At 40.4% G+C, this 72,089-nt stretch overlaps 2 protein-coding genes across 4 annotated transcripts; both read right to left on the reverse strand.

The window, feature by feature from the left end:
• Nucleotides 1–25,337: 25,337 nt before the first annotated feature.
• SMARCE1 (SWI/SNF related BAF chromatin remodeling complex subunit E1) lies at nt 25,338–52,822 on the reverse strand. Of its 3 annotated transcripts, none has more exons than XM_081271113.1 (11): nt 52,353–52,822; nt 50,318–50,369; nt 50,097–50,140; nt 46,935–47,039; nt 42,561–42,641; nt 41,218–41,349; nt 40,779–40,950; nt 37,245–37,417; nt 36,308–36,409; nt 35,444–35,654; nt 25,338–25,622 (listed from the first exon to the last, which is right to left on the reverse strand). In XM_081271113.1, the coding sequence occupies exons 2-11, from the start codon at nt 50,322–50,324 to the stop codon at nt 25,612–25,614; spliced, it is 1,038 nt and encodes a 345-aa protein (XP_081127239.1). In that variant the 5' UTR covers nt 50,325–50,369; nt 52,353–52,822; the 3' UTR covers nt 25,338–25,611. The 3 variants fall into 3 exon arrangements, with proteins under 3 accessions (XP_081127239.1, XP_081127238.1, XP_081127240.1); XM_081271112.1 differs by lacking the exon at nt 25,338–25,622 and adding an exon at nt 32,963–33,241 and having other exon boundaries at nt 52,353–52,820; XM_081271114.1 differs by lacking the exon at nt 25,338–25,622 and adding an exon at nt 33,270–33,911.
• Nucleotides 52,823–60,048: 7,226 nt separating this feature from the next.
• KRT222 (keratin 222) lies at nt 60,049–67,995 on the reverse strand (the record flags this gene model as incomplete). Its single annotated transcript, XM_081272783.1, has 6 exons — nt 60,049–60,277; nt 60,854–60,989; nt 61,166–61,242; nt 63,379–63,599; nt 64,439–64,567; nt 67,900–67,995. The coding sequence occupies 6 exons, from the start codon at nt 67,993–67,995 to the stop codon at nt 60,049–60,051; spliced, it is 888 nt and encodes a 295-aa protein (XP_081128909.1).
• Between the last annotated feature and the right edge of the window lie 4,094 nt (nt 67,996–72,089).

Raw genomic sequence — 72,089 nt, forward strand, 5'->3', positions numbered from 1 at the left:
AGATGGGGAAGAAAAGGGAAGGAGGGCCGGGGGCAGGCTGGCGGGAGGGCTCAGGTCACCCTCACACCTGCTGCCATGACCCGCTGGTGGTTTCCTGCACTTGTCAGGACACGTGAGCAGACAGAGCACAATGGGTTTGCGTTGTAGGAAGAGGCTTCCTGTTTTGCTTCGTGGGCTCGTTGCTGGGCATTGAGAGGCGAGGTTTCTGTGGCTGGGTTTTTAGGTTGCCAAGCTTCCTGAGGGAAGGGGTGGGGGCAGGTGAGGAGGAGTGTCCGCAGAGAGGTAAAAGGGAAAGCAGGGGAGCAGTTTATTCTTCCAGAACCACTCAGCAGAACCTCATGCCATTCTAGCTTTGGTCAACCAGAGAGGGTGGGGCTGACCACGCTGTCCAGCTTATTCCCCATCAGTTCCAAGCCAGGGTCCTTACATATGGCGGAAGACTGGCTCAGATCTTTCTGGTTCCTTTTGTCTCCCACTGGTGAAAGCAGGGGTGGAAATGATAAGGCTGGTCTCATGGCAACTGATGAATTCGAAATCCAGAATGCCCACTCCCCACCCCCAGACTGTGCTCCGCTGGCTCATCCTGCCCATCTCACAATGGAAAGTGCATATTTTAATTATGAGAAAACCTGTGTCTTGGGCTGGGGTGGTGGTTCAGCGGTAGAGCACTTGTCTAGCAAGTGCGAGGCCCTGGGTCCAATCCTCAGCACCACATATAAAATAAATAAAATAAAGGTATTTATGTCCAACTACAACTAAAAAATAAATATTAAAAAAGGAGAAGAAAAGAAAACCTGTGTCTTAATCCCTGTTTAGCCTGGGACCATCTGTGTCAGTGGAAAAGACTGTGGGGTTCCAATCTCAGCTCTGCCAGCCACATTTCCATCAGGCCCTTTCCTCTTGTTTCCTCATCTGGATACTGAACCAGATGATCTTGGCTGTCCTCTCTGGACTCACCTTTGGGGATCCCATTGATTATCTCCTGGAGAGGCTGTGGGCTCAGGTTATGCACAGTTAGAAAATACAAGCAGAGATTTGGTTACAAAGAAAAGATGGAGGGAGTCCTGACACCATCCTGTTCCTTCCCATATGATCCTTTAAGGAGACAGTGTCTGCTTCCTCCTCTTCCTGTGCCCCTTGCACAGCATTCAAAGCCCCTCCCAACCTGGCCCATTCCACACCTCTGGGCTTGATCTCCTGTATTCCTACTTGTACCTATGCTGCAACCATTCTGGACCAACTTTGTTTTTTTTTTTTTTTTTTTTTTTTTTTTTTTTTTTTTTTTTTTTTAAAGAGAGAGTGAGAGAGGAGAGAGAGAGAGAGAATTTTTAATATTTATTTTTCAGTTTTTGGCGGACACAACATCTTTGTTGGTATGTGGTGCTGAGGATCGAACCCGGGCCGCACGCATGCCAGACGAGCGCGCTACCGCCTGAGCCACATTCCCAGCCCCCATTCTGGACCAACTTTGATCTGGACCAATGGCCCCAGAGGGATGAAAGCACAAACTCTTCTTTCAGACAAAGGTACCTCTGGTTCCCTTTCCCTCTGTCTGGTTTTAACTTATCATCAAGACCCAGCTCTAATAGTCCTCCACTCTTGAAGAATTCCTGAGGCCTTGAGCCCACAGAATGCTGTTCACACTGATGTCGTGGTATCTCTCAAGCAAATTTGTATCATAGACATATATGCATCTTTCTCCTTCTAGAGGGTGTCATCTAAGTGGTACCATGTCATCTAAGTGGTACACACTTAACACAGTGTATTCTTGGTGCCCAATCAAAGGGTGTTAATTAAACTAAAGCATATTTCTATGTATCTGATCCCAACAAGGCTCTATGTAGGGATCTTAATAGTGGCCACTCCTTGGTACTGCTAGGGAGGAGTTGGGCAGAGGATGGAAGCTCAGTGGGGCCTATCTCTACTTACCCATGTGGCAACCTGCCCCTGCTCCTCAAAGATCAGTGCCACTTTTGGCCTCTCAGTAAAGGTCATGGGGTCCCTGCTCTGGGGAAGTGTCCAGACTGGATTTGAGGACATAGTCTGGAACTTGAGGTCACGAATTTCAAGGATCTTACTAGTACTTACTCAGTACTAGTACTTACTCAGCACCTGTTGTATGCTAGATCCTAAGTCACCTCATGTAATCTCACAGCAACCCTGGGGTGTAAGCATCATGAAGCCCCTTCGAGAGATGAGGAAACTCAGAGAAGTTCAGGACTTTCCCAAAGCAGCAGACCAGGAATGGAACTCCCCTTCCTTTCTTTATTCTTCATACTACACTAGTGGAACCAGGAACTCAACTTCACAACCGCTGAAAGCCCCAAATCAAATGCTTCTTCTGCCTCCCCATCAGCAAAAAATGGAATCTGCAGGTAGCCCTGGTGGTGGCCAAATAGTGCTCACTCCTGAATCAAAATCTGTATGAGTGATTCTGATTGGTGGGGAGTTGGTCACATGCCCAATCTTAGCTGCACTGGAGGCTGGGAGTTTGAGTTCTTGACTTATACTGGGGAGGCAGGACAATGATGAGGGAATTTCCTCCGGAAAGGATGGCTATTTTTAAGAGAATGAGCAACCATGATATGACAGATGACAGATGTCCACTATAATGACTCATCCTAAATGCCACACTGCAGGAAGTTAATTTATATGCCTGAATAATTCCCCCTTTACAATCCTGCTCCTTTCTTAAAACATGGTTTGGAGCAAAAATTTTTATTACATAGTTTTTTCGGAGCTGTAATTTACATATAGTGAAATCCACCTGTTCTCGCGTTCAGTTCTAGTTTTTCTTTTTTTAAAAAAATAAATGCATACAGTAATGTAACCACTGCCACAAGCAAGATCACGGAGATAACAGTTTCATCGCCCCTCCCTCCTCAAATTCCCTTGTGTCCCTTTGTAGTCAGCCCCCTCCTCCACCCTTAGCCCCTGGCAACCACTGATCTGGTTTCTGTCAATAGCTTTTGGAGCAAAGACTTTTTAAAACAAAGAACAAAAAACAGAGCAGAAGAGGTTCTATGTGTAAGTACTAATGGATGCATGTTGGACTCCCCCCCCCCCCTTGGCCCCCATCCTGGGTGTGGAGAAAGACAAAGATACTGCAGGTAGATTGACATGATCAAAAGTATAGCTTCCTTTCAAATGTCACGTTTGTGGTTTAACTCAGGAAGAAGGACCAGGTCCCTGTGGTGTCTCCAGCTCTTGATGTGAATTCCTATTTCGAGTGTCAGGTAAAGGACATGTGGAAAATACAACGCTGCCCTCAGGTGGGAAGAGGGACCCACACCTCAGAGGCTGTCTCTGGCCTTCCTCAGGTGGAGGGCAGGCCCTGGTGGGTCTGTGTCTGCCCTGCTGTGTTCCTCCCAGAATCCCCCACCCCAAGCGTGCCGAGCCACTTCTGGGCCCTCACCAGCCTCTTTTGGGCCACATAGCACAGTCTGAGAGTGCCCCCAGACTCAAGCAGTGGCTCAGAGCTGCTGGTTGTGGGGCCTGTGCAGAAAGCCTGGGTGTATAGACTGTGAGGGAGCCAGGGGTCAGGGATAAGCTCTCCAAGGAATCTCAAAATTCTAAATTTGAATGTGATCTTTCAGACCAGTGTGAATTTTTGTTGTTGTTGCCATTTTGTAGATATTTTCAAAATGAAACAGAGCCTCTTTGATGTGATGGTCTATTAACTTGATATGTAAGATATCTATTGGGGCAGGTGGGGTGAAGGTCTTTGCTTTGCCTGGGCCCTGCAAATGTTTGAGGCAGGCTTGGATGAACCTGATTGGAGTGCTATACTCCAACCTTGAGACAGGGAGGGGAGTAGGAGATATTTTTAGGATGCTTCAGTCTGACTTTGGTCATTTCCCTTACATGATCTCAGCCGGATCTCTCAGTGTATCTTCCAGGTGGGCAGAGAGATGAGGAAGCAGAGGCTTGGGTGACATTAAATGCCTTAGGGGCTGCCACTGGGATTCCAACCCTGCTCTGAGTACCTCTAAGTCTGGGGTTCTTCTGTGCCACCATTGGAGAATTCTGCCTTACCTTTACCCTCCCCATCAGGATTCCCAGGGGCCAGGAGTCAGTCAGGTAAATGGATTAGAATGAGGCATTGCTTTGTTGGTGGTGTGGGGGGTGCAAACTTAAATTTCTAGAATCTTCTCTGATTGGCCCTATTTTTGTTCCATAGCAGAAAAAGGCCAAAGTATATAGGTGGTGGCTGGGACAGAGGGAGTACAAACACACAGGGGAAGAAGGTATGGATGAAGTGGGGTGAAACAGGGCTGGGAAAAAGTGGGGGCTGGGGCTCAGCACAAAGACCTTGGGTGTTTCAGTCTTCTGGTTGCAAATCAGATCCCGATACTTATTGTTTGACTTTGACCAAGTTATTTGACTACACAGGACTCCAGTTTCACAAAATAGGGTTTCATCTAAGAGATGCAGTGAGGGCGAAATGAAATCAGGTTGGCGAGGCACTTGGCCCTGAGCAGCTTCTCCACGATGCTCCCTCTCTTCCTCCTTCTTCCTCTCCGTGACTGAAACACCCAAGCCCATTTCAGTACTTTGTAGATTTCTTCAGCTGAGAAATCCAAAAATAAACTTGAGTTATCATGGGTTTAGTGCCCAGGTCCCTGGCAGACACTTCTGTTTAAAAGCAGAAGTGAAAAGAAAAGAAAAAAATAAATAAAAAGCCATCTCATTTCTAGTATTTGCAAAAAAAGAGCCCCCACCATGTGGGCCACCCATGGCTGAGAGGGTGGGGATGGCAAGGGGGGAGGTTTGGTATTTTTTTCTTTGTTGTTTTTGTTTTTGTTCTGTGATGATGTTGGGGGACTCTCCAGGGACACCATGTGTCACAGAGCAGGGGAGAAGCGGGTGGTGAAGCTAGGGTAGGTAGGGAAATTTCATCCTGTCTCTGACATCATAAGACAGAATTAGGGAAAAGTGTGGGTCAGCGGGTGGAAAGGGTCCAGTGGCTGTCATGCCCTTTCTACCTCCTGCTCTAAGACATGGTTGGGAGAGTTCCTTAGTTCATTCGTCAATGAGTTTCTTAAGAAAGGTCATCTTTAGGGACTTGCTTTATTCCTGAAATGCTAGAATTAAAGAAACGTGATTTAAAGGGTGTGTGTGTGTGTGTTTGTGGGTCACAGAGACTGATGGAAAGAGGACCAAGAGGCTGGCCAGCTTGGCCAGGGACCTGCACTGATGGGAGTCAAAGGTGGTTGTTACTATTATTATTTTTAAAAATAAAGTGCTTCTCCCCCACCCCTACCTAATTTTCCCCCTCTTCTTACAAATTTTATTTTGTAGGCTCAGCAAGATGAAGTACATTCCTTCAAGGTCCTAAGTGGCAGAAAGAGGAATTTAGTGGACTGCCTCCATCTCTATCCAGGGCTGGCTCTTGGCATCCTAGTAATGGTGGACAAGGTGGGTTCAGGCCTGGATGCCTGGGTAGTCTGGGTCATGTGACTTTAACTTCTGCAACTTTTTTTTTTTTTAATGGTTTAATGATGTCACAAGTCCATGTTGTTTCTTTAAAAAGTGTGAATACGACCTGGGGTTTGTGGTTCAGCGGTAGAGTGCTCACCTAGCGCTGCGAGGCCCTGGCTTCCATCCTCAGCACCACAAAAAAATAAAGGTATTGTGTCCAACTGCAAATTAAAATTTTAAATATTTTTTTAAAAAGGTGTGAATTCTCCCAAAGATACTCAATTCAATAAAAACAGACCATACCATGCTCGGTGTTGGCGTTGGTCAAGAGTCCCTGAAGGTGACTTCATGGAGAGTGTAATACAGCCATCTCACATTCCCATTTCAAATAACCAGAGGAAGAGATCTACAGTTGCAGTTGAGGCTTTGGATAGACCCAAGGAGAGCAGACCAACCACAGGGCATTGGTATATGTTGGAGCCCCTGGAGGATGGAAACGATATCGTTCCCACCCTCTGATCCTTCTGGTGTTTCCTACCACTTACCGCCACCTCCTACCACAGTCGAAGCCTGTACTCATCCCCTAGAGCCAGCTCCCATGTTGCTCCATCAGACTTCCCAACCACACCATGAGAACGATGAGCTTTTCTTCCCTGCGTGACTCTGCTACCTTTAATTAACATCCATGTTGTTAAAGCCAAGCCCTTAATTCTCCCCTGCCCTGAGTTCTTGGAGGGCAGGGATGTGTTCCGTTCGTGTGAATCACCAGTATTGAAGGTACCACCTGGCATACAGTCAGTGTTCATTAAGGGCGTGTTGAGCTTTGGAATAATGAGTTGCCCATTGGTGGTTTCTTGAAAAACAGTTTTTTTCAAACCTTGTTACATTTGAAAAGTTCAATCTCTAGAGCATGTTTTTATAAACATAGGTGCTACGATGCTCTGCTGATAAGAATGTGTACTGGCTCAACTTCTCTGGAGAGTAATTTGGTTAACATTCAGGAGCAGTCTTAAAATTTTGTCTGTCTCCCTCCACCCCCAGTACTGGCAATTGAGCACAGGGACACTTAACTACTGAGCAGCATTCCCAGTCTTTTTTATTTTTTAGTTTGAGACAGGGTCTTGTTAAGTTTCCTAGCCTTTCCTAGAACTTATGATCCTCCTGCCTCAGCCTCTCTGGGATAATATAGGCTTGTACCACTGCTCCTGGAGACCAAATTCTTTTATCTTCTTTTCCCCTAAGGTATTTTTTTTTAAAGAGAGAATTTTTTTTAATATTTATTTTTTCATATTTATTTTTTAGTTTTCGTTGGACACAACATCTTTGTTGGTATGTGGTGCTGAGGATCGAACCCCGGCCGCACGCATGCCAGGCGAGCGCGCTACCGCTTGAGCCACATCCCCAGCACTCCCCTAAGGTATTAGTGAATGACTTTTCACAAAGGTATTGCCATTATTATGTTCATAGCAATGTTCTTAAAATGGCAGCAAAAATGGGGAAAATATTAATATAGATTTGGATAAATAAGTTGTGATTTCTATATAATTGAGTGCCCTGTAGCCATTAAAGTGATGGTGTAAGAATACTTGCTAATCACATAAGCAAAGTGACAAAAACCTATTACAAAATAGGTAGCATAGTATGATACCAATTTTTTTTTTAAAAAAATGAAGATATATTCATGGGAAAATATCTGAAAGAATATATACCTAAATGTTTTAACCCTTTATCCCCGGGCAGTGGATTTTTAGGCATTTTAACTTTCTTCTTTTGTTTTTCTGGATTTTCTCAATTTTCTATGACAACCTATTACCTGTGGCTATTCAAGTGTCATTTAAATTAAGTAAAATTACCTAATAAAATTCAGGTTCTTGGTCACATGAGCTACTTTTTAAGCCCTCCATAGTTGCATGTGATTGGCAGCTGCCATGTTGGGACAGAGCAGATGGAGGTCTCCCCTGCAATTTTCAGGAGAGGAAAGAGACCAGAAAGGCTCCTGGCATGTGAATATCCTCTTTCTAGCAGGCCTAAGGCTCATGGAAGGAGGAAGCCCCTATTTCTGCCTGTTCCAGGGCTGCAGAACAGAGCTGCATGGGCCATCAATAGAATAATCGAATAACAGTGTGTCTAGAAATAGCAAAATTGTGTGCCTAGAAAGTCCCTTCGGCATGGGGATGTTTATGTCCCGCGTTTCTTTTCAAAGCCTTGACAGGCCCAGGCCCTCCCTCCTGCGCAGCCTGGTCAGGCACCGGGCGAGCTGTTTACGTGGAATCCAAGGGTTGAGCGGGCAGCAGAACAGGCCAAGTGTTTTCCACGGCTGCTGAGAAAGATGAGTGAGCGGAGGCAGAATAACAAAAAGCCACTTCAAAAACATGCCAGAGAAAGACACAAAGCGGAGACAATCAGAGGTCTGAAACACACACACGCCCCCAAAACCCTGACAAGATAGCAAAACAAGTCACGAGGAGCCTCCAGCCCTGCTGGTTTCGAGAGGGCCGCGGTTGCTGACTTGAGAACGGGCCTGTCCCGGCAGTTCTGAGAGGAGCCAGGAGCTGAGGTTGTGGGGCTCGGAAACCTCATCTGAGTTCTCAGAATTGTGGGGCTTGGTTGGGGGGACAGTCCCTGGGTGCTCCGGGTCTCTGGGAAGATGGGGGGCTGTGGGAAGGGCTGCGCAGGGCCGCTAGGTGAGATTATCGGGCTGCGCCAATCCAGAGGCTGGCCACAGGTTAGGAAGCAGATTCCCACCGGATCCCAGGCTTCTGGTACGTATCTACTGTTGGGGAAGGCGAGGCCTCCATAGTCAATCAGGGAATCCAAAGGCATAAGATCACCCATATCTACAAAGATCCTCCTGTGGGACCTGACATCATGGATTCAATCATGAAGAAGCCAAGCCTGATGCTCCCCCTCAGCCAATCTCACCTCCCAAATTCCTCTGTAGGGCATCCAAGACGAGTGAAGAGAGTCGTAAGGACTTGGGCTCAAGTCCCAAGCACTGTCCCTCACTTGCTGTATGACTCTGGGCAGGTCAAAGTTACCCCTTTAGATAGGAAAGGTAGCAGAATACAACAATTACTAATAGGGCATTATGTAAAATTGTGGATGTGTAACCGACGTGATTCTGCAATCTGCATTTGGGGTAAAATTGGGGGTTCATAACCCACTTCAATCTAATGTATGAAATATGATATGTCAAGAGCTTTGTAATGTTGTGAACAACCAATAAAAAAAAAAAAAAAAAAAAAGAACTCAGTTTCTTGACCTGCAAATGGTAGTGTCACTGTGCCCGCCTGCTGGAATCACCTGGGGAGCTACACAAATAATGTGATTCTAGATATTCTGGGATTTTTCAAAGCTCTTCAGATGATGCCAACATACAGCCAAGAAAGAGAACGACTGCCCAGCCCTTCTCAAAGTTTGGTGTGCTTAGGAATCGTGGGAGGATCTTGACAAAATTCAGGTTCTAATTCAGGGGGTCTGGCATAGGGTCAGAGATTCTCTATTTCTAAGAAGCTTGCAGGTGACATCCATGGGCCACACCACGAGTCACAGAAAGTCTATCTTTTATGTCCCCTTCACTCGAATTGGCAGGCTCGATTCCAAGCCCTATCAATTCAGTCTAGTTTTGTCTTTGTTTTGGTAGCTGGCAGTAGTTGTATATTTCTACCAACAACATTGTCCTTTCTCCCCCCCACACACACTTTTCTCACAAGAACCATTTAAATCCTCACTCATCATTTGGATTCTGGCTGGTTGCTGTAGATGTGAATCAGATAGGGATCTTCCCTTGAAGGGGAGAAAATGAAAGATAAAGCCAGGCTGTGATGTGAGTTCAAGGTGGGACAGAGGCCCTCTTTAACTGGGAGGATTGGATAGAACCAAGTAGCTGAAAATAAAGCGCTTGGCACCCATTGTCTCATTCTGTCCTCACAACTCCCCCTGGGCATCCATAAGGAAGCCGAAGCTTGAGAAACTCAGGGGCCTTTCCAAGGGCGCAGAGCAAGTGAGGGGAGTGCTGGGTTTTGAAATTAGGCTACTAGTCCACACAGGGCTTGGGCAGTGTTTGAGCCACATGCCTGGCCAGACTCAAGTGGACCTGACTTTTTGGCACCAAGTTGCCATTGGAGTGGGATGGACTTTTCAATCCTCCCACTCACCTTCAATACCTCCCAACCAGGAAAAGACAGGCAGCAATACCTCCCAGCTCCTGGCCCAGGCCTCCAGACCCTTGCATAGAGCCTGGGGCCTGGGGTCACACTTCCCCCAACCTGGCTGCCTGTCCCGACCTGATCTCTGCCCCTGCACCTTTCCCCACTTGTCTCATTTTCTGGTCTCCAGGGTTCAAGTGGTGTGTCCAGCTTTCTGTAAACTCAACCCTTACTAGGAGCATAATCCCAAATTGTGCTACATGGAAGGTGTCCAAGGTGACCAAGATTGTGACAATTTTGAAACCTCTCAGATTCTACTGGGTCTTTGGCTAAAAGTGGCAGGCAACAGCCAACACAGTGGTTTGTCCAAGTTGACTCAACACAGCTGGTCTGACCTTGCTGCTCTCAGAATTATGGGGTTTCAGGAGGCGTGGGGGGTGGGTGGGAAAGAAGGGATAAAGATCCCCTCATTCCCCTACTAGACCTTGGATTTCTGGAGACAGGAACTTACATCTTTCCATTTTGTATGCACAGCACAGAACACAGTGCTGGGTGGAGAGGGATCATGACATTTGTCAGATGAGTCAAAACTGACTTAAATACCTTTCCTATTGCCCTGAATGAATGGCAGGAAGGTCACTTGTCCCGCTGGGCCATCAGGTAAGAGATTCACCAGGCACAGGCTTTAACTCTGAAGGCCCCAGGGCCCTATGGGTACAGTTACAGAGAAATCTTTCTTTCACCACATCTCCTTGGGTTTTGAAGCAGCTCAGGAAGGTGAGGTTTTCCTGCAGAGACCCAGCCCCTTGCAATGCTGGGTGAGCTGTGGATGCCAGCAGCTCAGAGAGCACCAGGGAAGACCTGCAATGCTGCAGGCCTCCGGGCATGGCAGAACCCAGGGCCCATTTCCTTCTTTCCCTTTCAGAGAAGGGATCATCTTATTGGAGCAGAAATTTCCCAGGATTGTATTTGGAGGCTGGGATGGAGAGTGAAGTGTTCAATCTAAATTGTAGGCAGGTTTTTTTCCCCCATGGTTAAAAAGGAAAAAGAAAACATAACAAGAAACCAAATGCACAATAGGTACGAAGGTGCTCCAGAATCTAAAGCAACTGTGTTGGTCAACGGAACACAGTCACGGAAATGTTCCCATTTGTTCAACCCGGGCGCTTGGATAAGAATATGTCATTGAGTCAGTTTCTTAAGACTGTCTCTTGAGTCTTACAAAAATTAAGCCGATGAGAGATTTACCCCACTTCTGAGGGGCCTGATTTGGTAGGAGAGGTTCAGAAAGAGGGGCAGAAGTTAGGAGAGGCCCACACAGGTCTAGCTCAGAGTTCAGAGGGGATGCTCTTGGCCTCATACATGCACTGTTGCTCTTAACTCAACCTTCTTCCCTTGGAGGCGCATTGCTATGCCGTATGGATCATCTCTGAAATGTCACCCCTCCCAGGGGTGAGAGCTGAGACCCAGCTGGGCCTTTTACCCTGGGGCCAGGGATGGCATAAGGTAGAATCAGCCATTGGAGTTATTTCTACCTCCTTCCTCCATGAACAGATTGCTTTTCTTTAATTGTCAGTGTTAAAATTTTTGGTTGCATGGAAATATGAGGTGGGCCTGGAAGAATAGAAATTAAGTGTAAATGATGGACAGTAGCCCCTAGAAGATACTCTGGAGTACAGATTCAGTAACTCTATGTTTAGGTATAAAAGTTGAGGCCACAAGATAGGCTCTGATTTGCCCAATTTTGATAGAAAATGAGTTGCTGGACTGGGACCCGGGCTTTCTCCACAAAGCCCCAGACAGAACCTTAAATTGATTCATGTCTTCTTGGTCACTGTCATTGGATGCCAGTCTGCCTTGCCTAGGTGACAACTCTGGACAGAGCCCTCCTCTTAATTCTCTCTGTATCCGAGTGAGTGCCTTCCAGCTCAGGGGCTGGCACATACCCAGGGCTCATGAAGGGTGTGGGGGGCTGAACTAGGTGGCTAAATCTGCCTTGTGAAACTCTTCACCATAAACAGCACTGAATGAACTTTGGAGCAACACCTGCCTGTTCCCTTACATTTAGCACCCATTATTTTCTTATTTGTGTGGGGAGAGGTTAGTAGGGCGTACTGGTCTACGTATGGCTGTGAACATATTGAACTGGGTTTAAGTTCCAGCTCCACCCTTTCCTAACTGTGTGATCTTAGGCAACTCCTCTGAGCCTTAATTTCCTTATCTGTAAAATGGGTCTAGTAATAATTCCTCATAAGTTAATTGTAAAGATTAATAGTGGCCGGGCAGGCACGCAATCTGTTTACTGTGAAGATGGGCACTCAAAAGTATCCTAGCTATTATTGTTTCTAAATGTTTTGCTCCCCACCTTCTCTGAGGATGGCTACCTCACCTGCGAACTGGAGGAAATAATATGTAACCTTGGTGGATTGTTATGACAACCAAACGAGAGCATGCCTATGAAAGTGCTTTGTAAACTCTTGGGTGTGAAGTGTGACTGCCCCCAAGATCACACAGTTGGTAAAAGGTGGCACCCTCCTGGAATAACCACACCCTCCCCCAGTGCACATGAATGCACACGGCGTTCATACACGCAGGCACAATACACACACAAGTGTGCACACACATGCACATCAACAGCACCAGTGCCACCACCAACTAGCACCTGCGTGAGGAGCCATCTAAGTGGTCTGACCCCTGCTGGCATCCCAGGGAAGTCCCTCTGTCCTTATTTCAGTAGTTTCCCAGTGAGTCCTCCCAGCTATCTGGACAAGTAGGGGTGGCATAGAAAAAAGTCAAATGGGACATGGACTTTGTCCTTCAGTAGCCCAGCAGGGAGAAGGGCGAGCCAAAGCAACCCAAATTCTGAGACAGAGTGACACAAAAGTGAAAGAAACAGGAGGCCGGATGGAGGGGAAGTTTGGAGTGCGGGGAGCTTTCCTGGCAGGGCTGGCATTTAAGCTGGCCTTTGAAGGGCATGCCAGTTTGTTCTGGCCACCGTCACAAAATACCACAGGTTGCGTGACTGAAACAGCAGAAATTTATTTCTCACTGTTTTGGAGGCTGGAAGTTCAAGGTCAAGGTTCGCCATTGTTGTTACTTTGGAGATCTCGCCTCTGCCTTGCAGGTGGCAGCTTGTGGCTGTAGCCCAATATGGGCTGTGACATCTGGGTCCCGATCTCCCCTTCTTATGAGGACACCAATCACATTGCACTGGAGTCCCCAGCTGACTTCATTTTGCCTTCATTACTTATTCAAGGGTCCCATCCTCAAATAGAGTCACATCGTAAGGGTGAAGGCTTCAAGGTATGAATTTGGGGAGAGGGTCCAAAGTCAGCCTATAAAAGGTCGAATGTTTTCTTTTTACCTTTGTTCAACGATGGAAGAACTTATTGTCAAATGTTGAAAACCACAGAAAAGTAAATAAAAACCACTTTGAGAGGACCATCTCTCCTATCTTTTTTATTTTTAAAGAACCTACACCTTAAAAAAATGAACGAATGCTTTGTAGCATCATTGTCCTGTAACTTGCTATTTTCATGTAACAAATGGATCATGCACTGTCCTCCTTGTCATTAAATATTTTTCCACAGTACCATTTTTAATGGCTGCACAGTGGTCCATATGGAATGCATTTTACCAATGGATGGTGGGACTTTGATCTGCCAAGACTGGTGGAGAGAAATTGTGGCTGTATAGGAGGGAAGCACTTGAGTTCTTGCTTACACTTCACTGAATGGGAATCAAATGAAAGAGTTCTCAGAATCAGTAGATTATACTTAGGAGAATGTGTACTTTTGGGTGGTGATGGTGGGAGGGAGGTGACTGTGAACGTGAGGGTGCTGCTGCTTCTGAGAAGCCCTGAGAGGTCCCAAGAATGAGCCAGCGCCATAATTTACGTCTGACTAAATAGAATCCCACAGGCCTACTGAAATTCAAAATTGACTCTATAGTATGAGATTGAAATTGATGAGCCATATATACATTTTTTTTTTTTTTTTGGTACTGGGGATTGAACCTGGAGGTTCACAATGAGCCATATCCACAGCCCACCCCCCTTTTGAAGATTTTTTAAAAAAATATTTATTATTTTTCAGTTCTCGGCGGACACAACATCTTTGTTGGTATGTGGTGCTGAGGATTGAACCCGGGCCGCACGCATGCCAGGCGAGCGCGCTACCACTTGAGCCACATCCCCAGCCCTGAAGATTTTTTTAAAAAATATTTTTATTTGTTGTTGATGAACTTATTTATTTATTTATAAGTGGTGCTGAGAATCGAACCCAGTGCCTCACACATGCTAGGCAAGCACTCTACCACTGAGCCATAATCCCAGCCCCTTTTTGAAGATTTTGAGACAGGAGTCTAAGTTACTGGGCTGGACTTGTTAAGTTACTGAGGCTGGCCTCAAACTTGTGATCCTCCTGTCTCAGCCTTCCAAGTTGCTGGGATTACAGGCGTGCACCCCCCCTGGCCAGCTTCAATCCATCATGGATTTAATTGACATGCTGCTTTTTATTAGTGAATTTTAGTGACTAATGATCATTGCTTGTCCTATCCTCACACCCTACTTTGATTCACCACCCTTCCTTCCCTGTTAAGAGATACCTTCTGTAAATCAAAGCAAAGAGGGAGCGACTTTGTGAGTGATAAAGATAGGCTTGTTTCACAGAGAAGACTTGGATCCAAAGAAGTTCGAGTTGGACCAGGAGGGCTTTTAGGGGAGAGAGGAGGCAGAGAGAGTGAGCAGAGCACACGTCTGGAATGGCCACTCAGATCTAGAGCCATCTTGGTAGGCTATTTCATAGGAAAAACATGTGTAACCCTGCTCATTTCAACAGCTGGGCTTTTCAATTTGTGTTTATAAAGCCAGTGGAGTCCTGGGTTTCATTTGTTCCACGGTACAAAGTAGAAGAAGAAAAAATGCCAATGATTCTTGTGATTTGATAGAAAAAGCCCATCGAGCAACTTAGGGATGCAGAGGTGTCCATTACAATACGATTTCCATCTTCAAGGAAGAAACCAGGCAGAATGACAGGTATCTGAAGGGGTCTTTTCATAGGATCTAGCAACCATTTCTAAAGCCTCAGATGTTTTACCAAGACCTCTCCTTTTTTTTTTTTTTAAAAGAATCACCCAGAATCTCTTTTTTTTTCTTTTAAGAGAGAGTGAGAGAGGAAAGAGAGAGAGAGAGAGAGAGAGAATTTTTAATATTTATTTTTTAGTTCTCGGCGGACACAACATCTTTGCTTGTATGTGGTGCTGAGAATCGAACCCCGGGCCGCACGCATGCCAGGCGAGCGCGCTACCGCTTGAGCCACATCCCCAGCCCCCAAGACCTCTTTTGTTGACTGAAGGCACCCAGAGATAGTTTATTCTCATCAGGAACACCTGGGAGCATGATGACTATTCACAGGAATCTGCACATTACCCAGAAGAGCAAGATGTATATTCTTGTGAAAATTTTCAACCTAATGTTTGATCAAATCTGATTCTTTGAAGGGTTGAACTGTTTTTTTTTTTAAATGTCGAGGGGCACTTCACCCTCCCCAGATGCTGGGGAGAGAGTCCACCTTCTTATTTCCTTCTGAGACTCTTGTGTTAATGACAAGTGCTCGTATTTGGGAGACCGATTTCATCATTTGGCATTATAAGAAAAATAACAGGCCTGCCAAGCTCAATTTACTGGCAGAAACAGAAGAGGGATGAGGAGGATGTTACGCATTAACTGTGAAAGGCAGCGCACACAGTGTTTTTGTTTGGCAACCCCATCCTTTGAATTCCCGGTGATTGCAGAATTGTAATGCTTTCTTCTGGCAAGGGGGGTTATACTGGCAGCCCTCCCCTGGGTTGTGGGTATGAAAGGGGTTATACAAATGATTGCTACTTTCAGGAGCCATCAGCCCCTCAACTTTAGCAAGGATACAGAAATAGTTAATTCAGGAAGGATGCGATTTGTTTCAAACCTTTAACAAATCCTCAATGGAGAAAATTTGCTATACAAAGGGATTTATTGCTTTACAACATTTTTTTTTTTCTGGCGGTACTGGGGATTGAACCCAGGGCCTTGTGCATGTGAGGCACAAACTCTACCAACTGAGCTATATCCCCAGCCCCCGCTTTGCAACAATTTACCACATGATTACTTTAAATAGTTCCCCTCCTGTGTTTTATCTCTCTCTTTCTTTCTTTTATCCCCCCTCTCTGGGTCTTCAATGAGACTGTGCTGTGTGCCTAGCTCTGTAGGAAAACCACACTGGCTAGGTCTCTGAGGCTGATGCACGCCCCCTCATTCTGTGCCAGTGAGTTTTTTGGAGCCTTTCTTCCAGCACCCGTCTCCAGCGCCTGGTAAGATGGTCACGCCACCCAGGAAGGTGGGAAATGCTGCCTCAGAACAGCGCCCACATTCCAGAAGTCAGTCATTCTGGAGGCTGGCAATGCCTTCTCCAAACGCTTGCAAAACACAGTTTGCAAGGGTTGACAGACTCCTTGCCGGAAACCAGGTAGCCAGAAGAGCCAGTGAGGCACCTGAAGAGGAAACCAGGGACAATGACACACCACAGGCCCAGGGTTGGCAAGGTGCCCCGGGGCGAGGGTGGCTCTCAGGACATTCCTGCATCATCTGATTATGAGAGCTGATTCTATTTAATTCACTTTAATTAAAATAGGAGGGTCAGTTCCACTCCATGGCAGAAGACGCTATCAGGTGATGCAGGGTGAGATTTGAGGACAAGGAAGCAAAAGTCCACCCTCCGCCCTTGGACATCTTTCTCTGGTCACTGAAAGGGTGCCAATTCGCTCTTCTGGTCAGTTGCCCTTCATGGCGTACTCTTCTTGCTCTTGTTGAAGAATGCGGGTTCTTTTGGAAGGAGCAGGTATCACTAGACCCTTGAATTCTGGAGTCGGGGAGCCTGGGGGGAGCAAGGAGAGGGTGTTTGGGGAAAAAGTAAGTGTGCATGAGACACAGAAGCTACAGAGTGTCTTGTTCTCCTCTGGATATAAACCCCGAGTGCAAGGGGGTTTGTGTTTTGTTCACTGATACATCCCCAGCACCCAGAACAGAGCCTGGCCCATTGTAGGAGCCAAGTAAATGTTTGTTGAAGGAGTGATTCTTAAATGTTGAGTTGAGCCAATCCTTTCCATGGAGTGGTTGCTCTACCATGAAGCCCTGTGGTGTGAGATAGGTGCCTGCCCTTAGGTCTGGTCAGAGGCTAGCCCTATAACCTCTTGGTTTCCATCTGGATTCATCTATTCATCCCTATTCTGTAATACACCATATACATGAGTCATTTGGGTCCAAAGATGAAAGCCAATATTTATTCCATCCCCACTATGAGCCAGGTCTAGGGACAGTTGGGACCACAGACAGAAGACACAGGCTAGGCAGGAGACACAGACAGAGAGCATCTCCCTCTAGCTGGAAGAGGAGGTCTGGCAAAGGCCTCACAGAGGGGGACCCATCTGGGTTACATCTTTGTTTTAATATTTATTTTTTAGTTGTAGTTGGACACAATACCTTTATTTTATTTATTTATTTTTATGTGGTGCTGAGGATCGAACCCAGGGCCTCGCACCTGCTAGGCAAGCACTTTACCGCTGAGCCATAACCCCAGCCCCATCTGGGTTACATCTTGACAGCAGGGTAGGTGTTCATCAGGTTGCGGTGGGGTGAGGGGAATCTAGGCAGAGCTTGAACAGGAGACAAGGCCTGGTGACTCTCAGAAGTGAGCTGGGGCCACCTTTCCTCCACACCTTGGCACTCACCACCTGCCTACTTCCCAGACCCTGGGAGCATGTCCTTCCCTCCGCTTTGACCTTCTAGTTCCCCCTCAGCTTTGCTCACCCTCAGGCCTGGCACCACAGTCAGTTTTCAGCATAAATACTTGGTGTCATCATTCTCAGAAAACCTAGGAGCTCTTCTAAGAGCTTGACGACATCATTGGTGCTGACAGCTGGGGCTGTGGTGGGACTTGGAGTCTCATTTGTTCCTGTTAGTTCCTTGGCCTAGATCTCCTGGGGGATCTCAGGGGAAGTAGGCTGGACAGGATTAGGGCATTCCTGAGTTCTCCGTACCCTCAAAATGCTGCCGCAGTCCCTTGTGGTTTAGTGGAGCATACAGACAATGTCTGCAACAGGGCTACCTGAATATGGTGGCCCTTGTTCTCACTGGGAACATCCATGCCCAGGCTGCAGGCCCTTTGACAGTGTTGTGTGGTGGCTCTTTGGACTGGAGGACCTTTGAGTTTCTTCCAACATCACAATTTTTTTTTGGTGGGGGGTGGTATTGGGGATTGAACTCAGGGGCACTCAACCACTGAGCCACATCCCCAGTCCTATTTTGTATTTGATTTAGAGACAGGGTCTCACTGAGTTGCTTAACTCCTTGCTTTTGCTGAGTCTGGCTTTGAACTCATGATCCTCCTGTCTCAGCCTCCTGAGCTGCTGGGATTACAGGTGTGCACCACCACTCCCGGCTCTAATTTATTTTGATGCAGTGATTTTTTTTTCCTTGCCTTGATCCAGGAACATCAGAACCCAGTTGCATGGAAGCTGCCAGAAGATACTGTTAAAATGCAACTAAAGCCTGTTGTTTTGGTCCTTTCACAAGTCAGCTGCTAATCTTTGTGTGATTTTCCCCTTCCCAGGGTTAAGAGAGAGAAGAGGAAGTGAAAAGAGGAGGGGAGAATTTTCTTACAGCACCTCTCGCCCTGTAGACAACAACCAAAAACCCCCTTGGGTTTGAAGAACCCTGCGAACTTTTTGTAGCTCCATGAGTTGCCTCATTTGGTTCTCGGAGCTCCCCCAGGTGGGAGGAGAATTCTGAGCTGCCCCAATTTCACTCTTGTCTGCAGACAGGGGGCGTGCCTGGGCTGACTGCTCTGGGAGAATTCCGTGGAGCCATTCTCAGGAGGCTCTGGGGTTTCTGAATTTCTTCAGGAAAGTTGGGCAGAAGCAGCAGAAAGGTAGACAGGGATCTGAGCTGACTGTCCTCTGGGTGGAGCCCTTTGGCCAGGGAAGACAAAAAAGCTAGACTTCCCAGCCCCAAGTCACCATCTGCTGATCTCTCCCACCAAGGTACCCTCCTGGCTGCTGGGGATCCCCCAGCCCAAAGCCCAAGGCCTTTGAGAGCTCCCAGTTGAAGTATCTGCTATCCATAGAGGAGTCTCTTCCCCAGAGCCAGGGGGTATGTCTCTAGCCTTCCTTGTTACCTTATCAGAAGGAGGAAAAGATGGAGGCACATAGGATGGAGAGAGATCTGGTTCCCCCAGAGCCTGCAGTCTCCTGATGCAGACCCACGTGGACACAAGTACAATACAAGGGCTGAATGGAGGGGTGGTGGGGAGGGGAGGGAGCACTAGACAGGACCAAGGTGACCTCACAGTTGCACTCTGAAATCCTGTAGCTAAGTTCCAGGGCAGAATCTCCTGGCCCAGTACCCCTGTTCTGGTGACCCCACCCTGCACTGAAAATGAGCAATGCTTGCTTGGGGGCAACGGTGAAAGCCCAGGGGGCAAGGGGCCCAGTGTGTTTGAAATTAGGAATGTCCCAGGAGTTCAGGTTACTATTTGGAAAAGACTGTGGTATAGACAGGTGGAACTGAAAATAAGGGGCCCATGGAGGGCAGCTAGGATTTGTGGGGGCTGCGAACATCATGGTGGTCCTCTCTTGCCGCCTGTAGTTCTGGGCTTGGGTGGGGTTGGGAACTTGGGGCCGGAGAAGTTGGGATCAGGGTTGCTAGAAGGGAAGGGTCAGTTTCTATCAGGGCTGAAAATGAGCACCAGAGGATCATGGGCCACAGAACCCCTCTCCCCCACACACTCCAAGACCTGTCCCTGGGCCTCCCAGACACGGGCAACTGGGTTGAGGTTGAGATTCTGTCTGGGCTGGGAGTCAGGACTGGCGAGGCCATCCACACTGGCCCTTGCACCTTTGGGAATTATCTGGGCTCCTTCCTATCTCGGATGTGCACTTTCTACCCAGAACTCCATCCCCACGCAGTGCCCTACTCTCCACTTCCACTGTTCTTTGGGGATAGTTAGATGCCTCACTGCAGGGAAACCTTCCCTGACCTCCCTTAGGAGTGTGTGTCTTCCCTCTCACCCCCCACAGGCTCACATACCTGACAGGGGCTGGAGGTTTTTCTGTTTCTTCTACTTCCTTGGGGCTGGAGCCAGGTCTCCCTCATCTCTGAGTTTGCCTGCCCTCACCTGGCTTTCTATGATGCCACCAGAAAGGACTGAATTTTGGACGCAAGGAAAACAAAGATCCACTTTTTCAATCACAGAGGATGGGCCCTGTCCACTCCTCTTTGTTGGGGATGAGTCCGTTGTCAGGAAGAGGCTGGGGAGAGAGCTGGGAAGAGCAGCTATGGTGAATTCTCTCCAGGGACCAGGAAGATTTGAAACAGTATCAGAGTTAAGACTGGGCTCAGCGGGCAACTGAGAATGACAGACCAGTTTGCTGATTTTGGAAGGAGAAAAGGTGCAGAAATCTTTGTATACAGTCTTGGCATTGTAGAAATCTATCCAGTCTTGAGGCTTGGGACAGGGTGAGGCCAGAACTAGTCTATACTATTTCTGGTATATACCAGATCCTTCTGTCTTTCTGTGGTACCGAGTGGGGGGAGTAACATAGAAGGAACGCATGGGGCAAACTTTAAGGACCACCGCCTTTGACCCTGAACCATGTTTCCAGATGGAAGCACTCAGGTACACAGTGGATTTAACAACTAGATTCAAAATTCCTTCAAGTTAATTAATACCTACTTCTTTCTTCTCAATCAAGGCCCTGCCTTCTTTGGGGAGAGGCCTTGGGTGCTGGGATAGGCCCTGGGTGGGGAACTTAATATGTTGTGATTTCATTGACATCCCAGGAGTTTTGACACTGGGCAAACAGGAAGCACCCTGTTGTTTTTAAACTTATACAAACAATGTCAACCCTTCTCCAGAGTGCCACCAAAGGGTCAGTGGAGCCATGGTGGGAGGGCCGAGCACGCCGCTGGTGTGGATGTCTCTGGTTGGACTGGGCTCACCAAGCCAGGCTCTCTGCAGCTGAGAATATGTCCTGGTGGCCTCTCTCCCTGAGTCACTGTGGACAACCCAAGTTCTGTGAGAAGCTGCTTCTCAGCCCAGCCTATTGCAGCTGTCTCCATCTCTCCACCAGCAGCCTGGATTTGTTATCCTGCAAAGATCACCTCTTAGGACACTGGCCTCTTACTAGTTTCCCAGCCGCCTGGAGGCAGCTCAGCTAACCTGGAATTCTTTAGGTGGTGGATTTACTCCTGGCCTGGGTGTTCTGACACTACCTCTGGCGTCTGTAGGGTGTGGAGAGGAACATAATAAGCCCCATGAATTGAAAGGATAATTAATCCCCTGTGCAAAGTTTTATTTTCTTTCCTTCCTGGGTAACTTCAAATGTGTTAATCCAGGACTGTTGGCTTTTTTTTTTTTTTTTTTTGTAACAGGTCTAATTTATGGCAGTGGTTTTAAAATATATATATTTAAAATTTTAATTGACATATAATAATTGTACATAGGTAGTCGTGTTTTTTAAAAACTATTTTCATTAGAATTTTGTACATGTGAACTTCATAACATTAAAGATGTTTATCCTGATTGGTTATAGAAATGATTGAGTTGTATTAAACCTAGTTATGAAAGGTCACTTATAATCTTACCACGGTACACACAGGATCCAGTTTCTGTCTCCTCTTTCAGGCTTCATCTGGATGCATATTTAATCAGACATAGCTAGAAGCCTAATACACATTTATTTGTTGAAAAAAAAAAACTAGGCTGGTAGCATATGCCTTGTCCTGTGTTGCTGCATAATCTTTCTCGCCATCATCAATGTGCAAATTATTTTTAGCACAATCATTTACTCAATTAACATCCTGTGGCTGGAAATGTGATTGCTTCTTTCACACTTTAAACCAAGGTCTTTGCCTGTCTTTTCTGGGCCATCAGAACCAGAGGGCTAGGCAGAGAAGGTGGTCTAGCTTTGGAGATCTGGTGCTCTGGTTTGCCTTCTCCTTGGCTTTGAACCTGCCTCCTGTTAAATGGTTCCAGGTCCATGGAAATGAGCTCCCCACCTTTCACAAGGGTAAAGGCATTTCCAGGACACATGTCTGAGGAGTGTTTTGTTTAGGGGGGCATTTGCTCACTGTACTATGGTCATTTGTACAGACATCTCCTCTACCAGGTGAAAGGCAAGGGGCCATGTCATACTGGAGGGTCCTTGACATATGAAAGGTGTCGGTAGTTGTTTATTCAGTGAATGAAAGTCAGAAGAATGATTCATAGCTCACAGGAAACTTGTAAGTCACCAGGCTCTTTTCCCAGCCTTGGCTGCAGATTCTGACACATTGTTCTGTTTCAGGGGCTTGGGGGTTCTGACTTGGTCCTTTTGCACCCCCCGTCCCCCAACCATAAATTGATGGAGGTTGAGTAACTCAGGCTAGTCCTCCCACCTCTTTCTAGTAAGGTGACCAACTTGTCCTAGATTGCCTGGGACTTGCCCAGAGTTAGCTGTGAATATGCAACTCAGTCCTTGGTAAATGGACACAGGGGTTATGGCCTATTCTGTGACTCCAGTTCCTATCAAGGTCCTGTAGAGGGTGCTGGAGACAAACATAGGAGGCAGCGCCCATGGATTGAGCCCTCCCAGGTGGGTCATGGTATCCCATCACACAGATGCCATCAGATTTGGGAATCTCTTTCTGGCCACAAGGAACAATTGTCAGGATACTGATGATCATGTGGGAGAAGCCCATGCTCACAGTCCTCCTTTTTTGATCCTGAGAAAGCAAACCATATGTAAATAAACTGTCCTTGCTTCATCCGGATGGCAGGACACTCCAGTTTGCATTGACCTAGAATAACTGAGGCCAGAGGAAAAAAAAATGGTTTGATTTTATAGGGGGAGAGGTGGGTTAACCTTCTTTTTCTTGAATCCTTCTAGGTTGGTGACCGGGTGGATTTCTGTAACAAAAGACAAATTCACCAGAAAAAAAAAAAAGTATTCATATTTATTTACTGTAAGTTTTACATGACAAAGGAAACTCAGAAGAAACTGAAGTCCCCAAGAAACTGTTAAACCTCAGTGTGTCTCCAGTAGGTTGATAAAAAGTGGAAAGCTATGGGAATAAATGACAGGGCAAAAGGGATGAGTTAAGTGTGGCTAATGGGGGGCACTAACACGGCTTGCTTAGTTCCTCTTGGTATTCCTCTTTTTAGCATCTTAAGGATGCTTCTTCCCTTTGAGTACAGGGAAGCCACCTCTCAGATGAGAGTCTTATGAGCTGCTTTCAGAGAAATTCAGAAAGTCCTGCCTTTACCTGCCATTTCTCAAACTCCTTCTGCTTAAAATATCCAATATTCCAGAACATCATGGTCTGGGGATAGTATCCTCAACTCCATCAACGTGTTTCAATTCGTTTATCAACCATCCCTTTCCCCCAGGTTTACAGACCCTACCACACCTTCCTCACTTGGGAAATGGAGTAGGAAAACATAAAATTTACTTTCAAAGGGTTCGGATGAAAAATGAACCTTGCTGCAATTCTAGTAGGAAAGGAGACCCTCACACATCCCACTGTGGGTCTTAGCTTGGCTGAAGCCAATCCCATGCTAGCATGTGTTTCTGGTTTCCTGGGAGCTCAGTCATGTGGGCCCTGCTCCGGTGTATTGCTGCTGATGTGTTCAACTGGCTGCAAAGTGTTTAGAACAGAGACTCTCAGAGTTGGACCTTTTACCAACTCTTCCACTTGCTCATTCTTTGTTGTTTAACCACAGACTTCAGACAAAAACAGTTCATTAGGTATGCTGTGAGAACCGCACCAGGAGAGCCTGGTTGAAAACACCCACAAAATGATTTAAAGACAGAGCTGCCACTGACTTCTTGCAATACCATCTGCACCAGTGGATGTTTCTATCTGTACCACTATTGGGTCAACGACTCTTAGGATAATAGTCCTTCCTATTGTTCTATAAAGAGAAATCGTATGCTTCTAAAGTGCTTCATCCTCTTAAAAAGTCATTTTAAGAACTGAAGAGGGTATGGGGAAGGGTTGGTGCTTTTAAAGACCTGAGGAGGAGGGAAGACTTGCTTGGCTCTCACGGGTAGGATTTCTATCACCCACAGAACTGACTGGAGTCAGAAGCCCTGAGTGGGAGTTCTGTTTCCATCATAAATTAATTGTGTGATCTTGGACAAGGTATTTAACCTCTCTGAACCCCAGTTTTTTCATCCGCAAAATGGGGATGATATTGATAGTACACCCCCTTCTAAGGTTGTGAGTGGGATTAAATGAGATAATATGTGCAAGGCATTTTGGCCAGAGCCTGGCACCTGTAAGGGTTAAAAAGTAACAAACAAACAAACAACAAAAAACCCCAATTTGTTGAAGTCACTTTTTTCCCCCTAACTCCAAGCTGACTGCGTATTTTGTTAATCCAGTATTGCTTCAGCTGGAATTACACTACAGTAGACGAAGCTGTGGCTTTCATTGGAGGAATTTAGACACTCAGTGAAGGGGTTTAGATAGTTCCCAAGTCTTCCCAGGGACTCTATTTGCCATCATCATCATCATTATCATCAATAACTGTAACTATAGCAACACCAATGAAGTTTCTTTTCTTTCTTTCTTTTTTTTTTTTTTTAAAGAGGGAGAGAGAGGGACCCTGAGAGAGAGAGAATTTTTTAATTTATTTTTTTTTAGTTTTCAGCGGACACAACATCTTTTTTTGTATGTGGTGCTGAGGATCGAACCCGGGCCGCACGCATGCCAGGCGAGCGCGCTACCACTTGAGCCACATCTCCAGCCCACCAATGAAGTTTCATTGGACGTTTAGTATGTACCAGGCCATGGACAAAGTATTTTTCACACAATCTCATTGTCTTCTTGAAACCACCCTGTGAAATTGATACTGCAGTCATTTTTTCCCTCTCGTGCGGATGAGAAAACAAAAAACTGAACTTGAATCAGACACTGTACTAGAGCGTTGGCCTCCACTCTTCCCTGCCTTTCTCTGTGGGGCTGATCTCATGCATTCTAGGTTGGATCTGATGAGTTTTGCTTTTGGAGAGTCCACAGACTCCAGGTCCTGGGTACCAGGCACACTAGTTTTGGAGGCCTAGAGACCACTGGCAAAGATAAGATTCCTAATGGTGCGATGACCTGCTATTTAGGAAGAGAAGTAGGGCTTTATTGCAAGGAAGGTGGTTCTGTTCTGATAAACTGGAAAACATTAAAAAGTACCACATGCTGAAGGATGTCAGACTCCAGGCAAAGATAGGTCCAATCAGGCTTGAGCATGGTTTTTCAGTATCCTGAGGATCTGCTCTCTCCAGAAGATGCTGTAAGAAACAGTCCTAGTCCTGGCTATGAAATAGTTGGATGGATATCTGAGCCATCCGCTTCTCTCCTTGGGGGGCCTCGGTTTCCCCTTTTCTAAAAGGAAGCCAGACTCAGGTGCATTGGGTTCATGGGCTCCACCTTGACAGTTTCCAATCTAGTAGGCCTGGGTGGGGCCCCAGGCAGCTTCCCTGGGAACATGCTGATGTCCAGTGTGAGAACCACTCACCTAGACTGTGCCTGAACGAACATTCTTATTTTATTTTGTTTGGTGCTGGGGATTGAGCCCAGGGCCTTGTGCATGCGAGGCAGGCACTCTACCAACCGAGCTATATCCCCAGCCCTCAAGGAGGTACTTTAAGGCTAGTGTCCTAGGATGTGTGGTATGTTTTCTGAGGAGGAAGAGGAAGGCCTGTCTGGAGCACAACTTGGGAAGAGGGGGATAAAGTTCAGAGGGTAACTATGGATAACATCCACTTGATGTTGGTATTTCCTGAAATTTCTGACACTCAGTTGAGGATGTCTTTTAAAAGGTTCCCCAGCGCTCACATATTGACAGGAAACCACAACAGGGATGAAGCACAAACAGAACACACGACACATCAGACACGAAGGTGGTTCTCCATGTGGCTCAGGATCTGGTATCGCTGTGAGCTTTACAAGTCATCTGTTTTCAGCCTCTGTAGTTTTTCATTTTGGCTCTGGAGGGAAGGAGATGATTCAGAAGGAAGTGGTTTTTAGACATACATTTTCCATTGTAAGAACACTGATCTCCAAGTGGATTTTTTAAGGGGGTGAAATCCCTACCATAACTTAAAAAAAAAAGGAGGTGAAAATATTTATATCCTTTGGTTGAGATTTTGTCCCTAAGATTATTTTATGACCATGGGATATGTGATATCCTCCAAGTTCTAATATCAAGTGAATAATTGTCTTCCCAGAGTACTCTGTCTTTTAGTGGACTCCAGGTAATTTGAGTTTAAAAATCTAATGGGCATCTCTGACCTGTATAACAGGGGCCTTCTGCCATAGACTCCAACTAGAAAATAGATATTACCGAGATCTAGAACTCAAAGAGCAAATGGGGATTTGCTGAGGATAGGTAAAGGCAGACTAGGAAATCTGTTTGAGGGGATGTAGGACATTTTCTTAACCATGGCCCCACTGAAATGGAACAGCCTCTCTAGTAACCCCATATATGGTATCATCAAGGAAATGTTTCCACAGAGGGAACATGAGAGTGTCAGTATCTGAATCATCCCTCTAATGACTGGGCCTCTTATGTATTTGTTAGACCAGGGAGGGCTAGAACTTTGCTGTCTTCTCTAGAATGAAATGTCATGCCCGTTAGAAATCAGTCCCAGGAATATCACTAGGGTACTGGATAGGTGTACTTTGTCTGAACTAATGACAGCCAAGAGCTACTTGTGGGTCAGTAGGGCATTTATTCCTTTTTGAGCAGTATCTTTCTTTGGGTCCAATATCGTAGAAGACTGGTCCTCCCTCTGAAAGCAGTCATTTAGAGGTCATGACCTATACACTAATGACAGATCTTAGAGCAGTTTGGTAGTCTTTTGGAAGGATATCAGTGATGTTCTATAACTTATTGCACATAAAGTTAAAACTGATGTTGATCCAAGTGGATTCATTTGTCTTGAGTCTTTCCATTCTCATGTCAGTTAGCACCTTGTGCTACAGTCTGAGGCTATATCTCCTTCCTTTCTTCCTCCCTCCCTCCCTCCCTCCCTTCCTTCCTTCCTTCCCTCCCTCCCTACTAGGGATTGAACCCAGGGGTACTTTACCACTAAGCCATATCCCCAACCCTTTTTATTTTTTATTTAGAGGCAGGGTCTTGCTAAGTTGCTGAGGCTGACCTCAAACTTGCAATCCTCTCAAACAGCCTCCGGAGTCACTGGGATTACTGGTGTGTGACACAGCACCTGACTATTTCTTTTTTTTCCTCTAGGAAAAATGGTTTGTAGGAATTGATCAACTCAGGTCCAAGATCATAATCATAGATTTCATTGGTAAAGTGATCCACTCTAATGTTAACTTCAGGAGTCAGAAAATGCATAAAATTCACTTGTGTGTATAATAAATGCTCAATGAATGTTGGCTTTTATTATTAGAAGGTGATCATGGAAATAACTTCTACTAGTTTGACCTTAGGTTATAAACTGCTGATGACCCAGGGACAGTTTCTAAGAAGACCATGTTCCTGCAACTCTAGGTGGCAGGAAATATACCTTCTCATTTGTACAGTCTTATTCAGTAAGCATTCTTTAGACTACTCTCTGAGATCTTTGAGGTGATTTTGGATGGTAGGCAGGTCTTTTAAATAAGTTCTTTGAAATAGTGTGCATGTAAGTATAAACATAACTCCTAAAGTATTGGTGTTCAAGATTATAACCTTTAGGGGCTGGGGATGTGGCTCAAGCGGTAGCGCGCTCGCCTGGCATGCATGCGGCCCGGGTTCGATCCTCAGCACCACATACAAACAAAGATGTTGTGTCCGCCGAGAACTAAAAAATAAATATTAAAATTAAAAAAAAGATTATAACCTTTATATATACATATATATTATATATACATATATATATTTTATATATATGTTTTAGTTGTAGTTGGACACAATACCTTTATTTTATTTATTTATTTTTATGTGGTGCTGAGGATTGAACCCAGGGCCTTGCACATGCTAGGCAAGTGCTCTACCACTGATCCCCAGCCCCAGCCCTGGAGATCATAACTTTTTTATGACAAAAAACAATGATTTTACATTCCTTCTGATATAAAAACTTCCTTTTAAAATAAATTAAATGGAAGAAGTTCTTCAAAGAAAACTGTTCAGTAATAATAGTACAGGTGATACCTAGAAACGGTAAAAATTATGATGGTGGTATGCAAATGACTAAACTTTGAGAAGTCCTGAGTTGTTAAATTGAACCTGCTTGCTCCCCATTTTGCTAAAGATGAGAATGTTCATCAACACTTACTTCATGGAGTTTGAATCTATAATATGGTTACAAAATTTTTATATCACAGGGACCTTGAGATCATTACAGAACCCTTTATTTTAGACAGATGGTTTCTGAGGTCTAGAGATGTGGTGCTTTGATTAAGTGCAGTACACTGGGGAGGAATGACAGTTTCACCATATAGAAGAAAACAGTGCTTTTTAGTGGTCCAGACTTCAGAAGCGGAAAGGGCTTAGTCCTCATTTAGCCTCTCCTCACCAAGAAGAGACACCAGAGGAGAGACAACAGGTGATCAGAAGGGAAACTGTCTCATGAAAGGATCTCAATTAGAGGTATGGCCCACCACACACCTAGGCTATAGTCTACTGCTCCTAGTGACAATTATGTACAGCATGTTACTACATTAAATAAACACTTATCTTGAAATAGTTGAAATCTTTTACTTGAAAAAGGATTACATTTATTCTATTTTGACTCCAAGGTATATTAGTCAGGGGCTGAAATTATAGAAAGACGGATTTTATAGCTCAGTAGGAAATATTTTTAGATAACTAAGGAAGGAATGAACTGTCTTAAGAGATGAAGGGCTCACTGAGACTAGAAATATTTAAGTAGAGCATGATGCCTTAGGGGACCTGGGGACCAAGTGCTGGTGGGTGCTGGAGGTGGCTACCTTAACACTCTCTCATTAATGCCAAGGAATATGAGGAAGCCTTTCCTACTTTCAAGTGTCTCAGCAAAGCGAGCTGCTATCTGCAGTTACTGTCTGTTTTATGTAATGAGCAAGTTATTGTTTGGGAATTTCCCCTCCCCATATAACAATTTTTATTCCCGAATCCGAAAAAAAAACCCCTTTTTTGGTTAAGACAATGTGAATGTAAGTCAGATAGTTTAACTATATGTTTACCTCAGTCTATTTTAGAAACCTGGCTTTAAATACTGGAGAGAGACTTGCATTTTCGTCAGGGTTTTGTTTAACATCATTTAGTAAGGCTATTAGAGAAGTATAGGCCAGTCTGGTAAATCACTATCATTTCACACTCAGAAAGCTACAAGTAAGAGCTTACATTCGGAGTAAAAATGCAATATTATTATTAGGCTGAAGCAGGTGAAACTGTCATTTTTTAGATTAAACACCTACATTGGCCATTTCCTGTGGTTCAAGCTAATAGATATTTATAAGCAGTTTTATGATTTCTAATAACTCTTGGGCATTACTTTCTACTCAAGTGTTTTCCCTACCATAATGATCAAAGAGATATCATCATAGTAAGTCAAATTATAATTCAGCACAATTTCTTCTAAAAAGGCTCTGAGTTCCTTTTAGCATGTTACTGCACAGTTTATCTATCATTTGTAAAGGCATTAAACCCTCTAATGTGCAAATCATTAAGAAGTCAACTGTAGTTCTTCCTGTAAGTTTTGCCCAGCGGTGAAATACAAAACACACACTAGCTGAAACTAAGTGGGGAGACTGTGTGTAGTAGTGCTTGGGGCAGGGGAACTATTTCTGAAATGATTTAACAAAGTAATCTCAGCTTTATTGCTTGTTCACATGAAAAACTAAAGCTTAACTGCAGGCGATAGGAGTTTTGTACAGTCAGCGCCATCTAACATCCAATACTAGAATCTAACCGAAGAGGATCAAAACTAAAAATTTGGACACATCTAGTTAAATTTCAATAGATATACATGACGTCAGATTCCTTTTTAAAAGTCAATTTATGTCAGACATGGGGGAAGCACGCCTGTAATCACAGTGGCCTGGGAGGCTGAGGCAAGAGAATTGTGAGTTCAAAGCCAGGCCCTGCAAAAGCAAGGTGCTAAGCAAATCAGTGAGACCCTGTCTCTAAATAAAATATAAAAAAGGGCTGGGGATGTGGCTCAGTGGTCGAGAGCCCCTGAGTTCAATCCCTAATACAAAAAAAAAAAAAAAAAAAAAAAAAAAAAAAGTCAACCTATTGTATCTTTTCCATTTGACATTCACATTACCATGTTAAAATAAGATAGCACCTATTTATTTCTTCCAAATCTCTTAGACATCTATAGAGTCACGTGTCACTTAACAATGGGGATGTTCTGAAGAATGCATCTTTAGGTGATTTTGTTGTCATGCAAATGGCATAGTGAGTGTACTCATACACAATTAGATGGTATGGCCCACCACACACCTAGGCTATAGCCTACTGCTCCTAGTGACAATCATGTACAGCGTGTTACTGCATTAAATAAACACTGTAGGCAATTTTAACTCTTGTAACACCAAGGTAAGCATTTGTGTATCTAAACATAGGAAAGACACAGTAAAAATTCTTACCAACAGGCATTTTTCAGCTCCATTACAATCTTATGGGACCACTATCTTATATGTGGTCCTCTGTTGATGGAAATATCTGTATGCTGTGCATGACTTGACATATTTACCATGTACTGTAGGAGACATTTAAAAAAGACATGCTTATGTATTTTTTTGGTACTGGGATTGAACTCAAGTCCACTCAATCACTGAGCCACATCCCCAGCCCTATTTTGTATTTTATTCAGGGACGGGGTCTCTAAGCACTTTGTCGCTGGCTTTTGTCATTGGTTTTGAACTTGATCCTCCTGACTCAACCTCCTGTTACTGTGATTATAAGTATGCGCCATGGTGCCCAGCTAAGAAAGACATGCTTATTGACAGGTGGGGAGTTAAGAGAATTTGGCATTCTAGTGAGAAAACTGGGGAGACACGGAACCCTATTTGTTGTTAAAAATTAATATAACTCGGGGCTGGGGATGTGGCTCAAGCGGTGGCGCGCACGCCTGGCATGTGTGCAGACCGGGTTCAATCCTCAGCACCACATACAAACAAAAGATGTTGTGTCCGCCGATAACTAAAAAATAAATAATAAAAAATTCTCTCTCTCTTTATAACTTAAGCCCTCAAATTTTGTGCATTCTTATTCAAGATAAATGCATTAAAAATCATGGCTATATGGAGCAGAAAAGGCACTGAAATAGAAAGTAGTTCAATCTATGTTAGTTGAAACAGGCTTAGAGTTTTAAACTATTTTCCCAATGTCTATGAGGATGAAAAATTAATGTTATATCCCACATTCTCAAAACTAAGAAATATCCGTGTCTGCATATATCACCTTAACAAAGGAGAAAAGTTACTCTGTGCCTCTTGAGGTTAAAAACTGTCAAATTCCACCTGACTTAATTCACCTTTCAGGCAGTTGCTAGAACTGCCTGGCGAGGACAGGCCTAGGCCAGGCAGATGTTTTCCCAGTGCCACCCATCTCCAGCTCAGCAAAGGAAGCACTTCCATACTCTCAAGAGACTTGGATAAATAATCTGACACCTTGCTCTGGCACTGTTTTCCACCTCTATTATTTAACAACTTCTCTGCACCGTATTAGAGGAGGCTGTATAATTTGAGATCGGTTTGAGTTCTCCTGCAGTGCCCAGCACCTAGAAATGGACTCATTATCAGTTTCTATCTCTCACAAGGAACCAGGAAAAAGTTACCACATATTATTTAGAATAGACATCAAAGGATATTTGCACCCCAAATCAGGTTCCCTCTCAAGAGACTAAGCATGATGTGGAGCTACAGTCACTAATGGTGTTGTGGGTTCAGAGCAAGTTAATTCATCATAAATGAGGACAGAATTCTTGCCCCCAAAGCACACCCATGTTATTTTTCTTTTTCCTTTTTTTGTGGTGCTGGGGATTGAACCCAGGGCCCTGTGCATGTGAGGCAAGCACTCTACCAACTGAGCTATAACCCCAGCCCCATGCTTCTTTCAAAGATAATTTAAATTTAAATGTCATAAATGTATTCTTACTCAAGATAAATGCATATATGACTTAACTATCATGGAAGGAAACTTATTTTCACAACTGTATTGTGCAAATTAACTTAATAACTGCAGCATTTACAGACGAGGGCCCTGAGTATGTAAATTCAAATGACCAAGTGGCCCCTCCATACTGTCATTGCACTATAGAGACAAAACTGTATCCTTGTCTTGCATACAAATATTTAGGGCATTAAAAACACTGAGACCATTTTTTTCATTTTTTTATTACATTTGGACCTTTAAGAAACATATACCATCAGATATACCACTATTCAGTAAAAATCTATTCTAGTTTTTTGGAAGCATACGAGTGACAAACTATCTTTCTTCTAGTCTCCAAGACTTTACTAAGTTTATCAAAAAGGGAGGTAGGCTCTGATCTATGGGATCCTGAGCCTTGAGGTTTTGAATGTTTTGTTTATTGTAAAACAATTTCATGTGGATGAACTTAATTCCCAGCTGTTTTTCTTCTGGAATGGGCTAATCATTATGAAGTTATCTAGTATATTACAAGAACATTCCATTCCTTAACTTTGTGATCTATTCTGTCTTTGGAAAACTTGGTAAAAAAGTGTTTTTTCCCCCCAGTACAAAGGATGAATTTACCAGAATGCACCCAATATTAACCAGAACAAAAAGCAGTATAGATAACAAAAATGTGCTATGTTCATTTTAATGACTACATCATAAGCCAGGAACTACTCTAACTGTGGAGACTATTCTGGATCAGTACGATCCAAGGATAGTTGGTTGTAGGCAACACTGTAGCCTTTAACACAACTCTTGTTATCTGACACATTTAAAATAAAAAGGGCAAGTGAAAAAATATACACACACTCATGATTGTGTTCTCAAGAATGTACTCTGTGCACATATACACAGGAGAGGGGACTTTCAGGAAGCTGTTGATGGGGACTGGGAAGGTTTAAAGCTATGGCTTTGGTAAGCACCCAAGTGAGCTGGAGGAAGGCATTTGTAAGAGGAGATTCTGCAGCATCAAAGGATAACTCTCTAAAAGAGGTGGGTGTTTTCTCAATTAATTTAAATTCTGAGGCTTTCGGCAGATGAGGGCTAGCAACAAGATCCAAAGAAAAAAGCCATCTTTACAATGCTAAGAAAGGTGACTGACTGTGCCACTGGGCTCATGACACTCATGGTCCAAAAAGCCTTTGGTGGTATGAAACAGATAAGAAAAAAATTAATACACAGACCACATAACACCATTAAAACCAAAAAACATTTTTTTTCATTTAAAAAAGTATTTAGGACACATAAAACAAGGCAACAATTATTCTTTCTTCTCATCTTCCGGCATGGGATCTGTTGGTGGCTCTTCCACTGTTGCACTGTTGCTCTCTGAGCCAGTGTTACTATCACTGGTCCCCTCCTCCGCCATGCTGTCCACCCCCTCCTGCCCACTCTCCTTGTCCTCTGGAGTGGACGTGCCTTCTTCACCATTTTGTTGGCTCTCCGCTGTTTCTTCGAGGTGTGTCTCCTCTGTAATCACACGTGACACTGTCAGTTTGAAGATAAACATCTGCTCTACATGGACACGGACAGCATGGAGCTGTGCTGTCCAATATGGTAGCCATTAGTCACCTGTGGCTAGTGAGTACCTGAAATGAGCCAGTGTCAGTGAGGAGCTTTTAAGTATGTGTGGCATAATCTGGGGTGTGAAAATCTACTTTTTTAGCAGTAGGTTCTATAAAAATCTAAGTACAGATTAAATGCTTTGGATGAAAATTTAGCTTTTGAATTGAGATGTGCTCTAAGAATAAAATACATGTTGGATTTCAAAGACTTATTGTGTGAAAAAAAGAATGTAAAAAAGTTGATAATTTTTAAAATGCTTATTACATGTTGAAATAATATTTAAGATATATTGGGTTAAATACAATATCATCAAATTAATGTCAATTATTTTGCCTAATTTTTAAAAAATGTCACTAGTATGAAATTTAAAATGTCATGTGACTTACAGTATATTACTATTGAACAGTGCTGTTCTGTGGCTTTTGGATTAAGTGAGAGGGCAGATGTGGAAATAATATCAAGTTTATATTTTAGATACTTTTGTTAAAAGTCACACTGGGCTGTTTCCTATAAGAAATTAAGAGCATGAGGGTTTTGCTTGCAGTCTTCATTTTCTTCATTTCTTTTTCTTAAGCTATAAGGATAGAATCTGAGTAAAGACCCACAGGCCTTAAGAATAAGAAAGGCCCCATTTACAGATGACAAAACCTCTGACTGAGTAATGTCTAGTTGCAAAATGAGCAAAGACCCATACCCTGATTCCCAAGCTCTTAATTTAACCACAAATGTGCTCATGCTTCAAATTTAAGATAAAAAACATGTTTATAAAAAAACAGAAATGAGGCTAAGAAGATAAAACTTAAAATCTGTGTGAAATATTCATCTAGTGAATTATATTTTGTAGAAATGTCTGGAGAAGATATTTATATTCCATTAAATACTTTTCAGATGGTTGTCATTTGAGTACAAGTATAACTATTGTCCCTGCTACTTCTGGCAATGATGGTTGAAGGAGCCTCTGGCTGTATTCCTATAACTACTCTCAGCTTAGTTCTATTTACATGGTGCACTAAGTAGGTGAAAATAGTGCCAGAAAGTGAGGTGATCTGGAAATTTCAAGCAATAATCAATTTAATCAGTTCTTTTTTTTTTTTTAAAGAGAGAGAGTGGGAGAGGAGAGAGTTAGAGAGGAGAGAGAGAGAGAATTTTTAATATTTATTTTTTAGTTCTTGGCGGACACAACATCTTTGTTGGTATGTGGTGCCGAGGATCGAACCCGGGCCGCATGCATGCCAGGTGAGCGCACTACAGCTTGAGCCACATCCCCAGCCCTTAATCAGTTCTTTATACAAGTCCTACATGTAATTTTCTAACTTGCAGGATGTTTTATTCCCCAGGAAAATCAGTTTACCTAGAAGTAAGTTCTTCTAGGATGGGGTCAACGATCTTTTTATGTAAAGGGCTAGATAGTAAATATTTTAGGCTTTGTGGGCCAGGTAGTCTTTGTTGCAACTACTCAACCATACTGCTGTAGCCTCAAAGCAGTCATATACAGTATATACACAAACCGGTGTGGCTGTGTTTTAATAAAACTTTTTACAAAAAAAGTGTGGCAGGATTTGGCCTATAAGTTTTACTTTGCCTGACACTATCCTAGGACACAATCTTAAGAATAATGATCACACCTTGCATAATTAATATGAGTGATAAAAGTCAAAATGCTGAGTGTTAACACCATGTTAAATCTAGTACCAGAATGTATTCACAGAAGCAGTACTAGGATGATTTCAAATGAGGAAACAAACTAAAAAACTATCCACAGTTGAGGTTCTAGTTCTAGTCCCCAATCTGTGTGATTCCTGGACCAGGGTCCTTAACCATCATACTGGTCTACTTCATAATCTCAAGTTAAAAAACAGCACATCTGGGTACAATGTCAAAACCTCAGATGGCAAGACTGCTGACAATATGTCACTGGTGTTCCATGGTGATACCAACTTTTTCAGTGGGTCTACCATAAAGATTAGGATTTGGAAAGAACTGGGTAGGTCACATAGAGAATTACTCAAGAGACAAGAGTGATCTCTAAGAGCATTTAGAAAGAAAAATCAAAATTACACACAGCTGTAAAAGGCCCTGGCGATTCCCCCGGTGTCTGGTGCTTACCTGTCTCCATTGGAATGCTCTCGTCGTCCTTCTTCTCCTCGGCTTTGTTTGCCACTTGCTCTTCCTCGGGAGTGATGCTGCTCTGACTGCGCTCAGCTTGCTCTGCTGCCTCCTTCTCCCTTTCCTCCTGCCTTTTTCGGGCCTGTTCCTCAGCCTGTGCAATTTCAGCTGCAATCTTTTCCATATCCACTTCAACCTTCAGACCGCACAACTAGTAGTCAGAAAAAAAAAAAAAAAAAAAAAAAAACCACCAAAAAACTCTTTTAGTAATGTTTTCTTCTTATAACCTTTGAACCAGATAAATTGCTTCAAAAGTAGGTTTTCTTGCCTATGAAATAAATGTATGTATACAGGAGAAAAAAACATGCTTCTCAGTCTTCCCTGAAACTCTTTTGCATAAACATAAAGAAGTTGTTTGAGCAGTCACGTATCATCAAGTACTACAGGGGGAGAGGCAATACTGAGACAGAATTATTTATAAGGTTTCTAATTTATATTTCAGACTCCCAAACACAAGATTTACTTGTTCTAATACAAAGTGAAAACTGTATTAAAAGTCTGATGAATAATTCCAATAAAGTGAAAACAATTCATGACCGCATAGAAGTTTAAAATATTAGGACTCCAACATCTATGGACCTAATATGTGCATGTATACTATATGATATCTCAAATTTATTGCAATTTTCCAGAAAATTGCAATAATTTCATAAATAAAAGATATTATAGGTCTTATATGTATAGTGACATGAACTCTGTTTCAAAGTGAACAATATTAAATAAAAACAGTTTTGGAAAAAAGAACAAGGAAAAAGAAAGTAACAGAACAGTGATGAAAGTATAGTTAACACATCAAATGGATACCCTTTTAAGTTCATTGTTAAATGAATCTGTACTTTCCAGGAATTTCCTCTTCTTTTCCTGGTGCCGTTCCTCTATTTGAAGAAGTTCAGCTTCTAGTTTTCGCTGTAAGACATATAACCAGGTTTTATGATTACTTACTTATTTTCTCTGAAGCAAATATCAAACACAGAAAAAACACCTCATTTTTTAATGATCACTCTTTCAATTTCTGTGACAAATAACATTTTAAATTCTAATTTCTACAACATGAATCAGCTATAATTTTAAAAATATAAAATTAAGTATAGAGAGAGGACTGTGATTAATAAAATAAATGTTAAAGAACACTATTTCAGGCCTCAGGAGGTTTTTGGAAAAGTATTCAGTAAAGCAACAAATGTGGAGAGGTTGTCTAAAATTCTCAAGTGCATATGTATTTCTTAATAGAAATACTTTCAATTACAAGGTTTTGTTACTACTTGTTTTTCCCTTCTACCAGTCCTGGGGATTGAACCCAGGACACTCTACCACTGAGTTAAATCCTCAGTCCTTTAATTTTATCTTTAAAAAAAAATTTTTTTAGTTGAACATGGACACAATATCTTTATTTATTTATTTTTATGTGGAGCTGAAGATCAAATCCAGTTCACTCATGCTAGGCAAGTGCTCTACCACTGAGCTACAACTCCAGTTCCTTAATTTTATCTTTTATTTTAAAATTTTGTCCAGGCTGTCCTCAAACTTGCCTCCCAAGTAACTGGTATTACAAGTGTGTACTGTCTCTATTAGTTTTTAATGACAAATTTAATAAACCTCTGGAAATGGTTCACTCCTGTAACCATCTTTCCCAAATCACAACAGATTAGAATGAAACATTTCACAGTATATGTATGCATGGTATAAGAATCAGGTCACCTGGGATTTGCAGCAATTTATTTAACAAATGTTTGTGATGTACCTGATGAACCATTAAGGATTGGACCTGTCGCTTGAGGACCTGCATTCTAGCTGTTGTGACAACTGACCGGACGTCTGGTACCACACTCTCACTAAGGATTTCACTGATGAGGCGGTGGTTTCTCTGGAAACGGGCAGTGGCTGTATGCTTCATTGAAAAGCCATCATCATAATCTGGAATGAAAAAGATGTTCCAGAAATGAGGTAGCCAGTAACCATAACCAGGAGTGTAGCAATGTTAACATTTAACATTGAGGAACTGTGGTGCTCTCTCATTGGCCTGACCAGCATGACAAGAGCACTATCGGACACTTGGTGGAAACCACACAGAAGACACAATGTGTTTAGTGGCTAAGGTTTTTCTCATTAAGTTAAGTGATGAAGTCTGAGAAGGGTTTGATGAAACAAAAATGAGATATAACCATATCTCTTTAGGCCTTAGTATCAACAAGAAGGCTGCAACCCATGGCAGTAACTGAAATTCTACCGAATATCAATCTCTCTCAGTAGGCAAGTGCTCTACCACTGAGCTATAGTGGCAGCATATATATATTGGTAAACAACATATGAACTGTGTAGTCTTTGTTGCTGTAGCTCTTTACAATTGATGAAAATGATCATTTGTAAAGATCAACTTATGACTACAGAGAAAAATCCTCTCTAGCATTCTTATAGATAGCATCTTCATTTTGTTAGATCAAAAAGTCACAAAGGCTGGGGACGGTGGTGCACAACTGCAATTCCAGCAACTCAGGAAGCTGAGGCAGGAGGATCACAAGTATGAGGCCAGCCTCAGCAACTCAGGAAGACCCTGTCTCAAATAAATAAATAAATAAAATGGGTGGGGATATAGCTCAATAGTAGAGCATCCCTGGGTTCAGTCCCTAGCACTATCACTATCACCACCACCACCACCACCACCACCACCACCACCACAACAACAAAACACCATGAAGGCATAGGTAACTTTAGGAAAAAAAATATTCAATTCCAAAATTACTTCTAATTTTCGTCAATTTACACATGCACACAGCTGTTGTCAACGGGCACTGATGTACTACACAGGTCTGGCTTATATGCTTTTTTTTTTAAAAAAAATATATTTTAGTTGTAGTTGGACACAATACCTTTATTTATTTATTTTTATGTGGTGCTGAGGATCGAATCCAACGCCTTGCATGTGCTAGGAGAGCGCTTAACCCCAGCACTATATGCTTACTTTTAATAACTACAACAGTGCTTTCTTAATCTTGGCTCTTGCTTTATCATCAACAGTTTTTCACATAGCTGGTAACAACCTGTACTATTATCTACTTTCCTTTAAATTAACTCATCTAAAAAATACCAAGCTTTCCCTTAAGCAAAATACATTAAAACAAATTTGCTCTCTAGCACCTAACTTCCTAGTATCCTACCAGAGTCGGAGGTGGGGGCTGGGAAACTCTGCCACAGAGGCCTACAGTGTGCTACATGTGATTGTCTTTCAAGTGTCATTTAAAAAAGCCTTCAGTGTTTTGTGTGGAGCATGGTATATGTCTTGTGAACCTTTTTCTGGTCCTTTGCTACTGATGTCAGCAGGTGCCACCTGTCTCTTGGTTGTATGTCTATATCTGCCTCCCAAGTCCTGAGGGATGAGGTTCAAGGTCTACAGTATTCTTACATTGGCACCTTATTTATTGTACCCTTTCCTATTAGTTGGTTTAGGAGCCTTTCTTAAACTTAAAAACACAACAGGCAGAAGGCAAGACTTTCTCAAGTCATGCTATTATCTTTCACTTAAGGAAAGCTTTATCTTCTGCTTATAGCTTCTATGTTGTTAGCCCTTGTTTCTCTTGTGCAGATCCTCTTCTTCCCAATTATTTCTAGACCTGATCTTTCATTTTTCAATTCTATGTATTTTTCTTACATTAACCATCCCACCTTAATTAAAACTTGCATATGTTAGTGCCTTTGGCGCTACTGATTCTGCTTAACATGGGTATTATTTGTATTCCATATTCTATTCTCTATATTTTACTACCTGTATTTATAACATTTTGTCAATATCCCAGTCCATTCTTTTAAAAATCTCATTTTTGGTTTTCTTTTTTTTAAGTATATTGTTCATGTCTTTAAATTGCCCTTGTTGGTGTCTTCTTTAAAAACTTCCTCTCTGTTATTGCTACCTTAAAATGGGATTTTATTTTCTTGATGTTTTTGTGGCTTATAGTTGGAGTTTCTAACTTCTTCCATATCATAGTGTACACAGAGAAAACACAGTGTTCAGTACAGCATGCTAGGTATGTGGAGAAGAGTACTTCTAATCTGTGGTGGCAGTCTCTGGGGGTCCTTGTAGCTTCTGACCCTGCTTGACTACAAAGAACCCGGAGAGCAATCTGCACACCTGCACACTATTCATGGAACCCCAATTAGAAAGCTCTGCCATTTGTGTGAACATATACAATCTGTGTGTTCTCACAAGTGGTCCTTATGACTTGTATTAATAAATTCCTGTTGGACTGCAGAATTAACTAGCAAGGAGATTTCATAATGTTCCTACCCACTCATTAACTTTCTCTCTTAAGAACCTTTGATTCAGCAAATTCAAGGAATCAAAAAGAAAGATGGGTATAACTAGAAGGCATTTAGCTTTTCAAAAAATTTTTTAAATTTATTCTAATTTGTTGTACATGACAGCAGAATGCATTTCAATTCATAGTATACAGATAGAGCACAATTTTTCATGTCTCTGGTTGTACACAAAGTAGATTCATACCATTTGTGTCTTCATATATGTACCTAGGGTAATGATGTCCATCTCATTCTACCATCTTTCCTACTCCCATACCCACTTCCTTCCCCTCCCTCCCTTTTGCCTTATCTAAAGTTCCTCCATTCCTCCCATGCCCCACCCCAACCCCAGCCCCAATTATGGACCAGCATCCACATATCAGAGAAAATATTTGGCCTTTGGTTTTTTGGGATTGGCTTACTTTACTTAGCATGATATTCTCCAGCTCCATCCATTTATCTGCAAATGTCGTGATTTTATTCTCTTTTAATGCTGAGTAATATTCTATTGTGTATATATGCCACAGTTTCTTTTTAGCTTTTTAAAAGTAGTGAAGGCAAATTCCTAGTTGTGACTCAAATGCCTTCCATAAGTTCTGAGTTCAAAGACTTTGATAAACAGTAAGTATAGTTTTTACTATCTTCTGTTCTTTTTTTTTTTTTTTAATATTTATTTATTTATTTTTTTAGTTTTCGGCGGACACAACATCTTTGTTTGTATGTGGTGCTAAGGATCGAACCCGGGCCGCACGCATGCCAGGTGAGCGCGCTACCGCTTGAGCCACATCCCCAGCCCCTATCTTCTGTTCTGAAAGGATATTTCTTTTTCTTGTGGGAAACTGACACAAAAATCTTAATCAAAATAATCAAGATATTGAAATGGCACTTAAGTACTGCTTTTTCATTTAAGATAAACATAAAAACATTATTAAAACATACATTAATTCAGAGAAAGCATAAACAAAATTGGACTTTCTCCCCTTACCATCAGGATCTTCAGCAGGCTGAATGCTCATGTAAGGTTCTCCTTTCTCCATGCGAGACTGTCTCTGTCGACTCTCTTCCTCTAATGCAGCTTCTGCCCGACTTTTTGCATTGATGTAAGCAAGGTATGCAGGGGAATTATGATAGGCCTTCATAGATTCATTGTACTCTATCTGAAATTCAAAGGTTTTTCAGTTTATAATTAACATTTTGCTGGTTATAGTGTGTATTATCTCATTTGAATATCTTAAGACATCATGTAGGCAGGGTGTTAAAGTCACCTTCTTTTTACAGATAAGGAATCTGAGGTCTAGAGAAATGTGCCTGGGCCCGGGCAGGTAGCCTCAGCTTTCTGATCCAGTCTTACGCTTTTTTTATAAATAACAAGCCAAGGATGATGCACTTTATACTGTATCCGTCCCACCACAGTGGGCTCCTACCTTTTCTGCTTCGTATTCGTTTAAATATTCTTGTTTTTCTTCATCAGTGAGATCTCGCCACATGCCACCAATAATCTTGCCAATCTCCCACAACTTTAGGTCAGGGTTGGAAGCCTTTACTTGGTCCCAGACCTTAAAAAGGAAACAGATGGAATTTCAATATAGATGCCTAAACATATGGACATTTAAACATTTAAAAATATTTTCTAATATAGAAACTTTTAAACATTAAAAAAATGAAAGGTAGCATTGTATTTCTATGTCCTCGTTGGCCTACTCCAACCTTTACTAATAGCTGGCTAATCTCATGTCATCTTTACCCTGATGAATTATTATTTACTTATTTTTGAGACTGCTACATTGCCACGGCTGGCCTTAACTACTGTCTCAGCCTCTAGCGTAGCTGGGACCACAGGCACATGCCACAGTGCTTGGTTCTGTTAGATTACTTTAAGGTAGATCTCAGACACCATGTCACTTCATTCCTAAGTACTTTAATTTGATATATCAAGAACACCTCCAATCACTACAGGCACTTAAGATGAGTTAACTCAATGAGCTAACTGATGTCTCTAAAAATTCACGTGAATTTAGCAAGAAAGTTGTTAATCTGCATAATACAATGCAAACTATAATACATGATCATATTGTCAAACACATATATAATTATTATGACCAAAAATTAAAACATTTCTAAAGGTCTGTTAAAATGCCATACCTTTAAAAAAGATATTGGCCATATTTTTAAGTGTAATAAGGCTTATCACCAAAAAATTTGGAAAATTCAAGGAAATATATAGAAAATAAAAATTACCATCAGCTTACTGTTCATAGGTAACCATTGTTTTCTAGGTTCCCTCCCTCAAACTAACATGTAGTTTTAATGATTTTTACAAAAATGGTACAAATAATCTTGTATTACTTTTTTTACTTAACATTTTTTTCACGTTATTTAATATTCTTCAAAACACATTATGTTCATAGCTACAAAACATTCTTATTTAATTATGCTCCTCTTGCTGGATTTTACTTCTGAAATTCTGAAATCAGAACAAAGCTCTTTAAAAACTACATTTTTTAAAAAATTTTTTTAGTATTTATTCTTTAGATTTCGGCAGACACAACATCTTTGTTTGTATGTGGTGCTGAGGATCGAACCCGGGCTGCACGCATGCCAGGCGAGCACGCTACCGCTTGAGCCACATCCCCAGCCCCCAAAACTACATTTTTTTATGCTTCCCTTGAATATGCAGAGAAAAACAGACCAGGCCACGCTGAAGCTGCATGGATGGCTGAGAAGCAGAGGTGGTGGTCCACACTCCTTCCTAGTTCTGGGTGCCTACCTTTCTGCTGTACCTCATGTAGGGCATCAGCGGCTTATCTGGTGGCTTTGGGGGTTTTGGAATCGTAATACCAGAGGATGCCTACAAAAGAGTTAAATACATTCATTACTCAACTGCAAGAAGTTCACCGGCAACCTGAAAAGAGAGTCCCTTAAAAAAATTCTAATGCGCCTTTCTTCTACTCGTCCATGGATACAAGATTCTTATATTTTCTCCACGGAAAATAGCTATCACTGCAAATTCAGAAATGTTCACATCAAAAGAAAATGGCTTTAAGCATGCAATTGTAATGTTTTACTTGGCAGTTTATTGCCACTGCTTTGACAACCTGGCTGTAAGAACAAAATATTACATGATAATCCACACATTGAAAATATATGGTTATATAGCAAACAAATCACATTTAGAACATTACCTGGCACCCATTTACTTTGCTCAACTGTCATTATGCATACAGTCAACACTTGATTATCTGCAGCAGAATCTGAACCTTCATCACTTACCACACTCACATTGCCTACAGACCTTGCATCTATTGATACTATATCAGGAACACACCCTCACACAAAACACAATACAAAAACTGCCTCTCAGGTTAAAAAACAACAAACACTCTGCAAACTTTCTTATCTCCTTCAGCACACAAAGATTTCATTTCTCTCTAAGTCTTAACATACATACATAACTGCATTTGATTAAGGACTCAGAACAATAAAAATCATGGCCAAATGATATTAATTCTCCCTGCCAGGCTTGGGGAAAAAAGTCCTGACTTAATTTTCAAATTTTTATAAGAAAATGAGAGTGAAAATTTGTTCTCTTACCCTTCTGTTGCTACTGTGATAAATCATAACTTTTTTTTTGTTCAAGGGCTTAGGGATTGGGCATGCTTATGCCCTTTTCCAATGTAAGCAAGAAATGCTTCCTTTTCTGACACTAGGGTCTCCCTTCTGTCCTCTAATACTTTTAAGTAACTCTTTCTTCTTCTTTACCTATGAAGTTGTAAGAAAGTATTTCATCCTTGAAGCAGTATCTCCTCTCTTTCTGCTCTTCCTTCCGAGCATTCTTACTGGCATGCCCATGCTAGTGCCCATGCAAACAGACCCTCTTTTTAGCCAGCAGTGGGCAATGCAGATGAGCCACGGGAATAGTCACCAGTGGTGGTATGAGCAGCAAATAAGGGGAGATCTTAATCAAGGTTTATAGGAGTTCTTTTAAGGGAGAAAAATCCTAGGAGGCTAACCTTAGATCATGGGCTCAGAGGAAGAGTCCATCAAATCTGCTTCTTTATACATTAAGTTGTTAAAAAATTTTCAACTCATATCCCACACAAACCTTCAGAAATCTATAAAGTGAGTTACAAATAAAATTAAAATTGTGCCACTAATTTTTTAGAAATTAAAGAAGTAAAGAATTCTAAAATGCTTATATTTTCAAACTTTAAGTATGAATCAAAACATTTTGAAAACAAAGTACATTTACTCTTTGGAATTTTTCTAAGAATCACATTTATAACATTAATGGGATTTATTTCTCTCTTTCTTCCAAAGAAAGATACACCAGTTATCTACATTTTGAAGTCATATTTTCATTACACTGACCTGTCAATTTATAAATGCAAAATGAAAAAACCAACAACAAATATAACAACAATAAAAATAATCCAAAATAACAAAGTTAAATTCCAATTGGTTTTGGGATCTTAAAGAATTATACCACCCACCCTCAATTTATTTAACATCCCAGACATGTCTTAAATATTTTTTTACTCTTAAAAAACAAAAAACAAACCAACCAACCACAACAACAAAAAAACAGTTTGCACTGAACATACTTTAACTTTTCTAGATAACAAATAGAAAGAGTCACTGCTTTGCTTTCACCTTCTGAGGTATGAAAAACTATAGTCGGCTCTCTTACTAAATGGCCCAGTGGGTAGCTTTTGGAGTGCTTGAGCTTCCTTTTTTTGATTTACTTTTGTTATCTTTACCAGCAACCCTCTCTTTCCAATTTTCTGCTTCTAATTTGCAATGAGTTGGGGCAGGCAGACAAGTGCCTGTGAGTGTTAAAAGACATGAGTAAAGTCCGAGGAAATGTAAGGAGCATGGTTCATGATTTTGTGAGATTTATCTTGGCTATCCAGAGTTCTTTGTTATTGTTTCTTTCCCAATTCTTAGCTGTTTCTCTGATAAGATTTATTTAAGAGTATAAATTTCCTATTAAAGTGAAGAAAATAGGATATCGCTATATATATATAAAACTTATATTGCTATAAGTTTGTCTCAATCTGTTTGTATGCACATCTGTATTTAAGAAAATGCAAATCATTATCTGAATGAAAAACTAACTAGAAGTGAATTGCAACTCAAAGCTATTCTCTAAGCACTCCAAAAGATGTCAACTTGCCATATAAAGTGTTCACTGGAAACTATCCAAGTGTTCTGGAGTCTTGAAGGAAATATGAATTTGTGTGTGACCTTCAGGAAAGCTCCTTCTGAGGGCCTCAATCAGTCCTTCAAATCACTAAGGTAATTTCTAGACAAATTACTAAACAGGAGAACCGAATGTGGGTAACTAGGGCCATCTTAAAATTAAAACGTTTTTATAATGGTCAAAATCAGAGCTGTCAACTCTTAATACACTTCAGAGATATAAAAAAAGGTAGTGTAAAACCTCCTGTTTTATTTCCTTCACACAACAGTTTGATTTGACTACCCTTCAATCTGGTACTAAAAAGACAACAAGACAAAGAACAGAGCCAAAACACCAAGCTTCAATGTTCAACAACTCTCTTATACTACCCTACTCTGAAGCTAGTGTACATTCTGAATGTTGGATTCTTGTGTTTGCCAGGAAGTATCGGGGAGAAATGAATGAATGACCTGGGCCCACACACAGGGACTGCACTTCTCTTTTCCTACTCCGTCTCCACTGAATGACCCCACTTTATCAACAAAGAACCCCAACAGCTACATCCAAGTTAAAAATAAAATGTTTACATACACAAACCAAAAAAGCCTTTCTAGTATTTTAGTTTCTATGCCTATTCCATTAACATAGATAATCAAGAGCTGACTGTATAGAGCTATTATAATTATAATCATTCTACTATTTATTGCCCATGAATAAATTTCTGCATTAACATGAATAATCAAAAATTAACTCCATTCAGTGTTTAAATTAAAATGTTCCCTATCATCCATTATACTTGTGAAACCATACATTTAGGCCAGGGGAAAACATGTACTGATGCACATAAAAATTGTATGCATTGTGAAATGCATACATAAACACTTTGTCAGAATTCTTTTCAGATACCATGAAATACACATGGCACATAAAACTTGATATGCTTATGAAGTACAAATTATGTAAAAACAATGAAAAATTTAGACAAACAAAACCTATCAAGATAAGCAATGTGCTTACCAAGATAGACATATAGTTTGATAGTTACGAGCTTTCAGCTGTAGTTTGACTACAGGGTGAGAGGGTAGTTACATTAATTGAAGGCATTTATTTATTACTTATGAATACAGCAAATAAAAACCAAGTATTAAAAATTTACAGCCATTTTACATTGTATATATTCTCATCAACACCAGAGATTCCAGTGTATGTAAGTATTTGACTTTTGGATTTACTGTAATTTACTCCAATTTCAAACTTTGAAGTATAACATCCAACTTTGATTATCTTAGGTTGACCACTTAAATAAACATCCTAAGTTTTAGAAATCACATCCCTGTACTATTGATTAGAAATATACACCTAACTGTACATATTTAGTCTGATACTTCAATTTCATTCAACTTCTATTTTGCAAATTTTTTGGAGTGACACTAAAAAGTCTTTTTTCTTTTCAACTGTAGAGAAATGAATCTCAATTAGAAGGCTGACAATTAAATCCAAAAGACAAATTATCACGTGTAGCAGTTCTTATGGGCAAGGCCAGCCAAAAGCTTTCCAGCCCTGAAAATGCCAGGTCTGAAAGACTAGCACTTAGTAAGAAACAAAGTTCTTGAGCTAATGCCAATTACCTTAGAAAAATAGAAGAAACTCTTCATCTCCAAAAGGGTATTTTAACCATAGGAAATTCTCAGTTTGTCTCCAATAGTATAAGCATTAAGTGCCCAAGGTTTTATCCTTACTGACCACCAAACAGAATGGATTTTTCTTTTCTTCTATATACATATCCATCCAGATCTCACTATTTTTTCCCCCAGTGTAAAACTGTCTAAATAATGTTTAAATAGTTGAAAAGCCAAATTAAAGTTTTTTTAAGTGGCTGTGCTTATAGAAGGACCTAACTCTGGAGGCATTTCTGGTCAATTCCAGTGGTTTGCTGGAGGCTGTAATAGTTGATTCTCCTACCGTGACCCGGCTGTTGGTGCCCGGGTTCCCTCCCAGCCTGTAGTTGTTGTAGGCGAGATGACTGTATGGATTGTATCCCACAAACCCTGGTGTGCTGGGCATTTGCTGATGGAAACAAATGAGACAAAAACACGAATGAGAAATGAGCTCAAACGAGGAAAACACAGAAATGAAAAATGATCTGCATATGGCATGCAAAAGCAACCTGAATTTAAACAAGCAATGATGTGTTGTAAATGTTCTTTTTCTTTTATTGAGGAAATTAAAATTTTATTTCATTGAGAAACCAGTTGTACGTGTTGCTATTGCTTTTTTTTTTCTTTCTTTTGGCAGGGGCTGGGGGGTGTTTGTGAGAATGTGAATGTGTGGCTTGCTTTCTGAGGTAAGCAAGACACTGATGTGTTTCAAACATTCAGGATTATTTTATAGTCAATAGTACCATAAAGCAATTTAGCAATATATATCATGTCTCAAATAGGAAGGCTTGAAGTGTGATAACCTAGAAATCTGAAAACACTACATGCAAAACAAAACACAATTTACTTGACAGTTATGTGGATGCCAACCAATGTATTCATCTACTAAAAACAAATAAAAACAAGAAATGGATCTGCTTTTCAAGACAATTTTGAATTATTTTATATAATGTGAGAAATGAGAAGAGACTCAAACCAGGAAGCCAGGAGTTGTCAATAGAAAAGAACATATGTTGGATTCAATGGATGTCACATACATGACTTCAAAACAAAGACTTGTAAGAAATGCATGGATTTCATTCTGGGGTACTATCTGATCTTTAACCCAATGATTCTTTTTAGGGCTTTCTCTTCCATCTCTTCTTTGATCCATCTTCCATAGGTCAATTATGAACAATTTCTGCATTTAGTGTTAATGAGAACTATTTTTCTAGTTGACAGACGTGAACTTTCTTTTTTTCATCTATTTTTCTGAAAGCTCTCACCCTTTCAAAACACAACTGCTCGCTGCAACAGGATTCTTGGGTTTTGTGACTTTTGTGTTGATATAATCACAAATTAATTAATACCATGACATCCAATGTTCATGAAAATTAAGGCATAATGCATAAAAAGAATATAGCAAGGAGAGGACTAAAGTAGGGTATTTTTTTCTAATGAAACTCAATCAAAAAAGTGACAGTAATTTCATTTTTACATGCAATTAACAGTATCACTCCTGAATTTTATAATGTAAAATACATTTAAGACATCCCAACTAAGCTTTAGTTGTTACATAACAAATACAATTTTCTAAAACATGCCACTATACATATCCTTAGTGTCTAATAGACATTCAAGCAGATAGTACATTTGATACTTTTTAGGAGAAAAGAGAGCTGATCAATTTCTAGCCTATATAGTTAAAGACGCAAATTAGACATATTTAAGTAGGCAAAACACAGATGAAGTATCAAACGCACAAAAGAAGTGTATATTACTTGGAGTGGTATATTTGAGTGGTAGTAGTGGTGGTGAAGGTGGTAGTGGTGGTGGAGGTGGTGGTGGTGATGGTGGTGGTAGAAGTAATGGAACCAAAAAAAAAAAAAAAAAAAAAAAAGAAAAGAAGGAAAATAATTCATTTAATATCCATTCTGTTGGATGTTTTACTCTAGTCTTCTATATTTTATGTGTTAATGTGAAATTATGATACAGAAATATGACTAAAGAAAGGCAAAGAAAAAAAAACCCTTTCTACATATGAGAAGTCAGAAGGGGTACTTGGTTTTTGAAACATTTTAATCTCAAAAATATCAAGTTTGTTCTCAAGATAATTATACATTGTTGGAGGCAGTATTTACATCAAAATGACACCTTCAGAGGTTGCATATATAATGAGAATCACTGTTTAACATTAGGAGGCAATAATGTAAGAAAAATAAGGGAACTAAAAAAATTGAAACTAAAACATAATTATACCATTTCCAAAGCTGAAGTACATGGTTAGCTCTTTGAGGTCAGAATCTCCATTGTTCAACTCCACCTGTATAGCCACTAGGAGAGTGTCATGGAGATAGTGGTAAGAAATGTTCTTTGATTTAAGAAAGAAAATGAACCAAACAGGACTTTCAGGTCTACTGGAACTAACTTTAGAGACTGCATATTATATAAGTAGAACTGAGAAAATATGATACAGTTTCTCTTTTTAAAAGCATCTTACTAAAGAAAAACAAATTGTTGATAAATGTAACTAAAACGTATATCTGAGGATTAGTAAATATGACTAGTTATCTAGTGGAGAAAAAAAAAAATTATACAAGGACCTAATTAGTAGTAAAAAGTACACTAGCCTGAAATTTAGGAGGTGGGGGGGGGGTATGGAAGGAAAAGCTGGCGGCTATTAAAGAACTGATTTTGTAGGATATGGTCATGTTAACAGTGTTTTTTAAAAAACAAAACAACAACAACAACAAAAAAAAAAAACCGCAAAAAACCAACAAGGAAGCCATTTCAGCAAGGCCTGAACAGTTACTGTTAAATCTGTTTTGTGGGCTGGACAATTATTTTACATGCTGATCAAGCTGGGTCAGTTTGCTGGATACAAAAAGCAGTTCACAACTATTATTTAGACACTGTGAAACATTATCAATTTAGAAACCAGTAAAACATAATTTATGGAGAATTCAGCAGCAAGATCTGACCCATAGATAATGAAATCCTTACTTGAGCAGCTTGAAAATAAAGAATTACAATTAGTGTAGTTATAGACCTAGAAGTTTTACTGTTTGATTTAATATGAAAATTTTATATATAGACAAGAGAGAAAAATGTAACCATTTGAAGGTTAGGTTTAAAAAAATAAATAATGCCAGAATGAGCATTCACTCAATATCAACTTAAAAGACTCTTAATAGCGAAGACTGACGAGAAAAGAAGTGTTAAACTTGTCATTTAGTTCCAATTTAAAAAAAAAAACAAAAAACAAGAGCATAGGAGTTTGATTGGAATTTCAAAGTTTTTTTTTTTAAATGTTGGGGTTGGTTCAAGTTAAGATGCAAAGTTATTTTATTTAGTAGGAAGTGCTGTTTTTTAGCTGAATTTTTCATCCTGTGGCTGTGATGATTGAGTGACTGTCACTGGAAGACATCTGGGTTTTTGTATCAAGGCCAGACTTGGCTATTACATTAACAAGAAAATTAAAACTTACTGTTGCAGGAGCTGGGGTGGGAGGTGGGGCATAAGATGGTCTTTCTGTTTGAAAGAAAATAAATAACTTCTTGTAAACAACTGAGATATAATACTATGCAACAAAACTACCAATGGTCCTGTTTTGAAGAAAAAAAAAATGAGAGTATTTTGGAATTCCCATTTGCTAGGGCATTAGTCTCTTATTAACATAGATTGATAAATATAAAAATTGAAACTTACTTGACATTTTGGAAGATTAAGTTCTCAGTTCCTTAAGAATGAATCTGAGACACTAAAACAAAAAAAAAGAAAAAAAAAGAAAAAAAAAAGAGAATCAAAACTCAGCAAGCATAAGAGAATGTTTTCCTAAAGAATAGGGTAGTTTAATTGGTATTTCTGAGTAAAATCACTTCACTATTATCTGCTAGTAATCAAGCCTTTTGCATATTTTAACTACTTCTTGTAGGTCATTTGGTTGATCAGAATTAAATGACTAAGTTACCGGGATATTTAGAATAATATTAGAAATGTATTTTTAGGGTTTTGCTTATGATACCAAGCCACGTTTTGTATGGAAAACATTTTGCTGATGCCATGTAAACATTTACTTAGACTGATAAAAAAAATAATGACAATAGAATGTGATGTATTATCAGGGTGACCCCAACAAGGCCTACCAGATACTGACAGCTCCCTGATCAGTTACCTTGCTTTTGGGATGAGAACTTCTGTTGAAATAGAGGAGCATTTTATTCCTGCAGGCAGTATAAAGGGAAACTGGGTATGATGATGAACTTCTCCTTTCCTTCTATTGGTAAATAGTTCCAAAAGTGCTGGGAATAAATTTTGAGAGTCTACCTGAGAACTCTTACTCCTTCACAGCCCCTTTCAAAATTATCTCTTCAATGGCAATTTCTTGACAAATTACCTGGGCAGAATTAATTACTCCCTCATCTGTATTCCTATCTACTACAAAGATCTATGATACTGTTTCTTATAACTTAAAAAAAAAAAAAAACACCAAACAACTGTCAATCTGGCTAGATTGGGTATTACTAGGGAACAGGGATCATCTAATTCATTACTGTATTTCCAATATCTTGCCCTGTTCTTAATAAAACTTGTCAAAGTGTTAAGAGCTCATCACATGAACAGACACATGTGAGTTTATTCCTTAAATCAATATACATCACAAACAGGTGTAAAGAGAGAGAAATTCATTTTTAGAAAGGCAAGTACATTTCTGACTAATGAAGTACTTTCATCCAACATTATGTAAAATAAAATAATTTTCTGCTTCCATTTTGCATTTTAAGAAAACTCCTGACTACCAGGAATAAGAGTCCTGGTGTGGAAATAGTTTATTTTCTCAATGGTCCGTCCTGGGTCTCTCCCTCTTTTCTTAAAGAATAGGCAGAAGCCTTTTACTCTCATGCGGTTCTCCTCCTTGGTCACAATAGGGAAGCTGTCAACATGCAGTAGACCTTGCTGTGGGGAGCTCAGACAAAAATTGCCACAAGCTCCCTGTGCATTACACTTCACTGTTAATACTATTAAATGATTGCTTTCCCTTTTTAGAATGCAAAGAGTGGGCCTGTACACTTGTCTACATTGGGTATTACCTGGTACCTGGCATAAAACAGATTCTCTAGTTGTTGAATAGTTACCTTATACAGAACAGGTTATTACATGATCTTGCTCACCCACTCACAACAAGAATAGACTGCTGCCCCCATTTTACAGATGAAAAGGGGAGTTCTCAGAGTTTCAAGTAACTTGTCCAGAGCCATATGGCCAGGAAGTGCCAGAGCTGGATTTCAAACCCAGGCCACATGGTTTCAGAGTCTTCGCTCCTCTCTCCAAGCCACAGTGAGTCCTCAGGTCTCTACCCGAACAAAAAGGGGCACCACCTTCTTGGGGGTGCGGACCACCGGCTTGCCTCGTTCCAAAGGCTTCCTCTGAGGTCGCTTCCTAAGTTTGTCGTGGAGGACCCACTGTACTGGCAACTCCCGTAAAAGGGGGTGTGCACAGGCGCTTAGATCCATTTCGGGGGACTAGCGGAGGGGACAAATCTTGCTTGGGAGGAGGGGCGGCGGAGGGACTTCCTCCCGACCCTCGCGCCGCTAGGCCGCAAGGAGGCCGCACGGCCCCCAGCTCCGGCCCCCACGGCCAGACCTGCACCCCAGCAACCCGCGGGAACTCGGGGTCCAGCCAAGCGGGGACATCGCGGCTTGCCACCCTCCCGACCGGGTCGGGCCCACTTGGAAACACTCACCCGCGGGCCGAAAAAGCGCCCGCAGCTCCGGCTTCGCTTCCCTTTGTCCCGCACTCGCCCCGCCCCTCGCGCCGGAGCTTCCGCGCTCGCACTTTCAACACTCCGTTCGATTTCTCTCCGGGCCGCGCCCGGCTCTCTTTAGGAAAATAACTCTTGTGATCACGATGCGGTGATGCTTGGTTTAGTCAAGGATTTTTTTCAGGCCACACAGCTTCCCCAGAACTCCTCGAGTTTGGATAGTGTCCCAGCCCGGAGCCGATTCGTCACGGCGAAGAGGGCGGGGTGGCCCGACCGCCCGCTGGGCGCTGGTTCGCGGCCCCGGGCGGCGGGGGCGGCCGCGGCGCGGGGGTGGCAGTGGAGGTGCAGTAAGGCCGGGGTGGTGGGCTCCGAGGCCCAGCTTCTGCGCGGGGCTCGGCCTGGGAGCGCGGCGTCCTCACCGCCGTGCTTTCCCGTTGCTCTGGTCTCTGAGTCCCGGTCCCCACTGTAGTTTAGTAAGCCGAGGAGGGAGGCGCTGAGGATTCGGGTCGCGCGTTTGGGTCCCCACTGGCGGCTCTCAGGGCGTCCTGCCGTCACGGCCAGGTTATAGCCTTGGCGAAAAGCAACACGGAGTTTTGCAGTTTCCTAATCGCTTTTAGAATGTAATTGCTCCAGATTTCCGAGCCAAGGCCCAGAAACGTCCATCCCCTCGCTCCAGGTTGAGTGTCCTTGGTGCATTCAGCTCCCTCTCAAGGACTAAGGTCCCCACTTTGTTTGGCTCCAGGGTTTCTATGCTGTCTTCTGGAACTTTCCCCCAATAATTCTTCCTCTGGGCCCCCCGTGGCTCCTGAGTCATAATTATTATTGCAGTCCTGTATCTGATAGCTTTCGTGTCGGACTGTGTTTGCCATCGCAAATACATCACGAAGATTTTAAAGCAAAGGTTCAGGCACATGCACTGGTCATCTTATTGCCAGTGCTTACTAACGATTTAACTCATGATTAGATGTTCACAAAATATGTATTGAAGCAGCCTTTGGACCTGTTCCAGGCTTTTTTCATTAAATCAGTGGCACTTGGCTATATGCACTTTTATACTTTGGTATATTGTACTTTACCATATGGAGTATATAAACACCTGGCTGATGTGGGCCACTAGAGGGGGAATGAACAGATGGGGTCTTTGACCTGTAGTTACCTGAGAACAGTGTTGACATTTAGAGAGACTGGTGGAATTCTTAGGCTGCCCTTAGGCTCCAGCCTTGTTGTACCAGCAGGGGCATCTCTAGAAATCTGAAAAAAACAGCCACAAGTGATATTCTACCCAGTTCTTCCACTACCAATATTTTTTATCCCCCTGAATAAAGATTAATGAAATGGAAGCACATATTGAAGGGAAATACTGAATGAGAGGTCATCAAATGATAACAGGTAGCTTGAGTGGTGCTAGAGATAATGAATATGAAATTGCTTTTTTAATGTAAAAACAAGTAAAGAGTGAATGTAGGATACAGGAAGCCTCAGCAGGGATCCAATATCTTCTTACTCTGTTCTTGCTCAGCAACTCCAGCATGGTTTCTTCTTTGGGGTTATGGGGTTAACGGGTGGAGTGGGGGGAGCTGGGCAAACCCAGTGCTGAGGAGATGCTATGCTGTGTCATCTTCTAGGAAGTTCTCTGAAGACAAGCCACAAGTACTGGATGCTAGGAAAAGCACACTGTAGTAAATTGGAGTGGCACAAAAATGTTGAAAAGGGAAAAGGGATCTGAGTGGAGCAGCGATATTGTTTGTTTGATAGACTTTGTGTGTGTGTGTGTGTGTGTGTGTGTGTATTGAACCCTGAGCCTCAACCAGGTCAGCTACACCCTCAAGCTTCTCTCATGTGGTTTTTACTCAAAGGTTACCTTTATAGTAAATCTTTTTAATTTTTTTTGTTGTAGATGAACACAATACCTTTATTTGTTTTAGTATTTTTAAAATTATTTTTTAGTTTTAGGTGGACACAATATCTTTATTTTTTATTTTTATGTGGTGCTGAGGATCAAACCCAGTGCCTCATGCATGTTAGGCAAGCACTCTACCACTGAGCCACAACCCCAGCCCATATATATATATATATATATATATATATATATATATATATATACAATTTTTTTTAATGTGGTGCTGGGGATTGAATCCAGTGCCTTACATGTGCTAGGCAAGCACTCCACTGCTGAGCCACAACCCCTACTTAAAAAATCACAACTCATTCCCCAACACCTCTCTTTATTCATGGGCCATTTTTAATTTTTTTCTCTGACACTTAGCACAAAACATACTACAGTATCTATACATTTATTGAGTCTGTTGTCTTTTGCTTCCTATCAGAATGAAAGCTGGCTGAGGATGGGAACTTTTGTAATTTTTGAACAATGCATAGTATGGGAAGGTGCTTGTTATTTGTGGAATAAATAAATGAATGACTATCTCATTTTCCTTCTTTGGTTCTTCCTCTGTTCCTTAAGATTTGAAAAATTTAGAAAGGAAGAATATAGGCAAAAGATAATAGAAAAAATCCTCCCTAGTGTTCAATGTACCAAAACCTCTGGGTGAAATATCCAACATGGAAATGTCTGCTCTACTCTCACAGTTTATTTTCTCCAAAGCAAAGAATAGAACATGTGATCTTACATGCAATAAGGATATTTATGCAAACTATAGTATCCATGTTTGGAAATGTGAGTATTCCTGGAAAATATGGGATGCAGTATTAACATGACTGTTACCATTCGTAATGACAAAGGTTGGGAGCCCTCCCATGAGCCTAGTAGGAAACTCCAAATATAGTTGTAGGCCTGAGCACTTTAGTTTTCATTCTGGCAGCAAGATCCAGGCACTTGTCCTGCTTTCCTCTCTGATACTACTCACACTTTCCCCAAGTCAGGGAAGCCAAAACCAATAAGTAATTAAGCTGGGATTCTAGCCCAGGTCTTTGAGTTCTTTCCATAGTACTGTGGGAAGAAGCTGGTGAGGGAGAGAGGATTAGGAGAAGAAAGGACTGTGGCTAGGTAGGAAGAAAGAAAAAGAAGTGGGAGAAAACAAGGAAAAACCTGCAATCCTTCGATACCTCATAGTCCATGAGTAAGCTCTAGGAGGTCTATGAACCCTTTAAAATTGTGTATGATTTTTGTGTGCTTTTTCCAGATAGAGGATTAATAAATTCATCAGATTTTCAAAGAGGACTGTGACTGAGAAGGATGTTGAATTAACCACTAGGACATGGAATTTGTATGTAATATGTTCTGATGGAGTTTTTTTTTTTTAAGATTTTTTTTTTTTTTGGTAGTACTGGGGAATGAACCCAGGGGCTCTCAGTCACTGAACTACATCTCCAGTCCTTATTTATTTATTTATTTATTTAAGACATGGTCTTACTAAGTTGCTGAGGCTGGCTTCAAACTTGTGATTTTTTCCTGTCTCAGCCTTCCAAGTAGCTGGGATTACTGGCATGTACTACTGTGCCCAACTCTGATGCAATTTTTTAAATGGACTCTTTCCCTAAAAATAGGGAAAGGGAGAACAGAACTTTACCTGTGTCAAATAGTCCATAAAAGTCTAGTTATAGGCAAAAAGGTAAAACAGGCAGTTTTGCTCAGCTGTTTCTGTGAAAGCAGACAGAGCTACCATGGGCATTCAGTTTCTATTGCTATAAATAATTGTGAAATACTGAAGCCCAGCAGATTTCCAAGACAGAGCGATTCACACTTTTATAGATTTTGACAAAGTATGATTGCTTTTACAACCTCTGTGTTGGCCTCAAAATAACCTTGATGATTTGGGACATGAGATTTGGCTCATGTTGTGTAAAAAGATGAAAATATTTGAAAACAGGATGGTACTGGAGAATCTGGGCTATGTGGCCATTATCAATTGATTGCTTTGAGGGTCTAGGCCAGGGTTGGCAAAATGGTGCTTCCCCCCCTCCCCCCACAGTCCTGGGTTCAAACCAGGGCCTATTACATGCTAGGCAAGCATTCTACCACTCAACCCTAACCAGGGTTGACAAACTATCACTTTAGGCCAAATCTAGGTTGCAAATAAAATTTTATTTGGGTACAGCTACACCCATCATTTGCATATATTGTTTATGGATGATTGAGGCTATGAGGGCAGAGTTGCTTCTGACCAGAGAAGCCCAAAATCTTTGTGATCTGATATTCTACAGGAAATGTACAGCAACCCTGGCCTAGAGTCTTAAGTGTGTGAGGACAACTTGGAAAGGCTCGTATTAAGACACACACACATGTGTGTGTGTATATATATATATATATATGTGCATATTTAATCTCATTTCAAAATCTTTATTTGCAGTGTATCCATGAATATTGATTGGCAACCTGTGTGTACATGCCGGCTATATCCTCATAAACATAGAACCAAATTCTGCTCTTTGAACAAACTTTCCTTTGATTTCATGTGCTGATAATTTGTGTCATGTGTATATGTATGCAATTTGAAATTTAATTTTAGACCCTGTGCCATAATAAGTTTCCGTTTGAAACTTTCAAACTAATTTAATCATTTTTTACTTAAGAGTTTTTTTAAAAAAAATTTAAAAACCCATGTTAAGAAAACAAATTGAAGGGCAAACTATAAACTTTGACACTATAAAAATTTCTATCAATAAGCAAAATGCTTATATGCAGTATTACTTGTACATTATTGCATAACAAATTATCCCAAAACTTAGTGGCTTAAAATAACATAATAATCATTCACAATCTTCACAGTACATTTTTGTATTTTAAAAACTATCATGGTTGAAACAGTTCAAATTGGGTAACTTACTTGGAAAGAATAATCCTTTTGGAAGCAAAGATTCAAAAGTATTATCTTTATTGATAGTGTTTTAAACTATTACTTAATTTTTTTGTCAGCTATAATTTCCTCACAAATTCTTTACTCGCAGAACCAACTTTTGTGCAAATGGTACTTGACATTTGAGCAGTGCTTTACCAAATATTTTCATGTGTATATTAATTCAAATAACTGTGAGGCAGTCAGGATAGAGATTATTACTAAGCATCACCTTTTTTCCTGGTTTTCAAGTGTGAAAACTGAGGCGTAGGAAATTTAGCATGGACATTCCTCTTACATGGTTAGTGTCAGAGCCAGGGCCAGGATCCTACGATTGTAAGTAGCTGGAATTACTCTTTATTTTTGCATTTCATTATGGAAACATGCATTTGAAAGATTTCTGAGAGATTGAGGAATATTAATTTCTATTCATTTATAAAACAAGGGTAGTATTATTTTGTAGGATTGTTTTAAGGATGAGGGACTGCGAATGACTCTGCTGAACACAATACCTGGATTTGAGGATAAACACCTTAAAAACTGTGGCTACTGTTATTATATTTTCCCCAGAATTGTGTGACTATTTTGATTTTTTTTCTTAGCATAAAACATCAGCATACTATTCTTAATTTATCTTTTGTAAAACAAATTAAAAACCATTATCTATCTTCTATGATTCCAGTTTTCTTTATTCCCCAAGTGAGTGCACTCTCTTTAGTGTGCTTAATCATGCAGAAATATCTTTGAACTAAGAGAAGGATGTATCAAACTCAATACAAGGCAGCTTTGGAGTTCATGTTTCAATATTTTTTATTGTGAGTGGTATCATTTACTTTGGTAAATTCATATCCCGATTTTAAAATGCCTCAAAGCAAATAAAACTTTATTATAAATACAAATACTGTATTTTTAAAATGTACATGTTATACACACAATTTAGTTGCATAGGAGAATTACTATAGCAAGCAGTTACAGTTACATTCATAATGCCCAGTACTAAGGTTTTAACACTGCAATAGATTATACTAGGTATATTGCTTATTATGGTCACTGTTGCTTAGTATAGTAACTTCAGTACAATACATTATATGATTGCATTTTTAAAGCTTTAGTAAAGTTTATAACATTAACTAATATTGAATGAAACTTTTTTTTTTTTTTTGTCCTGCTGGGGATTAAACTCAGGGCCTCCCCTATGCTAGGTAAGCACTCTACCACTGAGTTACACTCCAGCCCAAATGAAACATTTTTATGTTCAGGGTGAGTTTTAGGTCAGATGCTTATGCAAGAATGAGCACTTAACATGCTGTTGTAGTCTTGACAAAACAAACAAACAAACAAACAAACAAAACCAGAACAATAACAAAAAACCTCTTTTCACTAAATAGAATAAGACAGGCTAAAAGGATCTGAAGTTGTGGAAAGAAAATTTAAAATGTATCTCTGTATTATGTTAAAGATTAAAAGATTATTTAACATAATTTTCTTCTGTTTAAAACACACATTTTACTGATATATATATAAATATATATACACATATACATACATATATATTAATGGAGAGAGAGAGAAATTGATTTTAAAGATTGTACTAAAATGCTAACATAGCTGTAGCCCTTACACGATACTTCAACTGGAAAAACATCTGTCAGTTGTATTCAACCATTTTTTTTTCTGCTTAGAAAAAAATTAATAGCCTATAAATTTCTAATGTTTTAAAACAGGTATTTATTAGTTAAGGACTTAATAAATATACCTGTATCAAACAATTTAGGTTGTTTTAAAAACTTTGCAATGATACTTCACTTTCACAAATATATTTTCTATTCATATTTATGACAGTTTGAACAATTTAAAAACAAATCCTATAAACACTTTTACCTTAGATAACAATATTGTTATCTTAGTTCACATAAATTACTGCAAGAAATTTATATTACATCGTATAGTATCGTCTCTAAGGCTCAGAGCAAACTCTTGAATCCCATTTAACTTTATGGTTGTAAAATTTGAGATGAGAGGTTGGTTGGGTGACTGTTCTAGTAACTTCAGGAATCACCTTTTCAAGTTGTTTTTCATGTTTTGTACAATAAACCTTCTGAATTTTTTTCTTTTCTTTTCTTTCTTTCTTTTTTTCTTTTTGGTGAAAGGACAAAACCCTGAAAGTCCTTTTAATAAAGTAACTCTTCTGAAAGTCAATCCTGATTACAAAAAAATTCAGATGTAGAAATTAATTTTATTCAGTCATCAAAATAGCCTTGTGGTACATTCTATAGTTTTCTCAAAACTGCTCGTGGAAAATAACTTTTCTTATTTTTTAAGTGTCCAAATGATTGTCTCAAAAGGAAAAATCTGAAGTGACTAGTGAGCCTCCCCTTAGAAGTCTGCTTATAATTTTTTTTTTAAATTAGAACAACCTTTTTTGTTTTAGCCAGACATAGAATAACAATGAATAACTCAGTGTGACCCTTTACATAATACAGTCATCTTTAAACCAATTATTCTTTTTTCCTTACAGTTTTCTGCCATTGAATGACATTACAGACTTAACTAAGCCAAGTAAACACTCAAACAATCTCTAATAAAATTTCCAGGGAAAGAGAAGACTTTAGAGAATAAATAAAATAGAACCCAAACTGAATTTCTGATTTTATTTTTAGACTCTCCCTCTCTAAAAAGCATACCCATAAATGGATTCAGAATTTTTTTCCCCTTAATGTGTGTGTGTGTGCTCTTCTGAAGAGAATCACAATCACACATGGATCATAATATTTTCCATACACACTTAATAACTTACATTTTAGGACAGAAGGGGTCAGCATGGCACACCCTGGTCCATCCTAGTATCATTTGCAAATCAAATGTTAATTCAAATCATTGGATTAACTAGTTGCTGACGGAGGTTTGATAGAGGGGATGCTGCATGATCTTCTCATGATGAGCCTGACTTCTATGTCTGGCAGATTATCCTGCTTAGTCTGTAAACAGCCTTCGTCAGTGGCTGCTAAATGAAGATCAAACCGAAGAGAAACAGATTTTTTCCTTAATCGAGGGTTATCTTTAAAGAAGGAACCTTCCCATTCTTTAATAACTTCATCCACTTTCTCGGTCCTGAAATGATAAAGTGAACCATTCTATAGGAAGAAGTATGAATACACAAACATACATACATATATATATATATATATATATATATATATATATATATATAAAATATGTATTCCATACTATGAAAAAGAAATCAAGTAATTTATATATATATTTTTGAAAAGAAATGGTGAATTGATTGCATACTCTTTTATCTCTGAGGTTTTTTTTTTTTTTTTTGTACTGGGGATTGAATATAGAGGTGTTTTACTGAGCTACATCCCCAGGCCCCCCCGCCTTTTTTTTTTAATTTTGAGGCAGGTTTTCACTAAATTGCTTAGGCATTGCTGCTGAGACTGGCCTCAGCCTCCCAAGTTGCTGGAGGCATGTGCCACCACACCCAGCTCATCTGAGTTTTTATGTACATATTATGTGTAAAGAAGTCTTTATATACTGTATTTATGTACAGTTAAAAATCTTTGGATATTAAAAGTATGTTTAGAAACATTAAAATAAGATTAATTGCTGGGATTATTTGATGGAAGTTAATTTCTTTACATATGTTTATTATTATTTCTTCATGAAAGTTATTTTACTTACTGAATAGTGCCATGAGCTTCAGTGCTTTCCTTCACAATATTCCCATTTAATATTGCCTGTTTGGTCACTGTTTCCACTTTTTCATCCTCATACTTTTGTGAGAGTTTTGTTGAAAAAGATATTTCATTTATAATGGCTGTAAAAATGTTATTTATGACATTAAATTACAATGTTAACATACTATTCACAATTAAATTAATAGTTTTATTAAAATATTACTTGCTTTTGTTACTTTGGAGTATTTAATTTCATTATAATCCCTATACATAGCACCTTACTTTTCAACTTAGTTTATTTATATAAGAAACTCACCTGAAGGTAAAACAAAACCAACTTTACTGGTGGTAGGTTTTTGATCTTTTTTCCCACCTTGGATACAACCATAATATCTGAAATTGGAAAGAACTATATTATAGGAGCAACACTGTGTTAACAAGTAATTGAAACAAATAGGAAAGTGGATAAATTGTATATCATACAATGAATGCAATATATGACCATGAAAATAAGTGAATGAAGGCTATACTGTATCTCTGTGGATGAATCTCCTAAGCATAATGTTGCATGAAAAAAGAAAAATGCAACTAATTTTATAAAGATTAAAATAACATGTAAAACAATTTCATACTTTGTTTAGGGATACATACAAATTATTATAAAGGAATATATGAGACTAATAAGCATCAAATTCAGGAATCAGGATAAGCAGAGGGGAGAGGATGAGATTGGGGGATATGGTGTAGGTGTCCAGGGAACTGCAACAACATTGGAAATACTTCTTAAACTGGGGGAAGTAGTACATGGGTGTTCATTATACTTTTCTTGATTTTTTTTGTACATCTTAAGTATAGCATTAAAGATTTTGGCACTAGAGATTGATCCAAAGGCTTAAATATGCTAGGCAAGAGCTCTATGGCTGAGCTACACCCCCATCACTTAAAAAAAATCATTATTATTTCAAAAAAACTGAGTAGCTTAGCGCCTTGCTGTTGCTGAGGCTGGCTTTGAACTTGAGACCCTGTCTCAGAGTTGAGGAGTCTGGCTTGAAACTTGCCATCCTCCTGTTGTAGCCTCCTGATAGCTAGGATTACCGGAATGTGCACTGTGCTTAGCTAGAATGATTAAATTTTAGAAAATCGCATTATAGAAATAAATACTAAAGACCAATTTGGCAACATCTTGAATGATTAGGACTTAAATAAAATTCAAAACTGTTCTTTTTACCTAACAACATATGTATTATTGCTTATATGTGTATAGAACTTTATATAAAACTCTATTTCTATCTACATTAGCACTTACAGTGTGCCAGTTAAGCACTTGACACACATGAACTCATTTAATCCTCACAGAAATCCTATAAAGTAGGTATTATTCTCATTTTACAGATGAGAAAACTAAAGCACAGACAGATTAAGTAACTTCCTCGAAGTCATACTGCTAGTAAGCAATATATTTCTGAGCTCATTAATGCTTTTTGAAGGATTAAATAAATGTCAAAACTTATGGGCCAAAGTTGTTTCATCTAGTTGTATAGAGGACTCAGAATTCTGAACAAGCAGGAATAAAGATTTCTTCTTCTTCTTCTTCTTCTTTTTTTTTTTTTTTTTTTGTACTGGGAATAGAACCCAAGGGTGTTCTACCACTGAGCCACATTTCCAGACTTTTATTTATTTATTTATTTATTTTGCAGGGGGTTACCAGGAAATGAACTAAGGGGCACTAGATCATTGAGCCACACCCCCAGCCCTACTTTATATTTTATTTAGAGACAGGGTCTCACTGAGTTGCTTAGCACCTTGCTGTTGCTGAGGCTGGCTTTGAACTTGTGGTTCTCTTGCCTCAGCCTCTCGAGCTGCTGGGATTCCAGGTGTGGGCCACCACATCCCGCTAAAAGTTTCTTTTTATGAGAACATGGAGAATTGGAGGTTATACCATGTTCAAAGATATTTGACCTCATTAGTGATATTGTTTGAATAAATAAGAATTCCTGTTTTGGAGCCTTTTCCTCTCAGGACAACTGGAAGTCTTCTAAATCATGGCTCCAAAAAGTGTTGCTTTCCTTGGTTGTCATATAATTACATTATTATTATGATTATTATTATTTTGGTATTTAATGTATTGTGGGAGTGGGCCCTTTGGGTGGAGTTGTGGTGATAATATGTGACTTCCAAAATTTCTTTGTGGATGGTTTATAGAATTAATATTAAAAGAGATGAACAGTAATTAAAAAGAGAAAGAAGAAAGATCATTTCAGTACTGATCAGGAATTGTTTGCATTTTGTTCTGTTTGACCTTTCAACAGCCGATTTTGGCTCTTGGGTTCCTAGTGTTAGCAAGCTGTAAGTAGCTCTTCCATGTATTCATTGCAGCATGTATTAATCCTGTTTTACTGGAGGAACTCAGTGACTATACCACGTGATGATGGGTTTTGATTTTAGGTTTCCTTTCTATGACTATATCAACAATGACATAAGTGGCTCTATATGTCTGGCCCCTTGTCACTAGCTATGTAGATTAGGTACCTGATTTCTTCCTTTTCTAGGAGGCGGCGATAAGTTGCTATTTCTTGTTCCAGTCTCATCTTCGTGTTGAGAAGCATCTCATGCTCTTGCAGCTGCCTTTCGATGCCCTGCCTGACTTCCTGTAGCTCTCTCTCTAGTCCTTCAATCACAGCCTCTAGGTCTTGCAGCTGCGTCTGGTAATGCTGCTCACTGGCGTGCAGGGAATTTTCAAGGCCCCTTTCCTGTTTATAGAGATGCTCATCAGTGAATCAGTGACACAAAATGTGTTTCTGAAATCTGATTTGCAATGTCTTCATTCTATTGTGTGTGTGTGTGTGTGTGTGTGTGTGTGTGTGACTTTTTTTCCTTTACTTTTTTCTTTTTTTTTTTTTTGGAGCTAGGGAATCAAACCCAAGGCCTTAGTGCATGCTAGGCAATTCCTACCACCAAGCCCCTCCCCACTATTCTTATTTTTTTTTAAGTTGCATTAATTATGTCTCATTTATGCAAGAGATGTTATCCTACAGCTTCATGTACGTTCCAAATTTCTAAAACATATTTATATTTTATATACATAACGAGAGAGCTTATTATATTTCAAAAAAATCCTGTAATAATTCCTGTGGCAAAAAGAAATCCTCTATATTGTGATTAACTTATTGTCACTCTGAGTAATTTGATTTTTTCTTTAAGTATTGAAAATACATTCAATGTCAAAGGCAGAGCAGATTGCTTATGCAAGGCATTTCAGGAAAAGGCTTTAATATTTCTATTAGAAATGTCAAAGGCATGAATTAAAAAAGCTCACTGGTAGGACTTTGGATGCTAATAAGCACCCTATTCCCTATTTCGACCACTAGAGAGCCCCAGGGTGAACTAATTTTGAGTGAGTTGATAAGAGTCAGTTATCAACTCACTCAAGGGTAGAACTGAGCAGCCTTGATTTTCAGTTTCTCACAGTAAAGTGAGGGGTATTGTTCCTTTCCCTTCTTCTTCGGTGCATGCTGTGCAAGAACCCTCGCTGAGCCCTCTGCCCCCTCCCAATCCGACACGGGATGCTGCTTCCAGACCCCAGTCTCACCACGGCGTGGAGAGACTCGATTTCCACTTGCAGGTGGTGCCACTGGCGTCGAGCCTCCTTGAGTTCTGCTTGAGCTGCCTTCAAAGCCTCTTCATCTTTGTCCATTTTTCTGCTGATATCTTCTTCTAGCTGGAAGAAAGCCAACGACGGCAACAACAAACAAAGACAAAGAGCGCTCTTGAAAACCGGACGGATAAAAGCAATGATAAAAAAAATGTACAGAAATAAAAATCATTTTTTTCTTTTAATGGTTAGATTAACAAGGTGTGTCCTTGTGTTTAGTTACAAATAAATTAAATAACGTGACTGTGTCTATTGCGTGCGGAGTCTCAGCTTTCTCTGATATAAAGTGATTTCAAAAGTCCCTTCTGAATAGAATATAGTCTATGAAGTATGGAAAAATACATCTAATTTCATGAAAAAACATCCCCTCTTTAGGGGTTAAATCTTTGACCTTTTTTTCTTAACTTTCCATTATTTATGGATCATTAAGGAAGAACTATTGAAAACTAATGATTATTTTCTTTGGTATTTTCTTGCAGCCTGTTTTTTTAAAAATTATTTTTCAGTTGTAGGAGGACACAATATCTTTATTTTATTTTTACATGGTGCTGAGGATCAAACCCAGTGCCTCACAAATGCTAGGCGGCACTCTGCCTCTGAGCCACAACCCCCAGCCCCTTGTAGCCTGTTTTTTAGAACTTCAGCTATATATCCCCAAATGGGATCAGTACTGGGACCAGGAGTACAAACTGGGAGTAAATATTACTGGAAAGTATATTACTAGTAATTAGAGGATTAAGTTATCATAGGCACTAAGGTTCTTAAATAGATTTCTGTATTAAGAAAACCCACTGTTTATTTACCTTTTTTCAAAATGATCTGATTAGAAGGCATCTTAATTTGGGGTATCTGGGGTAGTAATAAAAATGACATATTAAAGTTTATTTCAAATGTTCTGGTGCTGATATTGGAATTAAAAGAAAGTGTCTTTTTAAAAATTTTTTTAGTTGTAGATGAACACAATATCTTTATTTTATTTATTTATTTTTTAATGTGGTGCTAAGGATTGAACCCAGTGCCTCATGTATGTGTACCAAGCGCTCAACCACTGAGCTCCAACCCCAGCCCAAGAAAACGTCTTTTAACAGAATTCTCAGCATTTGGCCCCAAGAACAGTAAAAGCAACACATCAAATTGATTATAATAGTTTGAAGCCAAAATGACAACTTTTATGTTCTTATGAAAATACATTTTAAAACTAAAAAATTTAATTTGTACAATAGATTTTGTTTAAAAGAAATCGGACTAAATGAAAGGCTGCAAGTAAAGTTGAGGGCAAGGCATTAGAGGACAAAACTCATTATGTTTCTTTTGGTTTGCTGGTTACTTGTTCTTAGAGTCAACTTGGCAAAGTCATACCGCAAGGAACAAATAGAACGTGAAGAAACTTGGAACTGTAAAAGCATTAAAAATGCTGATGTCCCTGGTCTTTTGGATTCTGAGTATGGAATCAGCAGCTAAGCTTGGGAGGTAGTGAGATTCCCACTTCAACTGATAGAAGGTGGCAGAATTGATACTGGGCCAGTTCTGGGGCTAAAGCATAAAAAGCCCTAACAGCTTCCCCTTCTTTGCTCCTGGTAGCCCAGGTCCATCATGTTACAAGCTTGGATACTCTGTTGGAGAGATGTAGATATGCCAGATGGAGAGAGTCCCTGAAGCTATGTGGAGTGAGACACAGGCTCAGTTGTCCTAACTTGAGCCAATCTCCTAACAATGAAGGCCAAAGTGACAAACACATAAAGGGGACATGTTGGTGGTTTCAGGCCAGGTGTGCTCTGATCACTGCATCCCAGTCAACACTGAATGTGGTAGAAGAATTCCCCAACTGAGCCTTGTCACTCCACAGTATCATGACACAGAAAGCCATGGCTATTTTAATCCACTGAGTTTTTGGGGTGGCTTATTATACAGTGATTGGTAACCAAATAGCTTATGTTTCTTTATTTTGTGATTTTTGTTTCTTTTCTTTTTTTTTTTTTTTTTTTTTTTGTCCTGGAATGAACCCAGAACCTTGTATTATTTTGTGATAATTAAATAATCAGGCTTTTTTTGAACTCATTCCATCTGACTTTCCTGAATAATTTGGGAAATAAAATCTTTGAACTTTTATATTAAAACACTGAACTAAACTTATTGTAGTCTTATTTTTTTATTCAGATTTATTCATTTCAGCATTGAGTCTTGCAAACTAAACTTATATTTTTTCCACTCTTGCAAAACAAATTACTTATTGGGTTTATAATTTTAAGAAGTTGTCATCTAATATATATTTTTTTTTTGCCTTCTTATTGTAAAAGGTGAGTAAACTATTTTAACACTTAAATCAAGTTTCTCAGTGACTTTGCTTAGACTCAGGTAATGATCATTCTTTATGAAGATTGAAAATGTTACCCAGAGGTAAAATTTACATTACTAAAATGAGTTGCTAATGGAATAAAGACCTGTGATTTCCTAGCAATATTTATTTCTCTTTTGGTGACCGTCTTAAGTAAACTTTCTGATGTATTGGATGTTTGAAATAGAACTTGAACTCAGATATGATCAAACAAACCAAAACAAACCCCTGAAACAAAATCTCCAAATTTTTGAATATTTGTTTCAAGACTTGAGACCTTAATTAATTGCTAGAGGTGATTGTTATCTTAAAAGTAAGTATGTAAAATTGGGATTTAGCCTTTAAGTCGGCTCTCTCTCTCTCTTTAAAATACATATTGCAAGCCATATGCAATATGCTAACATATTGGAAATAAACATTTCTGATAGTGCAAAACAAAACAAAAAAATCTATACCCTTAAATGACCCTTAGCAAAATTTGGGAAATTTTGATTGTCAGAGTTTATATCAATGGTTCTGAATGCCATACTCCCAACTCAGATGATTTCTCTTTATAACAGTCTAATATAAAACCGAACTCATTAAAAAGATCATAGAAACCTTTTAGAAACATTTCAATCTCCAGAAAGCATTCACGCCACCGACTCTTACTCCTAAAGCCTTCCTTTGAAAGACTATCCTTGGAATAATTTCTATAAATAACTCCATACTCTTCTCTGAAGGGTTATTGGAAATGCATCCTTCCTGAAGAACATCCCAAGGAGGTCAGAGGGCACCGTTTTATGGCTTGTTGACCTCATGATTTATTAATGACCGCCACCTCATATCATTCATTACAAAAATCAAATGCATGCATCCACATTTGTTGAATGGTCATTTAACAGTGCAATCACAGTATTTCCCCCTGTCATTCCAGTCCCACTGCAGTAAAACCTAGGCTCCTTCCCCAGTATATGCTGCATTGAAAAGGAAATACTGTACCTCAGAGAGGCCGGGACAGGAATTGGGTAGACATGGACTGTCTCCTTATCCTGGGAGGTGCCTGTCTGTATGAAATCATTACCTGGAGCCTTGCTGAGAGCACCGTCTCTATCTGATTGCTGGTGAGGAGCTTTTCATAGTTTGCCCTGATCTCATTGAGGAGCTGGGACAGTTCCATTCTTTTCCCATCCTCCACCTTGGCTAACTGAACCTTATCGATAGGATGAGTCGCTGCGGCAGAGCCTGCCCGGTCTGCGTCGCTGAGAGCAGGCGCCCCGCGCGGGGAGCCTTAAAGACGCAGAGCTCCTTTTCCTGAAGCCTCGGAAATCCCTGTGGTTTTTCATCGGATGTTTGCCAATCAGGGGGCCCATCGTGCGTTCCTGTTGTCACTGGTATTGTAGAAATGGCAGAATCTCCACGAAGGCAAGGGGATTAAAAAGACCCTCAGTCATTCCTGAGCACGTGTTGGGGGCAAGGGGGGATTCATTCATTGTGTGGAAAGGAAATGGGGCATAACATTCAGAAAATTATGTTTTGTTTTGTTTTGTTTTGTTTTTCCCAAGATGGAAATAAAATCTGGGCCCATAGAGGATAGCTAAATTTTTTTCTTTTATGGTTTTTCTCACCATTTAGATTCTTTAAACAGAAAGGCTGTGGTTGATCGTTGGGATATGCATGTTGTAAATCATAAATATTCTGACAGTGGTTGGGAAAAGTTACCATCAGATGAGGTTGACAATTGTCATTAGCCAATACTGAGATATATGAACCTGATTGGCTATTTCTCTCAACTGTGCAACTCTCTGTGGCCTGCGGACCTGATAGCAGATTTTGATGTATGGAGGTAAATCTCGAAAGGCGTATTTCAGATGAAGCCAAGGCTAGTGGTAACTGCTCATAGAGTGTGGGAGCCACAACTTAACATGACCGGTGTTTGAACAAGGTGGAAGAAATAGAACCATTTTGGTCCCTGGAGAGGCTGAATTCACTGAGGTCCGATTTACTGTGAGATCACTTCTTCATTAGTAAACATGCAATTAGTGACAACTCATACCTAGAACACACCACTTGTGATCTTCCAAAACAGGGAGTACTTTGGGTCTCTGATTCCACTCAATCTTCACAATCCCTGACATTCTGTGGCCTGTAAAGGTGAGTAGACTAAGGCTGGCTGGAACTTTGATTGCTTGGTTGTATTTCATTGCTTCATCTGCCTCTGCAGTATCTCTCTTCCCACTTAAATTCCTTGTTCCATCTGGCATGCTGGTGGCTGAAATGTGTTTTTTTTTTTTTTTTTTTTTTTTTTTTGTGGATGGATCTGTTGTGGTCACTCGTAGGGTGGCTTGGCTGAATTTTATATGGAGCACAGATCTTGGCTCTAGCGCACACAGGGCCTTTGCATATACATCTAGCTTTTACAATTTCTGAATTAGTTCACTTCTGGCCAGATCAATCTGTACCTGGCATTCCCACAATCCTTTCTAAGCCAAGATGGCTCACCCCCAACTCCTGTGGAAGGGAGAGTTTCTAGATCATTTCTGGATGGATCCATCTCCTCCACACTCCCTGCCAGTCACAACTCCATAGATTGTTCAGAGACTTATAAGATAGCCTGACACAAGAAGCTCTGATGAAAGAGGGGCCACGGATGACCACCCAGGCCAAACCGATTCCCTTTCTTAGTGATCAATACTGAGACATATGAACAGAATGAGGCATTGGAAGCGGAGGAGAAAGAAGAACGTGATGAATTAAACTCTTACATTAAATTCAGGAACAATAAATTAAATGCTTCCTGTTGCTTTATATGAGCTTCTGTTAACCTCTGCCTCAAACAGAGAACTAAAGTAGATTCTTCGGAGCCCTGTCCTGGCAATCTTCATTTTGAACAGATTTCTTAGGTATTTCCTATGAACCCCACAAAGTGCTATTACAAATACAGCATGGACCATAAATGCAAACCACGAAGTGATTTAAAATTTTGAATAAGCATATCAAAAGATGTAAAAAGAAACAGTGAAGCTAACTTAACATTTTATTTTAACACCATATGTCTAAAATATAGTAATCAAAATAAAACATTAATGAGATTTTACATTTTTATTTAAAAATTTTTTTGAGGAGTACCAGGGATTGAACTCAGAGGCACTTGACCACTGAACCACATCCCCAGCCCAATTTTGTATTTTGTTTAGAGGACAGGGACTCACTGAGTTGCTTGGTGCCTCGCTTTTGCTGGGGCTGACTTTGAACTGGTGATCCTCCCGCTTCAGCCTCCTGAGCCTCTGGGATTATAGATGTGTGCCACCACACCCGGAAAGATCTTGAATACCCTTTTCAAGGAAAAATACTGCTACACTGCTTTTCAAAAAAACTGGTCCTACCCAGGTGGCACATGCCTGCAATCCTAGCCACATAGGAGGCTAAGGCAGGAGAATGACAATTAGAGACCAGCCTGGGTGACTTAGTCAGATCAATCAATGAATTAATCAATCAAAAAATAAAAGAAGGGTTGAGGATGTAGCTCAGTGGTAGAGTGTTTGCCTAGGATGTTAAAGGGCCTGGATCCAACCACTAGTACTGCAAACGAAACAAAACAAAAATATCCTACTTTTTATTTAAAAAATCAGTAATAATATTTCTTCAAGACTATGGTCCATGCAAAATTGGGGGGCTCATGGAATTCTTTGTGTATTAGCCATAGTTACATCCTATTCTCTTATGCCTCAGATACCATATCAGAATTCAAGGGTGTCAATCTTATAGATGATTATAACTTCACTGCAGTTTCTTTTTTTTTTTTAATGAGTAGGATTTGTTTTTTATTTTTATTTATTTATTTTTTGTGGTGCTGGGGATTGAACCCAGGGCCTTGTGCATGTGAGGCAAGCACTCTATCAATTGAGCTATATCCCCAGCCCCATTCACTGTAGTTTTTTTTTTTTTTTTAAAGAGAGAGTGAGAGAGGAGAGAGAGTGAGAAAGAGAGGGAGAGAGAGAGAGAGAGAGAGAGAGAGAGAGAGAGAATTTTTAATATTTTTATTTTTTAGTTCTCGGCGGACACAACATCTTTGTTGGTATGTGGTGCTGAGGATCGAACCCGGGCCGCACGCATGCCAGGCGAGCGCGCTACCGCTTGAGCCACATCCCCAGCCCCCATTCACTGTAGTTTTAAAAATTACTTCATTAATAGGAACAGGTTATTTCTAGTTATTAAAAGTGTACCTTATTCATAGGAAAGTTAGTGATAACAGACCTCACAACTGCTAACATGCTGTGGTTGAAGACTTCTTTCTAGGGACAGCCACAGGATGTCTCTGTGTCTGCACACTGAAATCCCTTGAAGAACTTTAAAAAATAGTGATGAGTGAGTGCATCTCTTTTCCAGATATTCTGACTTCATGAGCTCAGGATGTGGCCTGGGCAACAGAATTGTAAAAACAAAAGCAGATAGTAAAAAATATGTCCGCCAGCCAGTCTAAAACACTGCATATTTGGGAAGCACTGTTACACATGTTTAAGTTTATTCCCTTTCATTTTTCTCTCATTCTTTCTCCAGAGGAAATGGGTTAGGGGTCCAGTCTACACAAGCAAAAATTAATAAGCAGTACTGCTACATTAAACTAAAAAGCTTCTGAAAAAGAAACAATCAGCAAAACTGAAAAGGCAACCTTAGGACTGGGGGGAAAAAAGTTGTAAACCACAAATCTGATGGGGGGTAAATATCCAAAATTTGTAAATAACTCTTTTATTTGGTATTGGGAATGAACCCAAAGGCCCTTAACCACTGAACTACATCCCCAGTCTTTTTTTTTTTTTTTTTTTTTTTTTTGAGACAATGTCTTACCAAGTTGCTTAAGGCCTCAGTAAATTGCTGAGGCTGGCCTCCAACTTGTGATCTCCTGCCTCAGCCTCCTGAGATGCTGGGATTACAGGTGTGTGCCACCATGTCTGGCTGTAAAGAACTCTTACGACTCAGTAGCAGAAAGACAAATAATCTGTGTGAGAAATGAGAAAAGGACTAGACCATTTCTTCAAAGAAGACATTAAAATAGCTAACAGGTATAAAAGAAAGTGCCTGACATTATTAATCATCAGGGAAATGCAAATTAAAACCATCAGGGGTTACCACTCAAACGCTTTAGGATGATGATAATCACAAAGATAGGAGATAACAAATGTTGACAAGGGTGGATAAAAGGGAAGCCAGGAACACTGTTGGTTGGAAATTAGTCTGGTACATACATTATGGAGAACAATATAGAGATTCCAA

The sequence above is a fragment of the Spermophilus citellus genome (assembly GCF_964194105.1).
Source record: "Spermophilus citellus genome assembly, chromosome: 17".
Classification (NCBI taxonomy): domain Eukaryota; kingdom Metazoa; phylum Chordata; class Mammalia; order Rodentia; family Sciuridae; genus Spermophilus; species Spermophilus citellus.

Coding starts and splice junctions, on each gene's coding strand:
- SMARCE1 (XM_081271112.1), bottom strand. Junction 47,040..50,096: donor CCACCCCAGCTCCTGCAACA/GTAAGTTTTAAT, acceptor TGTTTCCATCAG/CAAATGCCCAGCACACCAGG. Junction 40,951..41,217: donor ACGAATACGAAGCAGAAAAG/GTAGGAGCCCAC, acceptor TTTGAATTTCAG/ATAGAGTACAATGAATCTAT.